We start from the raw sequence: 72089 nt of genomic DNA, 5'->3' as shown, positions 1-72089 counted from the left end.
TTCCTCTGATAGGTTATCAAGTCAGGAGGAGACACAGATAACAACTGGTATTTACTAAAAACCTTTTATTAGTCAAGCTATTACTAATAGCAACTACCTGTTAATTCAGTACATTCTCTTATTTCTTCACACAGTTCATTCGTTCATAAATGCGCACACAATCACTCATAGTATCTTATTTGGAGCATCATTTGAGAGGCTGACTCAAGCAGTTCACTCAGAAGCTGATGGCCATATTGGTATGCCAGTGACTTCCAGGCAGGTGTTCAGAAATCCCCATGGGGTCCTTTCCTTCCTCAGTACATGTATACGTATATGTAGTCCTGTATTCTGCATATAGCAGCCACTGCCTTCCTGGATGTGGTCCAAGCTACCAACTGAAATTGGACTGGTGGCCTTGTACAGATTTGGCCAACTCTTGCTGTCCTGATTTTGTCAGTTCTTGCAGATCCCACAGGACCACAAGTCTCCAGAGCTTATTGGTACCTGGGAGACTTTCATGTGCTGCCTCTCTCCACATGCACTGTTTCTCTCTGGTCTGCTGTTTTCTGCCCACTCTTTCTCCATCCACACGCATAGGGAACCCTGAGATGTCCCACAATTCGTGCAGAAAAATGCTTGATGACATCTTAACTCCTTAAAGGAGTAAAATTCAGTCAAAACCAGCTTTTCTTGGTTCATCCCAGCATAGGCCTTGACAATGTCAGCCTGCTTGTATATTATGCACACTTCCTAGGTTTTGTCTGACAGGCAGGATGTTGTGATACTTCAGGTTTTTCTGTCTTTAGAGGCTGTTCCTTCTCCTCCCCAAAACCCTAAGTAAGGGGCACTCCTAAATGCTTTCTATAAGGTTTCAATATAAGAGAAAGCAAATTGGAACAGGATAATAGATGAAGGTTAATTTCTGTTTTGATCATTATAGTCAAGGCATGTATTCTGGAGTGCAAGAAAACAGTTCAACAGCACTGCTGAAAGCCAAACCAGAACAAGTACTTGCTCAGTAATGAAATAAGGATGGATGAGTGATGGGACATTGTACAGAGCTGGGGGGCAAACATCTGTTCAGCCTGTGGACTGGCCATGTCAGAGCTTTGGGTTCATGTTGGTCTTGCTGAAGCCACTGACCTGATTGCACCTGCATTTCAAGTATGACTTTTTGGTGGATGAAAAGAGGTGCTTATTCTAAGCAGGTCTGCACTACAAAGAGCTGGGACAAAGACAATGTTGAACAACTGCAGCAACTTGCAAGTATTTGTGCTAGACCAATCTCAATAAGAATAACATGCAACGTTCCAAGTGAGACTGTTATTAAATCTTTTCCAATCCATTTAGCCTCTGGTTTAAATTCTTTTTATTATGACATAGTTACATTTCATCCATGGTGCTTTCCTGCTGTGTTCTTTTGTCTTCAGGAAAAATTAGTGACCAAGCTCAGACACAAACTTTCTGAAGAAGCAAAGTACTTTCCACTCAAATTTTTCACAATAATATAACAATACAGGTGCTTCAGCATTTAATGAGATGGGAAACAACACGATATGTGTCCCCACTATCCGGTCTCAGTCACTTTTAATAACTCTTTGCTGGGATGCAGGGGTTATGGTAGAAAGCACCATCCTGCCAGCTGGTGATTTGCACTCCGTTCCCAGGCCTAGGCTTTCCTGTTGAACTAACACTATTCCCTCATCTTCTTCATCTTCTCTGTCTCTCTACTTTTATCCCTGCTCTACATCTTCAGACAGTGCAACGCCCAGCATGCTTTGGCACAACTGTCATATGGCAAAGAGAGAGGCGTTTAGTTATGTGTGCAAGCAGCACTGTGAGAAATGTGACACAGCTCATCCCTCTCCTTTCAGCCATCATCTGTCATTCAGCTAAAAAAAGCACCAGCAGTAGCTGGGAGGGAGAGAGAGGAGCTGACAGGCTGCACGTGTTAGCAAAAGCATGCACCTGATGGCTCCTGCATTGAGCTCTTCCTTGGCCTGGGAAGTTTCCCACTTCGTGGACCCTTAAAATAGTGGACTGGCAGCTTTTGAAGTCTTTTGTGCACGCTGTTTCTTTTCTAATGTGCCTGAGTTCTAACCTCTCACTCAAAACCTTAAACTAAAAATGCCGTGGTATGGGAAAACCCAGGTATGACACTGAGAAAGGGAAAGTTCATTGGCCCCTCTCTCCTCCCTGCCTTCAGCTATGCCCTTGGCTGTAAATACTTGCAGAGGCACCCAGGATTTCAAAAGCAAAAAGTTCCAAATGCAATCCTGCTTCTTTTTTATTCAGCAGCTCTGTCAAAACATTGCATGGGAAGCAAGCCAGTAAATTGCTTTCCTGCTGAAGGTACAAGGAAGAAGGGAAAGTGGATTGACAGCAACCACTACCATTTGTGTCACAAAAAAAACTCTGCACAAGACGCAGCCTTCACGCCTGCTCCTAACCCTGATGGTTCAGAATTTCTTCTGATTAGGAGATTCACAATTATTTTGTGATGCAAAAGCAGTTCAGTGGATTGATACAGGCTGGTGGTAATTAGTGGTTCCAGGGTAACCAAAACCTTTCCTTCATTCTTCCAGGTATCATCTACAGCAGCACCAGTGCTAAGAGGCTGAGGTTGACCAAAGCCAGGCAGCTCTGGCTGTACCCCTGGAGGGGGCACAGGGCTGTGAGAGGTTTTAAAGCACCATGTATTTTATGTTCTGTTTTCTCAAATCTCACTTTTAAATGAAGATAGAAACAATAAGCCAAATTATCCTCTCCTAGAAGGATGCAGACGCTTGAAAAGACCTGAACTTTTGCAGTCCAAAAACTTTTCCCACACACTTATTTACATGCTCATAGACAAATATAACTGTTCACATCAAAAAAAAAATGATAAACTTAGGGTGAAATCATCCAATACTGGTATCCAGTGGTGTTAAAACATTTTCTTCACTCATAATCCTCCCTGAGAAAGCTTGTGGACTATTCTACGTGGTTTCAGTATGGCATACACCACATCATGGTGTTTCTGCTTTTCCCTTTCAAGTCCCCAAGGAATAACCTACAGTCTTAGTACACCTCAAAAGCTTTGGAGATGGCAAAAAAGATGGGATGAGATTAGGATAGCTTATGAAATTAAGTGCTCAAAGATGAACACAGTAGCTGTGCTGCCACACAGTGACAGCTGGACAGGCTGGAGGGCTGGGCAGAGAGGAACCTCATGGAGTTCAACAAAGGCAAGTGTAGGGTCCTGCACCTGGGGAGGGACAGCCCCACGCACCAGTACAGGCTGGGGCTGACCTGCTGGAAGGCAGCTTGTGGATAACTGGCTAGCTGAAAAGGGTCACATAGACATAGTCCAGCTGGCTGGACAAAAATGCACATCGCTCTCAGCTTATCTGAAGTAAAACAAAAATACACTGTCTTTGGCTGTCCTTGTTACACAATAACAGGAAGATTTTGGTGGGAAAAGAATGTTACAGCTGGGAACAGACAACTACAGAAGAGAAACTAGGGGCGGGCTTGGTATTTAGGCAACTAACCAATAATGAGCTTAACTTTTGTAATATGTATGAGCTAATTATAACAAGGCATAAAAGGTGACTGTAAGGTACAATAAACGAAGTCTGCTGATCACTCATATTGAGTGACTGTGTCTTCCCTCCGTCGCAACAGCAGCTCTGCAGAGAAGGACCTGGGAGTGCTGGTGGACAACAAGGTGCCCGTGAGCCAGCAGTGTGCCCTGGTGGCCAAGAAGGCCAGTGGGACCCTGGGGTGCATTAGGAGGAGTGTGGCCAGCAGGTCGAGGGAGGTTCTCCTGCCCCTCTGCTCTGCCCTGGTGAGGCCACATCTGGAGTGCTGTGTCCAGTGCTGGGCTCTCCAGTTCAAGAGAGACAGGGAGCTACTGGAGAGGGTCCAGCGGAGGGCTAGCAAGCGTATGAGGGGACTGGAGCACCTCTCTTATAAGGAAAGGCTGAGGGAGATGGGCCTGTGTACCCTGGAGAAGAGAAGACTGAGAGGGGATTTTACCAATATCTTAAGGGCGGGTGTCAGGAGGACGGGGCCAGGCTCTTCTCAGTGGTGCCCAGCAACAGGACAAGGGGCATTGGGCATAAAGTGAAACACGGGAAGTTCCATCTGAACATGAGGAGAAACTTCTTTACTTTGAGGGTGACAGAGCACTGGAAGAGGCTGCCCAGAGCGGTTGTGGGATATTCTCTGGAGACAATCAAAACTTGCCTGAATGCAACCAGCTCTAGGTGATCCTGCTTTAGCAGGGGGTTGGACTAGATGATCTCTAGAGGTCCCTTCCAACCCTGACCATTCTGTGACTCCCTGATTCTGTGAACCCTTGGCATGACAGAACAAATTACACTACTTATTGGATGAGTAAACTTGAAATAAATGGCCATTTACCCCCTGGTCCACAGAATGGTCTTTTACAGGAATGTCAGCAAATATTTTCATGCCAGGTTTTTAGCAATCACTTTGCACTACACCGTAGAGCACGGGACATTTTAACAGTTATTCTGAGTATAGTCATGCTTTGTATCTGCATGCTTTCGCTTAAGCCATTTTAACTTGTGAGGTTTTGACATAAGATAATGATGTGCATGGTGTGCACTTGATGTCCTCTGAATGTGGCTGCTACTGAGATTTGGAAAACAGACAACCTCTTTAAATAAAAGTGTGAAAGTCAGAAAAGGTCAGAGAAGCAGAGGAACGACTTCAGCTGCTAGCTGCTCCCTAATCCCTGAGATAGAAATTGCTAAAGTGGTGAAAATGCATTTTCAGTTACTGCTGAAAATTATACAGCAGAAGAAACAACCAGGAAGAGTATCAGTCTGTGCCAATAAAAAAGTGTTACCTCATGGTAGGCCGTATCCTTGTGCTATTTCCAACACGGTGTATCATTGGGTGATCTTCTTCACCATCCTGTCCTCCTCATTTGCCCTTTATGAGCTCCTAACTGCTTTGCAGAACCCATTTCTCTCATCCAGTCAGAGACTCTTCCGTGTCCACCTTGGCATGAGTATTTCTTTCTCACTTCTGGTGGTTTTAGCAATCCTGTCACCTGCATTTTCCTCCTGCTTTCAAATCACCTTGCTCCAGCCTATGGCGGCATGGGGCTAGGCTGAGCACAAGTCAGATGTGCTCTATCAGAGAGCCAGCTCTCCTTCTTTGCTCCGTGTCTGGCAGCTCTCTGTCTGTATTACTTTAGGGCTTACACTTTGGATTTTATTCCCTCCTGTGATGCCTAGATAACAACCCTTTAAATTTAATCGCAATGGCGTTTGAGTCAAAAACCCTTCATCTCAAGCACAGCTGACAGAGGTTGCCTATGCTATGCAACAGCCTCAAACTATTTTGGTGAACAGGGGGAAATAAATGGAGCTATCTAATCAATATAGCAGGCTGAGCTTGAAGTACCCATCCTTCATTTAAGCTTCTTTGCTGAGAGTCAGTGTTTTATTAATCTTAATCCTAAGAACTGTGCTAAACTGAAAAGAAAGTAATTACTTACATTTAGTACACTTAGCCAGGAAACTATTTCTCTATTAGGAGTTCTGCAGGAACACAGACACAGTTTCAAAAATGAGGGGTCAAAAGCAGAAGGTGTTTTTAATGGAAAAAGTAAACTCAGAGCAATGAAAGCCAGCACCTCTCTGCAAACAGCCATGGAGAGAGGCACATGGGCACGTACCCTGTGCTCGGTGGCTGTGTACAGCCATGTTGCTGCTTCCAGCTGTACGCAGCTCCGTGGCTGGGAAATGCAGCTATCAGGATCAGACCCTGCTTTGGGTCCAAATGAAAACAGAGACAAACGCCAGGTGCTCAGGTGTGTAACTTCCAGCCAGGTGTTATGTCAGCCACACTTCACCAGGGAGCAGGCTTCTCTGGAAAAGTATGAAACCAGCACCCCGGAGGTGAAATCATTCGGTGCTTTCCCTGAGCAAACCTGGGAGTAAGCATTTGTGCAGCATCAAGTACCAGGTCTGTGTCTGAAAGGAAGAAGGCTTTGTATCACTTTCCTCCTTCTTCTCAACAGTACAAAGCAGAATAAGAGCCTCTTCCAGACATTTCAGCCCGTGGAAACACAGCCCACTCTGTGTGGCTCAGCCTTGGACACGGTGTTTCTCATAACAGAAGTGGAGGGGTTGCTGTGCATTGGTACAGAACATAATAATTCTGCTAAATAGCAGTTTGCAGAGGATATGTTCCAGAATATTAATCTAGTATGGGGTAGCAGAGATGCTGCCAAAATATCCAGTTATCTACCATCCAGTAGCGATTTCTACAAGTAGCTGAGACCCAGGGTTAGGAAAAAGCTGAAGCCTGGCTGATGGGTGGTACCACTGCCATAAACAAATGAGATTAGGTTGTCTATGAAATAATACGGCATCGTAAACAGAATCCCTTCTCTGTTACAAACCTCTGCCTCTGGCACTGTCTGTTAGGGATAGTTAGATTTTTTTTCCTAGTGTTTCAGGGCATTGGTGCCAGAAATCTCTTTTCCCATCAGAGTGCTGGCTGAGCCAATACTCCAGCACTGGTTACTAACACACAGGGGTGGAATATAAAACAAATGCCTTAAAAAACACTCGGAGTGCCCTCAGTTGTGTTTGCCTCACGCCTTCATAATTGATCTTTTGTCCTCTCATATCACTGATTTTCCAGAGAAGCTGGAAGTCAGGGAGGGCGAGGAAGGGGACATCTTTGTACATCTGTAAGCACAAGGAAGCACTGGCGCCCATTCCTCCTCACAGCACAGCCTGTGGTACGCCTGCTAAACTGTGACTGGTGACAATCTGAGCAGAAAAGGCACTGGATGATTCATATGCCAAAAGGATCTTGAAGGCTTCCTTTTTGTGTGGATGTGTAGCAAACCCTCTGCTGTTATCCAAGTGCTCATTTCTCTGATAATACTGAAGGGCACAGCTTGATGATCAGAAAAATCCTGCAAGCACTGAGCAAACAGGGATAGAAAAGGTTCTCTCCTGTGTGAAGTCTGTCAGATGACTTCACCCTGTGCATGAATGTCAGACTCCTGAACTGCTGGTGCCTTCAGCCACGTAATGCTCAAAGCTGATACGGCTGAAGCCTGCTGCACTTTGCATTCATCCTATGCTGTGATCATGAAATACAAAGTTTTTTTATTGACTCAATATTAGAAATAAAGTCAAATCCCTCTGTTTATAAATCCAAATAGCTTGTTTCCTCCTACTGTATAGAGTAGCTAGGCAAAAAAGGAGTCCTTCCCTCTGCAATTGCCATGAAAAACTGAGAAATCCTTTCCTATTGGAAGTCCTGAGTAAGGATGTGTGCTGGAGTGTCAGAGCCCCACAGAGAGCCCCTTTTGGAAACTCTTTTTATTTTGATTGCTTGCGGAAATACATTCCCAGTGCCTGGGTATTGGGGACTGGAAACCAGCTGATCTCACAGAACTCAGTGCTAGCACCATGACTGTCTCTGCATCACAGACAAGGCTGGGAAGTGGGGAACAAGATCACCAAAATTCAGCCAAGCTCACCTTTATTTGTTTAATTTCACTGCAGAGTTCATGTTTATGCATTTGAATCTAAGAAATCACCTGCCACAGCCCCTTGGGATGAAGCAGCACTTTGAATGACTAAGACACTGGAAAGGTTTCCACCACGCTAACTGCAGCTAGCAGGATTCAGAGGAGAAAATGTGCCAGGGGCTCAGGTTTCCTCCTGCCTGTTAAGAAAGAGCCATTCGGATACAGCGATGACTGAATCCCCTAGAGACAGAGCCACAGCACCACAGCACCACAGCGTTGTTCCTTCTAGCTGCAGTTTCGGCTGCAGTCATTCGGTATTAACAGCCCTCACACCCAGGCCGAGTTGCCCTGAGGGATGCACTCATGTGTGGGACAGTCACAGGTCATAAAGCTGTGCAGAGTTGCATTTGTTTTGGATAAGAAAGTCACACTGACTGGCACAAATTTTCCAGTCATTAAACGGGGTTCATTTCAGCCAATGTATCTGAAGCAATGCTTGTTATTACATCTGCTCAATTTGTTTAGGTATTAATAACTGATACAGCAAGCCAAAACGTGTTATAAGTATAAAGCCTCAAAAGACTTCTCCAAAAAAAGAAAAATTTTGCTAATTTTTTTGCTAAAGATTCTACAGTTTAGAATCTTTACAGGGAAATTGGAAAAAAATCTGAACACCTAACAAGGCATTTATAAAGGTCAGTCCAGCTACAGAAAATCTGCAAACAAAAAAATAAAATCAGGTTGAGATCATTTCCCCATATCTTTCTCCATCTAGAAAGTAGGTGTTCAGTCTACACCAATCATCTACATCCACGTAGGGAGTACTCCTCATATCCCAAGGCAGGAGGGATGACTTCTCAACTGCTTACCTCTGCCACAGATTATGGAGGAAACAGAGAGAACTGGTGTAATGCAAATGCCTGATTCTTAGGTGAAGAGTTGGCTGGGCGAGACAGCCTCTGTCTTTATTGGTCATTAGCTCTTTCCTGCATGTCAGAAAACTCCAGAGCTTGCAGAAGTCATGGTACCTTAGTCTGACTATAGCCATGGTCATGACAATGCATGACTACACGAAGGTTTATCTGCAGCTGCAATGCTGGAGAGCACCTTGTACCCCATCCCCAGCAGACTGGAAAGCACACAGAGCTTTGGTAAAGTTAGCTTGTGCCTCTTGACTTGGGTGCGCTGGTCAGTAAGGGACTATGGAGCCGTGTGCCAGCCGTACGTGTATTTTCAGTACTACCTTTACCCATAAAAGCAGCACTGCTCCAGCAATAATATATGCTGCAACGCATAACACAGCATCCTGGCCAGAATCTGCTGTGAATGGTTGCATCTTGGTTTTAAAGTAGTTGCATATTTCCCTCTTCCTGGCATGCTATATGTTGTTAGCTGTATAGTGAGGGACACAGCTCGAACTACTGCGAACTGAGAAATACGTATTCATGCCATGTGGTGGGTCAGGGAGAGGGAAGGTTTGATGCTGTAGTGGAAATACAGTAATGAACATTGATAAATGCAACTTGAAAATTATCTTGGGGAAAAAGGTCTTTTTCAGTATCCTAACCCACGGCTCCTTCCAAATGCTGCTAAATAAACGCAAGGGCTGTGTTGAAGGCAGATCCACAAAGCCATACCCACAAGGTATGTGCAACACAGCTCTGTCTGTGGAATGCCAAATTCCCTCTTGCCTGTCTGCCTGCAGCTTGCGGGGCTAGGGCAATCCCTCCTCCCTGGGATGCTGAAGACACCATTTTTCTCCTCTCCCTTCTCTGGGTCTCCGCATGCTCCACTCAGATTTTTCACACTGTGCTCACCACCTCTTCTCTCTCTCACTGCTGCTGGCTTTTCTCAGGCCATTTCTAGTTTCCTGCCTGGTCACACCTGTAGGAAGAAATAGGCTTTTCATTAGCACTTTCTGAAGCTAGATCTATGTAGTACCATGGGTGTGAAGTACCTCACGCCACTCTGCGATGGGTTAGGATAGCACATCTATGATCCTGGAAGAAGGATGAGAGTGGCATCAGAGATGCCCATGACTCCATCCATATGTCTATAGCCTTCTGGACTGCAGAAACCCAGCCCTGGAGTTGATCAGTATTCACTTCACCCATTGCTTAATCCTGCAAGCTTTGACGAGTAACAATCCTTTCTCTCACTTTCGCTGTGCTAATAATTCTGCTTCTCCATATGCTGAATGTTTCACACCCATTCTGGGATCCAGGAACTGAGAAATGTTACACATATATAAAATTTTACCCAAAAAAAGTTGGTGTGCCACAGAAGTCGGAGCACAAGAGTGCCCTGCTTTGACTGCCATGGGAACCAGGAAGAAAATGTGAAACTAATACTAAACTTTCCAAAGTCCCACATTGCACAAGGTACCCCAATTCCCCTATGAGGCAGAAAAGCTAGATTTAGCTGCAAATTACATTGCTTCCAGGAGGAGAATGTAATGATGGTTTACAGCATCCAGTGGATAAAACTGTGTGAAACACCCAACCTGATGCTTGCAGAGCTACCCATCAGTGATGCTTTACTTCATTTTAAAAAATCCTAAATCACAGGATTTACTAACTTCAACCTTATTTTCCTTCTTCAATAAGAAGCATCACTCAGGTGCAAATTCATTCCAGCTAGCTTAAGTCTCCTTAATTAGGAAGCTAATGGAAAGGCATGAGGCTCTTTAGAGGACAATCCAGACCTTCACTGAAGAGAATTTCAGTCTCTAGAGGGGCAGAAATAGCACAAGCTTTCATAAAATCTCCGGTGGCAGATTAGAAGCTATTGTCTGGAAATGATCCAACAAATTCACTACAAAGTATTGCTGTCAGCATGAGATAGAAATGTGATAATAAGAAAAGCTACAATAGCCCTCAGCATATTTGTTTAGTATTTCTTACATCCCTATTTTCTGTTTCTGATTTTGTGTTTGATTGTGAGCCCTTGTCCCTTCTTTCTCTCCCCCTTTCCCTCCCTTCCTTTCTCACACCCATTTACTTCTCTTGCCAGATATCTCCAATTTCCTCTGTTCCCATACTTGCCTCTCTGCTCCCGTCCTCCTTCCTTTTGCTGTGAAAGCTGAGGTCTCTGACTGAATGTCCCTCTTCCTTGTGAACAAGGATCTTTGGAGCAATTTATGGGCGTGTGCACTAGGGAATACACTTCCTCCTTTCATGAAGCTCACATGGAGAAGAAACAGGAGTTACAGGCAGAGGTGCAGGATGCAATGCTGCAGAGAAGTAAGGAAAGTTTCTCCACAGCCATTGCCACTATATGCCCAGAAATCCCAGAACTGATCAATCCCAGAACAACAAGAATAAGGCGGCTCTCTGAGGAGAATAAGAAGTTTGAAGAAATTCAGCTTTTTCTGTCATCCCATGAGCTGCAAGGCAGGGGAAAAGACTCATGATTTCCCCCCACTTTCCTGCCACCCTGCTGAAATCAACAGCTCTCCTCAAGCACAGAAACAGGAGCCGGTGTCATCCCCACTCACTGTCATTCACCCTCAGACATGACCCCTTCATATTGCAACGCAAGTTAGCTTCTCCATTTTTCTTTCATTAATGTCCCACTTTTCCCATCTTCCTACCCAGTCCCTCTCACGCACAGGCTTCCTGCCGTGCCACTGTAGGCATGCCTCTATGCAGAATCCTTGCAGAGCACCAGCACACAATGAATCTAGCTCAACTGCCTACCATCGACACCTGGCCACTCTGTGGGGATAGTTTCATCCTGGCAGGTCTTGAACTTATGTCAATACCATCAGCTCCTGTTTCTCTATGCCCATGAACATTAAATCAGATGGAAAAAATCATCGGTCTGAGGAGTTTACAGACCACTTCAAGGAGCAGAAGGTGAAACAAAGCACCTGAGGGACAGAGCAGCAACGCTGCAGAAGACAACACATGTCACTTCAATAAATAAGTGGGGTTTGATACAGTCATCCTGACAGCAGTGTATCACACCAAAGAAGCTGAAACAAGAAAATGGTCTCACTGTTGTAAAGGAGATGAGCTCACTCCATGCAGAAACAAGGGAAGAATGGTGGAAAGGCTGGTCATAACAATGGTAACAGTGGACAAGAGTTAGGAAGAACAGGAAGAGGATGAAAAAAAGACAGGCAAGCATGTTGGTGGTGAAGCTTTCAAAACTGTTGCTTTCAAAAATGTCGTGCAAGGAAGGGAAAGTCTAGATGAGGTTTTTCCCACGAGGAAAGGATTTCATCCACAATCTCAATGTGTCCTGTGTGACTGTATTAATAGTTACTGCATTACCTCACACAAAGTGATGAGGGTGTGACACCTTCTGTCATCTTAATTACTAACCAGGTGCTACTGGTTCCAGTGCCCCAGCAGGAAGAGAAAACCCTTGTAATGGGAGGGGTAAAGATGCTCATGTTCATTTGCCTCATTATGAGATGGCCACTGTGTTTGCTAGAAGGACATACACTTCTCCCTGCTCTCAGCTTATTACAAGCCCATCCAAAGGAGAGGGCCTAACACCTCTCCCATCGATGCCCATGAACTCACCAAGAGATCCTGCAGTTCCCAGCAGCTTTATGCCCTGCACTCCTCAGGAAACTCAGGAACCCAAGGAGCCACACCAGCAGGTATCCTATCTTGGAAGAGGGCAGGAGGCAGCACGTCCCACACGCTGGTCAGCACACCCACAGGTGAACCGTCCACAATGAAAACTCTTTGTCTGAGGAAGCACTGGCTGAACTGGGCCTCTACTGCCTCCACTGCGAAGCCTTACCATACCATTTGCTCAGGCTACAAGTCATAATGGAAATTATCAGAATGGAAAAGTTGGTGGAGCGGTGGAGCTAGCAGGGAATTATCCATCAGTGCTCATTAAAATTGAATAACTGGAAAAAAAGCTGCCTTCTTCCAATGTGAAAATAATGAATGACGTGTGGTCAGATGAAAAATGAGTAAGAAGACAAGAAAGTAATTTTCAGTCCCTTCTGCAGCTCAGCAGTCATAAGCCTTCCATTAGTTCTTGTTATAAAGAGATGATGAATTAATTAGGTTTTGCCCAGGGCATGTCACTTTAATTAAATATCTATTCAAACTAGGAAAACAGGAAAATGGTTTATTTTCTTACCTAATTCCTCAGCAAGAGCTGAATATTTTCTTACATCATCTCAAAGAATAACAAACAGTTCTTATTAGGACTGAAGTCTGAAATCCTTAATGAGGCACAGAAATTAAATCAAAGCACAGACTTGTATAATACACAGTTTACAAAAATTAGTCACATGTTAGATTGACAAACTACCAGCTTGTTTAAATGCTCTGTATGTTATATTGGACATGAAATGAAATCCCCCACAGTACTTGAAATACCACAGTGCTTTCTGCGAGCCTTCACTTGCAGAATTGCGTAGTGATTGGTGCCGTAGAAATGCTTCCAGGAGGATCTGACCTGCTTCAAAATAGCAACAAGACAGACTGCCAGGTAGAAGCAGAGTTCATATTGCTGGGATATGACTCAGCTGGATTGTTCCTATTGACCTTGGCTATAAATACAGAAGCTGTGGAAGGATCCCTTTCACATCCAGATCATTAGGTGCTTGAACTAGCCCCCTAAAGTAAGTGCCAGAGCTCCCCACCTAGAGCACAGAGAATGAGGTAGGTGTCCTCAAAGGTCTTCAGAGGAAGAGGAGTCTGCCTGTCCACACCTGCCTTAATCGGCACTGACGGCAGGCAGAGGTAATATCCCTCTGGAGATCCTCAGATTAAAATATTACTTGACCTTTGGGGCTTTTTGAATCTCTTCGCAAGAGTACTTTGGTACAATCTCTGTTTGGCCTACAGAGAACAGTGTCTCTGCACAAGTGGCCTGCCTGAAAAGGCTGTTCCTGCCTCGGTTGCTCTACCTACCTTGAGATACTGCTAAACATCCAGAAGTTACCTGTGGGGAGCAGAGAGGAAGGTGTCTGTTCAGAGGAACATAATTACAACTAAGGCAATATGTGCACAAGGTACTCAAAAGCCAGACTGCTTCACGAGCTGATCATAGGTTTTTATTTTGTAAACTAGAAAGACTACTTTGTTCTTCTTCGGTTTCACATAGCACCTTGTGTAATGGAGCCAGGAATCCTACAGGGACATCCACATGAGGTAAGTGATGAAGTCCTAAACCTGAACTTGCACAACTCTTCACTTTTAACAGCTTCCCGCTGGCAGGAACATGCAAAAACTTTAAAGAGAAAATAAACGTGCTTTCTAGGTGTTCTGTTCTCGTGGCAGGGAGGGGGGAAAGAAAGAACAGGCATAAATATAAAAAATGACAGTCACTGGTTAGAATAAAGTTCTTCAATGAAAGCTGAAAAGGGCCTGTCCAAGGAGGCTGGTTACAATGTGTGATTAAATGCATCTTTTCATACTTTGCTTTTGTTCTTGTGTTCTGACATCACTCATTTGGCCCTAGCCATTCATGCCTTTCAAAAGGCAGTTTCATTATTTGTGTTTACTCGTGAGCAAGGGGACTTCAGTAAAGTCATGAGAAAAGAAACTAAGGTAGTAACTTGAACCTTTTGGATCACGTAATCAAATCTGTTCTTGCAAGCTGTGCGTGAAAAAGACTGGCAGCTCAAGGCTTATGACGAAGATTAATTCATTTCGCCACAACACATCAACCACTGACATTTTTCCCATGCATTTATCAGTAGGGAAGCTGCACAAAATCTTGTTTTTTGTCAGTCTTATTAAACTAGCTAACAAAGAAGGTCATTTGTTAGCAATGCAGATGAGCTCTGAAACACTCCATCTCTTTCTCCAGTCATTGCAATGTTGTGAATTTGTGCAGGAAGTTTCCTCCTGAGGAATTTCAGATATATAAGAACGTTTTCAACAGTGCTAACCATACGCTATTGTACAAAGAGAAAAGCTAGCAATGCCATTTCTCTCATGAATTTATTGTATAAAGACATTATAGGTGTGTTTGATGCATGTAATGGTACAAGGTCACACCTCTACTGTTAATTATGTCTGGCTCCGCTGGGATAGAGCATAGGAGCCCAGCCTGCACCTAGCTAGCAAGTAAATCAGGGCTAACCTATTTTTTTATCGCTTTCAGTTTCTCCGCTTTCTCTGACCCTCTGGCTTCCCAGGTCAGTAAGCAAGAAATCAGTCTCATTCCTCAGCACTGCTCTCATCTCTCTGACTCGACGACTAACTGGTCTTCCAGCAAGACCCTTCTGCTATTCTTCACCCTTATTCTCTCAACTACATACCACAAAGCTTCAGTAATCAAGAACAATTCAATGACACCTCAACAGCATTGCATATATCTTCAGTTAAATGAAGGAGAACAACTGAGAGTAATGCACGTGTAGGACATGTTTTTGAGCTCTGCCCAGGTAGGGACAAGGTGGAGTTTTCTCAGGAGAGGTTTGGATCCTGCTTAGAGGGTCCTTGAGAGGAGCATGGGGACTTTCTTGGGGGCACCTCGGAGAGGAGGGCTTGTGACCTGTCCTTCAGGCAGCAAACTAGGGAGGATGCACAGGTTGGCAGAGGCACCAGGGATATTCCAAAGCAGAAAAGGTTAGAAACTAATAAAAAAACCTACAGAGTTCCTGGGATCACAGTAGGAACTCAAACCTACATGGCTTTGTCCATAACACCTCGGCTGCCATTTCCAGTGTATGCCAGAGGACAAATAAAATGATTTTCTAAGTAGGTGGGTAACTCCTCTCTGAAGCTGATTGCAGTGTTTGGTGCTGAGTATCACCCTGTGAGTTCACCTTGCTGTGCAGAACAGCCTTTCTGGGTTTGCATTCAACTGATGTCCTGTCATGCTGGCCAGGTCCTTTCTGCTTCAGGAAAGAGAGGATTCGCCCACCTACTTACAAAATCATTGTATTTGTCCTCTGGTGTACACTGAAAATCACAGCCAAGGTGTTTTGGGCAAAGCCACGTAGGCATGAATTCCCACTGTCATCCCAGGTAGGCACATTATCTCTTGTAACTCTAGTGAAGTATTGCATCTGCATGCTTGTATGCTACCAAGAGATTTTGGAAAGCAACACTCCACAATGTATACATAAATGTTAATTAATCTTTTTCCACATCTGTACTTTGTTCCTGTTTTTATGCTAGTAGGTGATCAAGTCAGTGAAACCCCAACAAGGTACAGTAAAAAAGAGTATGTGGGCTCTTGAAATGGAGCTGGCTCTGAATCAAAAAAGAGAAAGCAACTTCATTTGAATCACTTTTATTATTGAACCTTGGCAGATGTGGTGAGAAAAGGGTGAATTGCATCTTGGAAGGTTTTGGGTTTCAAATCTGAGAGATAAAAAAAGTGCAGCATTGTCTTACGTGGAGTCTCTTGCATTCTTTTTTGTTCTAGAAGCAACATCCTTTGGAAACATGTGTCTTGGCCATGATTCAATGCAAGGAATTGTATAGTTAAGGATGTAATTGTGCCTTCTGAAAAAGTTACAGGGAAGAGGAAAGAATATTACTTTTCTCTTTTGATTAGAATGTCTGTCTTTAAAATTATCTACTACCTATAATGAAAAATTCCTCATACAGAATAGCACAATAGCCCCCGAGATAATAGTGCTCACCTCTTAGGTTAATCAAACCAGGAATGCCCCCCACTGAATGAGAGATGGCAGAAGCATGCGTAGGATTTTGTCAGTTATTTGCAGAAGTGACAGGGTCATATACTTGAACATGACCTCATTACGTAGATGTCTTAGGATTATGATAAGAGATAGATTGCCTGCTAGAAACAACATAATACATCAAAACTCCTTTTTCTACTGGGCACTGTTCGTGACTACATACAATCAAAGCTGCTTCTTCCCACCAGGTTTGTAAGAATCCTGCAGTTCAGATGTACAATTTGTAAAGTGTAAGGGATCCAGAATCAAATCAGCTACCTGTTTTCAACACAGTTACTATCTATACCTGTACTGGTAAGACACAGTTGAATCTCCATTTGCAATCCACCTCTGAACACTCTGTGTGGGAGTCAACCAAACAAAAGACCTGACATAACCTGCAGCATTTTATCTCTAGTAACTCGGAGGATAGGAGTTTTACGGTAGAGATGTGCAAAATTTTCAAAAGCAAGTAGTTATCACAGATGTCTCAATTCTTTGTGTCCAATTTGAGACATTTCTTACAGCTATGATGTGAACATTTTGCTTTAAAAGCAGGTCACAGGCAGGAAACCTAACCCGTGAAGTGGAAATAGCTGCTGAATGGCAGTTGTTAATTTTTGCTGTTGTGCATGCTTGACCACACATGCAGAGGAGATGACCAATCTCAACAGTAGCAAAGAATTGGTTTTGAAGAATGACCAGTGAAGGAAAAGATTAAGAATAAGCTAAACCATGTCTAATATGAAATCGATGTTGACCACGCATTGAAAAGGAGGCTGAACTAAAGACCTCCTGAAGTCTGTTCCAGCCTGCATCATCTATGATCCTGTGCACCATTCCTGGTGATACGTCTGCCCAGCTCACATGGCTACAAGGCACAGGATAAGGACATTCACCTCAAATCAGCTCAGAGCAGCAACTCTCGCTAGGCACAGGGCTTGCCAGTGCACTTCTGTGCAAATGGAGAACTGGAGGGGAAATGGATGAGGCCAATTAAGCCAGGCTCAGAAAGGATCTAGAGCTCTCGGCACACAGGACATATCTCCAAGGGTTGGGTCAACTTGCAGCATGAATGCCCTGACTGACAAAAGGGTCAAGGTAGATATGGGAGAGAAGAGAGGCATGGGAGGGAAGGAAGACTGCCCTAGACAGTGCTTCAAACTCTGACACTTTTAACCTTTAGGTTTCCTTGAGGAGCACAAGTGCTTTGTCTTAATACGGCACTGCTTAGTGACCTGCAGTACTGAGCTTCCTGAAGAGAAGAGTGAATTGCATTTTAGTAACAACCAGCTTTTAAAAGATAAAATAATAAAGCTACTTTTATTTGGACACAAGCCATCTCCCTGAACAAAAAAGATGATTCCACAGAATTGGTATGGCTTTACTATGAGCTTCATGCTGCTCTTCTACTTCAAACTCCATTATACTTGTTTAAGTTTGATCCACTGGAGAGTAAATATGTATTTTATGTGAGATGGAAATTAAAGTAATATTCTTAAACAACAAAGTAGCTTCTGATTTGGTTTCAGGCAATCTGAGAAGGATGAACCCTTCCGTGAATACTGCTGGTGAGAAACCTTTCAAAATTAAATAACGGAAAACAATCTATCTGGTCTGGCGCTCATACGCCATAGGTGGCCTGAGGAAAACTGTTGTAGTCTTCTCTTGGAAATACTTCTATAGAGATATTTTGGACCAGCCAGACTAGTTTTAAAAAATCAAACTTTGAATAATTTCTCTTATTTTAGTAAATCTGTCTTTGTGTCTGAGCTATAAAAGATGGATGCATCATGTCTCTGCTATGTCAGGGAATGCAGAAAGGACTGCCTGAAACCTGAATGAGCAGGTTTCAGGAAGGATGGAAACTGTCTGAGGCTGGGACCCACCAAGAAGTGCAGGTGCCCTGCACGTGCAAAGTGAAGCACTGATTTGCAATCCTGAGGGCCTCCACAAAAAAAATATGTTCAAAATGAATCACAGATTAGAAAAATCTTAAGAAAAACTTCTGAGATGTCATAAAATGTATGCATGCCAGTTACTAAAGTATTATTTTTCTTCATGTCATTAAAACATTGAGAAGAAAACCAAGGAAGCCAAACTGTGTTGAGTGGTTGCCAGTAGCAGCTGTATTGCTCCAGAGCAGGGAAACAAGTGTGCACCTCTGCAGTTGTCTCTCCTATCCCATCTTGAGGAATGGAGCTACTGCCAGCAACTAGAAATGTAGAGGGTGTTGCAGGGTCATCTCAAGAAGAAAGCTGTGGTGGAAAAGGTGTTAGACTTGCAAAAAGTTTGAGGAATAGTAGTTTAGACTATCAAACTCATTTGGATGCATACTTAGAAGTAGCAATTCATGCATCAACCAGTATGATTTGTCACCACAGGCAACAGACAAAGTTGAAAAAGGTCTTAGATCTTGCGTTTTCTTAGCTGCCTTGCTCACTGTTCTTCTGGATTATTATGTTAGGAAAGTCCCTTTTAAAGTGTGGGGTGCCTAGACAGTCCAATCTGCCCATGAACTGGTCTGAGAGCAATCAGAGGTCACTGGTTGCTAGTGAAGTGGACACCCAATGAGGAGACTCTTTTCTGATACCTTTTTCCAGCACCTTTTTAAAAAGATGTTGATTCCAGAATGGTACCTGACATCCCAGTGTAGGTCTGACTGGTCAGGCAGTGGTAGTGACATGTCCCAGTTTGCTGGTGACATCAAGGGGCAGGTCCGGTTCTCATCCCACCCTGTTACTCTTGTAACCTTAAAAAAAAAAAAGCATTAAAAATAGAAATAAAACTTGTAAGTTCTAAAGTAATTAGACTATCTTGGTGTGTACTGCAGAGCAACATTTCAAAATTACAGCAGTTTGTAAAGGCCGGGGCATAGGACCTTGTGGACTCTTCCACCCCACCCTTAATCAGGGTCAAACCTTTACACCTGGCTGCAATAATATCTGTCTTTTTTTTTTTTTTCTTTTCCTTAATGACAGGAAGCAGTCCGTTTCTTCCTCCCCTCTTAAGCAGTGTTTCAAAGCAAATTGTCACCTGGTGCAGCTTTATAGAGCAGCAATTTTAGTGAGGAGTTTTACAACAGATGGAAACCATGAGCTTTTTCCCCTTTTCATTTCCTTAGTTGGAGAGTCAAGACTTGCTGTAAAACACAAAGAAAACAGTAATTCAGTAGGATTTAGCCTTGTGCCATCATGGCGACTGAGAAAAGGAAAGAGCAACAAAAGTCACCAAGGTCAAGAAATACACAGTGTGTTCATAAAGGAAACTAAAACCTCTGAACAGTTCTAAGGGAAAAAATCTTACAGATGTGGGTGGGTCCAAAAAAACCAAAGACATATGGGGTAACTTGTCAGTCTGTTCGTGGCTGTAAGAACACAGACAAAGTCAACACGAAGTAAATAAACCCGGAAACTGGTTTCAGGATACACTTCATTTCCTCAAGCCTCATTGCTGCCCCAAGGGAGAACAGCCAGGGGACATACAGCAGTGTCCTGGGGAAGTTGTGACAAATGACACAGCAAAGGAAGCCCTGTGCAGGCTGCATTTTACCCATCCTGTTCACCTGCTAGTATTTAATCACAAAATTTTATCGTTGGGGTTTTTCTGCCTTAGGACACTCACCTCACTCACTGCATACATACCCTGGAAGGCATGCAGCCTATGAACAGCGAGTCAATGTATTGTTCTCTTCTTGTTGCTCAGAGCTCACCCCTTGACACACAGCGCAATATTTAAGCCCTGCTCTGACCACCAAGATGTTTGTATGGACCCATCATTGCCACGTTGATCTCTTTAAAGCCCCTTTGTGTCAAGAAAGCATTTTCCCATTTCACAGGTGGGAGGAGAAGCCACAAGACAAGACACTGGGGGACATCGCAAATTCCATGTCCTCAGGCTGGGAGACCCAGAGTTGGATCTTTGAGTGGCTGGCACTAAATAACACTTTACATGCACAGTCCAAAAAACCATCTCCCACTGACCAGTTTCAGCTCTTCGCATGCAGGCTCTGGGTCACAGTTCAGCTATCCAGAAAATAAGGAGCATGTGAGCAGGAAGATGCTCTTCTGAAAAACATTCACGTGTTGCATCTACGGCAGCAGCAGGGTCAGGAGGCAGCTCTCCAAGGAAGTACTGAGGTTGCTGCTGTGTGCTCCCTGCTTTGGCCATTGCACATCAGCCAACGTCTCCTGTAAAATGCAGTTTATAGATGTGTCTTTATGAGCTTTTCAGGAAGCATTGCAGAGATTTCGTCTTCAAGTTTTATATGTGAAATCCTGGAAAATACGTATAAACCATTCCCAGCTGACATTCAGTGAATGCGAATATAGAGTTCCCTGGTACGATAAACATTTATTGCACAGATGAAAATGGGGAAACACTTCTAATATTTGGAAAACATGGGAATAATTGGGAATAATTCTACCTGGGTTCCTCACATAGCATTAGCCTCAGCCACTGTTACACAAACAGGTAGTTTGAGCATAGCACCCGTATTTCTTTTCTTTGGCAGACAAATATAAGCATCCTCTGTTTTTCAGTGGTGACTGCTCAGTTCTTGCACTGAGACCATGTCCCCTGAACTGTTTAGAGATGGAAAGGATCTTAATGTCTATCCTGGAGACACTTCAAAGGCCTCTCAGCACACACACATTTGGCATCTCTGTGTCCAGTAGTTTCTCAGTGCTTTACTTACAAGGAACGTGGCAAGTGGTTACACTTCTACAGTAACCCAAAATTTTAGTCTTGCCTTGGCAACTGCAGGACAGTGGAGGCTTTGCCTGGACCTCAGTGTAGTTTTAAGCTGTGCAGATATCCTGGGATTTGCATGCTTTAGTAGATCACTTATTTCTTCATCCATTTGTGTGAATAATACATGAGTGAAAGACACTTGAGGTTCATTGTGCCATAATGAAAATACGTCCATTATAGCTTGCTGGTTGATTCTTGAATCTCAGCCTGGCAACCCAAACAAACAAGGTAAGCATTGGAAAAACAAAACCAGAGCTTATCAATTGGCATTCCTCCACTGCCTGCCTCCCCAGACCAGTACTGACATTTGTGATTATTGCTGCAAGTCTCTTTCAACACCCTCATCTCGAGTTACTATGTAGACTTTCGAATGCTTTCAGAGATGCCTTATTATTCACCGAATTAATTACTAAATAACATCCTCAAATGCCATTGTATGAACTTTGCATCTAAAAGCATCTATTTATTCAGTCCAACAGCCCACTTGAGTACATAACATTGCCTCTCTTCCCATGTTTGCAACAAAAGAGACACAGGAGAGTTACCTCGAACTGTCAGCCTTGGATTTCCATGGCTGCTGTAAAGTCCTAATGTGAAAACAGGGAGTTGTATAATTCATGACCATGAGCTGTCTCCATTTGGAATTTTCTCAGACAACAATGCAAAAGGCAAAGCTGTTGCTGTTGCAAAAGCCTCATCTCGGGCTGGATGCAGAAGGTGCAGATCTCCCTCAGCCCCCTAACAAAGCCGTGCTGAGGAATGAACTAACACACAGAAGCCAAGAGTACTCATGTCCTTCAATGAGGCACCTGCACCATGGGAATGAGAAGTATCACTCTGAGTTACAAGTCAGTGAGCCCGCACAGCACACTGGAAACTAAACATGGTTTTATAATCCTTTTGAGTTGTTGTTGCGTAATATGTCTCTGTTTTGAAGGCATGCTCATGCAAATGATTTCAAGCACAAGATGCTGAGAAGCCCTGGACACTACATCAGTGTTATTAGCTACATTCATCTTACCTTTCAATAGCAAATTTTCGGCCTGTGTAAGTGCTCAAAGCAAGCCAGCATATGGTGTATGCTGCACCACCACTTCCTTGTATTACCCACAGTCAGGTTGTTGCTTTTCAGGCAAATATTCTTGACAGGGGATGTGACTAGTGCTCTCTACTCAGAGGGAGCTCAGTACTTGGAGAAGACAAGAGCTGCCCTTTACATGGGAGCCTTGCAAGCCTGAACAACCAGCAAAGGGCACAGCAGCTGCAAATGCACGAGAACCTCCCAGCTCCTCCTCCTTCCTGACCCCAGCAGGTTCCTGCATCAGGGTCAGTGCCTCCAAGCAGCTGTCAGCAGTATCTTCCTTCTGTGCAAGCGTCCAGCTTGCAGTCATGCAAGGCAACAGCTCCTGCTCAGACCCATGGCAGCTCCTGAGCCAAACCCCCATTCCAGCATTGTACCCTGTACTATGTTCCATGGCTTAGTTATCCTGTCCTATTCCTTTGGACAGACAGCCCTGAGGTTTTAGGTTAAACATCCTGTTGGATGTACAGGTTGAGGAAGGTCTGTACTTGGCTGAGAACACAGGACAGAGGAGATTGCCTGAAGGCACCTTCTGTCTCCTGTTATCACAGGTCTCCATCTCCTGAAATATCCTTATATATCAGGATATTTCAGTTGCAACATCATCATAATGCAGCCTTCAGAGCCAGCCTTTTCCATGGGGTAAACGGCTAGCGTTGTGTGGATTTTTTTTTTTAGTTATTGTTGACTGCAAGTTTTTAGCGAAAATGAGAAAGGGGCAACATAGGTTCCAGCCTTTTCAGGTTAAAGAGGACTTAGAGGTTTTCAGGTTAAAGAGGTCTCTTATTTCCTGAGCAAGGACTCAAAAAAATTAATAAGAAGTATCCAATCTTTTCTTACACCCACTCTTCTAAAGAGAAGAGGAGAAGACCCCAACTTACGCATATCAAAGAGCAGGTAGACAGGAATACCTCCAGTTCTTTTTCATTTCCCCACTCAGACTGATGAAGGATGCTAATCCTGCTTTGAGGCACCCAGGTCTCCCTTCTTCACTAGTTATGTGTCACTCAGCCTTGTGAATTCCCCTCTTGGAGACAGCAGCTCTCTTCTGGGTACTGCAGCACTTTGATATCACACTGAGAGTCCGCTTTTCACACCTTTCTTCAAACAGCCATGGATTTTTATTTTTGATGCTAAAGATGCTTCTGACTTGAAGTATGCTGGCAAGGTCTACCAAATTTCATGCTACAGGGATGCCAGTACAGAAGATAAAAATTCATGAAGTGGCTGAGAACAAGACAAGACTCTGCTTTAAAAGGAAATAAAGAAGCTGATTTAGAAGAATACCCTTAGTTCTCCTGGGTGAGTGGGTTCTTGCTGCATTTTTTTTTAAATGCAGATTTAAAATGCAGATTAGACATTATTTCCAGCTGTCAGGAAAATAATATTGTAAATGCAAAGACTATTCTGGACATGAATGGGGCAGGTGGCAGAAGGAGATAGAGGAAGGAAGAAAGGGAGAAAAAGTTGAAAAGTAGAGGTGAACATGATGTCTTCTTGTCCATACGCAGAAGGCTCTGTGCGTAAGCACTCACGTGGACGTGTATTGCAGCAAATACAAAGAGCCTTTGTCCAGCTCTGGCAAATCCAGCATCTGATGCAGTCTCACCCCTAAAACCATCCAAACCTGCTGGAGTCTCCACAGCACCTTTGTACTTCTCCACAGACACAAATGGCCCATAATCTAGCCCCAGTGGAGAGAGCAGATTGAAAGCAGAACAGTATTGAAAAAGCCTCTCTTCACCTTGCAGCCTGGATAGGGTGTAGGGAAGGGTCTCCACTGTGCCCAGGGCTCTTTGGGTGCCATCATAGTTCCTTGGCTGCACTGATAAGAGCAGCAGCTTCCCAAATGCACAGGCAGCTGGGTGGGGGAAAGCCGATCCCAACAACAGTATTTCTCCTTTTCCAGTTTCACCCACCACAAGTGCCGGGGATCTTTCCCCCCAGCCATCTCTTCCCCAGCAGGTTCAGCACTGACCCAGAGACTCAGCATGCTTGTCTTTCAAAACACTTATATTTTAATAGTAAGGCATCAGATTATTTCATGCACTATTAAGGGAGTGATTTTCTTCTTCTCTCCTGCTGTCAAACCTAGATGGTATCTGGAAAAACTCAGAGGAATGAATGAAGGTTCACATACAAGAAAATATCAGGGTTCATAGGGAGATACAGCAATCTGAATGAGTTTGGGTGGTGCTTTTCTACAGAGACTGAGCTACCCGGTCCCTTCTTCCCCTAAGCAGAGGGATTTAGAAAGAAGGTGGCTTTGCTAGTTTGACTGCATCTCTGCACCTTGCACCAGGCAAGGCACTAAGTTTGAGCAACAAGGTAGAGTTAAACATTGTCAGCAGCAGCAGCTTTTCCTCAAGGTCTACCCATTCCTGTATCAACAATAATATTGTTTAATAAATGTAGCAATTAAGCAAGGAAGCACCTAATATGCTCATTTGATCTCCCTTTCTCCCTTGTGCTGTGTTGCAGCAATAGCTGGAAGTTTCCAAATAATTCCTTCCTTATGCCTTCCTTCTTAATAATGCTGTCTGTGGGCCAGTTTCAGTTTTCATTAATTTCCTTTCTTTCTCCACGGGAAGTTACCTTCTCACTGCCTCTTTCCAAAGCATGCTTTGGGTTATTGTGCCCATAATTTCATTCTGTGCTAGTTCTTTCGGACCATAATGCACGGTCCCCTTGGAATGGAAGAGCTGTAGCTCTTTGAACCATCTTATCTAGCTATTGCTTGGCTTGGCTGCACTTAAAGAAAAAACTAACCCGAGGGAGCACACAGACTTGGAGTCCTAACCTCATGCCATGTAGTGTTTCATTGCATTATTCATAAATAACGACCTCCTGCAGCGCGGTCAGGAGCAGAGCTGTACAGATAACCTGGGATGTGCCACAATGACGTAGCGAGGCTTCAGCACCAAGAACCTTAGAAAAACCTTTAAGAGGTGAATTGGCACTTTGCTGATGGACAAAACTGATGGTGGGGAGATAGTGGGAGTTCTAGGAAATCAGATTAACAGGAAAGCTGATGAACTAGAATTAATTAATTTAACTGTATAGGAATTTGATCTCCCATGTTTGACTACTTTTTTCTTTCCCAGAAAATAGGTATTTCTTATTTATTTTATGAATTGTGAATCTTTCACCACGTGAGTGAAAATTACATTGACTTTATATACAGGACCCCAGAAACCCAGTATGCCATGAAACTCTAGCAAAGTAGGGTAGAAATCCTCCAGTAACACTAAGCACATTAAAAATGTAGCTATTACTGAATAAAACATGAAAATGAATAATGTAGTCTGAACAGTATTCCTTGTGTTATTAACTTGATGGTAAGTTTAATTAACTTAATGCTGCCCTAAATTTTAATTTTCCTTCTGCTGCAGAATCTCGGGCTAGAAACACCAAAGAACTTTACAGAAGTTTTAGAGAAACCACTGGGTATTGGTGTGGGTGGTGAAGAGGGGACAGCTGGAGTTGCTGGGGATGCAAGGCACGGGCAACTGTGGGAGGGTGGAGTGAAAACTTTGGTACGTGGATCTTCCAAAATCACCAGTAATTAAACAACATGCAAGGCTAATGGTAGGGGGGCAAAAACCCACATCATTTCTTTCTTCCACCAGCTGGGGTAAGCTGAGGTATACTGGGAGGATATGGAGTGCCCCGTGAGCTGTGCTTAAGGAGGGTTGCCAGCTGACACGTCTGTCATTCGAGTCACATAATGATTACTGTTTCAATGAAAATTTACATTTCCGAGCCCAGTTCGGTGGCTGACCCATCTCAAAGTCCATGAAGCTGACAGGTGTCAGCAGGCAGCATGAAGGGCAATTTTTATGAGGAGAATCTCCAAAAGAAAGCATGCTCTAGCAGCAAGGATTATCATTAATAAAATGGTCCCTTCCCAGTTGCTTGGATATCAGTGCCCCGCTGACGTGGCCTCCAAGCTCTCCGCAATGTCATGATCTGACAGGTTTTATCTCCTAGACAATTTGCCCACAGGACTGCAATCATCATTCTGCAGCTGGCCCCGGTGTCTTTGTGTATTTACAGCCAGTCACTGAAGATCTGCTGCAGAGAAGCTTTTTCACTCACTCTCCAGGCAATGGGATGCATCCCAGCAGGAGACATTTAGGAAATTACCTTTTATGTATGTATTTATTTGGCAGTGCCCCGGGTATAGCAGGCTAGAACTAGTCGACTCTTACACAAAGGGCAAGAGCCCGACTGCCTTGAAGCCAGGGAGGTCCAAGGTGGCCCAAGGGCTGTCAGTCACAGACAAAAAGGCACCTCAGGAGAGGAGGGACCAAGGTAAATGCAGAGTTATTCTGCACACTAGTTATTCTAGCAGCTAGATCTTGTATGGTTCAGTAAATCTGGGTACACAAAATACATTTCTATGCATCTTCAAATTTTTCTTGGATTTTCTGTTGCATGAAGGAGAAACAGTTTGCTGTATCACAGACCTGCTTTCTAGCAAACTTTCTCCATTTCATCAAAGTTTTCATTGGTAAATTAAGTAGCTGTGCTGCTGGCCAGCTGCCAAGCAGCTCTTTTCATTTGCATCTACAAAACAGGATCCTCCTAAACAGGAGCTGTCACTGACAGCCGAGAAATTACTTTTGTCTAGAAAACAGTACATTTGGCTCTTTGACGAACTAACCTTTTGCCCCTGTTTTCCACGCCAGTGGAGCACAGTTCCAGCATCCTTACACACATCTGCCTCAGTGGGTTTTGATTCCCAGCCTTCATTCTTGCAGCATCACAGCACAGATCCTTGGTCCCCACCTGACAGATGGTGCACCACTGTCTCCCAGGCCCTCCCAAGACTGGGGCTGCACTGTGAAGGAGAAAAAGCCACCCCAATCCTCTCCCTGTTCCCCTCCATCATGGTATATACCTCTCTGAGACAGAGAAGGCCTGGCAAGAAGTCACTTAGCCCTAGATGGACGCTACTTCCATGAGGCTAGGCAGGGGTCCTCACACTTTTTAACCAGGGGGCCGGCGCGTGGATGCAGTGGCAGGCAGCCATCTGCGGCTGCTTGGTTTCCCCCCCAACCCCCGGCAGGGGGGTCTGTAAATACCGGGGGCCGGACTGAGGACCCTGGGGGGCTGTATCTGGCCCGCGGGCTGTAGTTTGAGGACCCCTGGGCTAGAGGGTACCATGATGCCTGGTCTGAGCCAGAAACTAGTAATAAACCAGTCACATTTCCTTCTATCAGGTATGCCTGACAGCTTGTGCAGTAATAGAAAACATAAGGTTGAGAGCTTAGAGAAGTTTCACTTTGCTATTTCCACCTTGCCTTCTCAGGGACAGAAGAACCTTTCAGCTCTTAGTGGATTAATGATTGTTCATAACCTTATTGAGAACCTAAGAGGACACCTGATCTGCCACAGGAACATAAGTGTTTCCCACATGGAGAAGGCATGACTTTTGCCATGGGTTAAAGATCCATCAGAAGCGGGGGTGAAAGGGGAACCTGGGAAAGATTTAAATCCAAAGGGGCTTCCATGAAGACCTTGAAGAAGGGTTTAAATATTAGCATATTTAATCAGTTTGAGAGTGAAGAGTGAACTGGGCAAGCAATCATGGCCAAGGAGACACAATCTTAGAATAGATCAGCAAAATGAAGTTTTCTTTTGTTTTCCTAACATATTGTTATAAACCTGTATGACAGACTTCCCTGGTTTAGGTCATTAACTAGCTCCTTTTATTTGCTTTAACTAAAACCTGGTTTGGCTTCTGGGGGATTTAATTCCATTTCCACCAGCAGAGAGAATGGCCTTTTGAGAGTGATCGTGTAAAGCCCCTGAGGTCTCTTCCAAGCATCCAAGGGCACCACATTATGTCTCCACCTAGGTGGATGATCCACAGGGATTACCTCTGCTTCTGGTATTTGGTGTTCCCTACGCCCAGTAAGGACCAGACATTTCTTCAGCAATTGCGTGTTGTTCACAGTGAAACCAAGAAGGCGCAAAGGGTCTACCTGTGAAAGGTAGTTGCCTACCCAAATATGCTGCCAGGCAGTAGTAGCTTCTGAAATCCAAGAGTCATTAAGCCTAATGCCGACAGTATCTCCTCTCATCAGTAGAGACAGGCGCCTCCTAAGCGCAAACTTAGGACAGGGGCCTGACCTGGGAAATCTCGGGCCCCTTTAGAAAACATGGAGGGAGGCTGCTGCTCCCCTTGATCAAGCCCAGCTTTCCCCTCTGATTATCAAGAGAACCAGAAACTGGCCTACTGCCACTGAAATTAGCTTTTCATCCATTCCTTCTCTCAGTATGACGTCTACCTGCAGGTATAGACAGCTGTACAAACTACAGTTCTGTGCAAAAAGCCATAACATCTTGAAAGCAGATTTGAAAAACCTGTAACGAATATATTCTAACTCATTAACATTTAGGCTTACTACAGTATTAACTCCAGCATAAGCAAGAGAACATTGAGGCACATCTTTGCTTTATGTATTTCACAGAATCATAGAATGGTTTGGGTTAGAAGGGACCTGAAAAATCATCTAGTTCCAACCACCTTCCACCACACCAGGTTGTTCAAAGCCCCATCCAGCCTGGCCTAGAACACGGTCAGGGATGGGGCATCCACAGCTTCTCTGGGCAACCTGTGCCAGTGTCTCACCACCCTCACAGGAAAGAATTTCTTCCTAATGCTTAATCTAATCTAAACTACCCTCTCCTGGTTTAAAACCATTCCCCCTTGTCCTATCACTAGATGGCAAGGTGCCATTGTAAAAAGTCCCTCTCCAGCTTCCTTGTAGTCCCCCTTCAGGCACTGGCAGGCTGATATAAGGTCTCCCCGGAGCCTTCTCCAGCCTGAACAACCCCAACCCTCTCCACCTGTCTTCACCGGAGAGGTGCTCCAACCCTCTGATCATCTTTATGGCCCTCCTCTGGGCTCGCTCCAACAGGTCCATGTTCTTCTTATGTTGAGGACCCCAGAGCTGGACACAGTTCTCCAGGTGGGGTCTCACCAGAGTGGAGCAGAGGGGGAGAATCACCTCCCTCGGCCCGCTGGCCACGCTTCTTTTGACGCAGCCCAGGGTTCGGTTGGCTTTCTGGGCTGCAAGGGCACATGGCCGGGTCATGTTGAGCTTTTCAAATGCTTCTATTTGCAGAGTCATAATAGCATTGGTCTTCCTTAAAACAAATGACTGTCACTTCTGCCCAAGTTTATTCTTTTCGTTCAGTTCCTTTTCCTAGAGGCTGGTGGAGATTTTTTTCTCCTCACTGCTTTTACAGGAAGGTGAATAGCTCCCTCAAGTGCCCCGTTCAGTCCCTCATCTGATGGAAAGGTAGAGCTGACATCTCCCTTGGGAATCCCTCGATCTATTCTGCAATTCCAACCGCTTCTTATGACCCAGCAGCTGGAGTATGAATCAAAAACATAGCCCAGGAGAGCAATTACTGTCCAAGCTGCACCCTCTCCCTCCCTCCTGTTTAAGTGCAATAAAAATGAGGAAAATATTCATCCAAAAATCTGGAAGTTTAAAGAAGAAGAGTAGGTCTCTAAATAGGCAAAAATCCCCAAAGAATATGCTTTAAATTATTATTTAATTTCAATTACTTTTTCTATGCCTCATTTTGGAAGTTTTTATTCTGTGAAAAGTGACATTACAGACATCAGTGGTGTGAGAATCCCGTACTTCATACTAACCTTTTTTGGTCCAGTAGGAAACTGGCAAAATAGATATGGCAAATAAATACTGCTAAAAAAAGCAAGCCATTTTCTCATTGGAAAAGTATTCTTCATTTCAAGCTGAATTTACCAGCATGTCAATAACTCTTTTTCACAGACACCCCTTTCACCAAACAACCCTAGAGGTTGCTCAGGGCTATGACCTGGCAAGTTTTGAATACCTCCAAGGCTGGAGATTCTACAGCCTCTCTGGGCAACCTGTGCCAGAGTTTGACTACCCTCCTTTGTAAAGAAAAGTCTTATGCTTGAAGAGAATTTGCTGTGTTTCAGTTTGTGCCCATTGCCTCTTGTCCTGTCCTGCCTAGGCACCATGAGATGAGCCTGGCTCCTTCTTCTTCACTCTTCCTATCAGGCATTCATCCACACGGATTAGACCCTTGAGTCTTCTCTTCTCCAGGATGAAGAGTCCCAGCTATCTGTCTCTTTCAATGACAGATACTCCGGTCCGTCGTTTTCATGGCCTTGCACTGGACTCACTACAGTAAGCCTACATCTGCCTTGTACCGAGGAGAGTCCAGCACTGGATGTGGCACTCCAGATCTGCCTCACCAGTGCTGAACAGAGGGGAAAGGTCCCTCGACCTGCTGTTGATCCTCTGCCTAATGCAGCTCAAACACCAGGAAGACGCTGGTCTTTGCTGCAAGGGCACATTGCTAGCTCATGGCCAGGTTTGCTGTCCAACAGAAGCCCCAGAGCCTTTTCTGCAGAGCTGCTTTCCAGTCAGTCTTCCTCCCAGTGTGTACTGGAGAACGGGGCTGTTCCTCCCCAGGTGCAGGACTTCACATTTCACATCGCTGAACTTCATGAGGTTCCTGTCAGCCCCTTTCTCCAGCCTGTAGAGACCCCTCTGGATGGTACCACAACCACCTCATGTATCAATTGCTCCTCTCAGCTTTTGGACTGTTAGCTGATAGAAAATAATGTCATGTTCTCCCTGCTCTTTTGCCTGCATGCAACAAGCCCACGCTCTGCTGCCAGGCACGCTGCTTGAACACGGGAAAACTGAGCCCAGCAGCCATGCTGTCCGGAGGGGTATGTGGCCAGGGAGAGGTGGCAGCGGAGGCAGAGTGCCAGGGCAGAGCCAGAAGCCCTCAGACAAGGTCACAGCTTCCCACAGTGAAGGACAGCAGAGCAACACGAGCCGGGAAAGTGGGAAAGACTTCCATAAAACTTTTGATAATGCAACTCAAATATGATGCAGCTAAGCCCAAGGGTCATCCAGCTGCAGCTGCAGTCCCCTCTCTCCATTTTTTCAGTATTATTCTGTTTTTACATCACAATGGTTCTCTCTCCTGTTAAATCCTCTTTAATTAGGGAGTGCAGACTGGGGTTTTGAGAGCAGCAGTCTCAGGGGACTTGAAGAAATTTGATTTCTGCTGTCAAAGAGACTAAAAATTTGAGGGAGGCAATGGGCTTCCCTGCCAGGTAGGAACCAAGGAAGCGTTTTTGAACAAGGAGGGATGTGTTTCAGGGAAGAAGTGAGATCTAATGTACGTCTGTTCTAGCAAACCAGATCAAGCTGAGGACCCCTGACTGCCCACCCTGATTACTTTTTAGATCACTGCCTTTCTGTTTTGGACTGCTCTAACCAGCTTTCCCCATGACATATCTGCCCTGGAGAAAAACAGCCCAAAGAAGGGTTAATGTGACCATATCCCTGACTTTTAATTATGAGCACAGACATAACCATGGAGGCCAAGCTGTCTTCAGTGATGCCAGTTCTTGGAAAACAAAGCTAGTCCAGAAAACACTAAACACAGCTTCATCAGGAGGCTTTTCAGGAGCTTCTCAACCCCAGACCATGAAGACCCACCTGTGCTACAGGCTTCGTCTGGAGGATAGACACACATCCACCCCCACAGCTAAGAACATTCCCCACATCCCATAAAGAAGGGAGCTAAGGAACAGTGGGGGATTGCATCACCACCAGCAGCAAGAAAATGGTTTCTCACTGCAATTAAACACGGAAAAACAGGGCTGAAGGGAATCTGGTGAGGTCTAACCTGCCTCCCCCTCTACCCTGTTCCTACAGGCCTCTACAGGGAAGACTCAGCAGTGCCTCAGGGCAAGGACTGCAAAGCACTGGAAGGACACTCTCCCTAGTGTCTAACCACAACCAGAGAGGTTACTGTTCAAGCCTGGAGTTCCTCATCCTATTTGCCTCAAACACGGAGAACAGGTTATTCCTTAAACCTTTTCCTTTTGTAACCTTTTGTAACGTTTGTCAGCCCTCAGCCACCTCTTCTCTAACACGGCTTCAGTGTTTCTCTCTCTCCTCCAAGGTCAGGCCTTCCAGACCTCAGATCACTCACGGTGGCCTCCTCCTTACTCTCTTCAACCAAACTACATGTTTCCATGTATGCTGAAAACTGCCTGTCTTACTCCATTAAAGATACCAAGTTGAGCAATTTTCCTCTTTATTCACCCCTTTAAAATGTATTACTTTTTCACAATAGTCACAGAATCACAGAATGGTTCCGGTTGGAAGGGACCTTAAAGACCATCTAGTTCCAACCACCCCGCCATGGGCAGGGACACCTTAGCTATCTTCCTTTTCATCTTTTCGGCAACTGCTGTCTGGCCACTGGTTCCCTGATGTTTGTTACCACAGTTCAGACTCACATTTTGTCTCTCACATTTCATCCTGTAAATTAATTTTGTTCTTGTCTTCCAGTGCACACATTGCCTCTCCTAGCTTTATGCCATCCACACATTTAAGGAGCACATTCTCCCATCACAAATGCCATTAAGGAAAACACCAGCTAAGAGTCAGATCCAGGACAGACCACAGCATGACCTCACACCCAGGGTCCTCCCACACTGCAGCAAACCGCTGTTCCCTGACTGTGGGCCTGCCTGGCTGCTAATGGTTTCAGCAAACCAAGCTCTCTGCCTTGCACAGTAAAACATTGCGTTGGACAGTGCCAGAGCCCTCGCAAGCAGACCAATGCCCAGTCTTGGAGCAACAGTCAGCTTGGAAGACAAAATCTTCAGTGTTATGGCCAAGCATGATATCATAAGGCATGGGATATCCTTTTGGTCAGTTGGGGTCAGCTGTCCCAGCTGTGTCCCCTCCCAACCTCTTGCTTATCCCCAGCTGCTCACTGGGGGATGCTGAGTGGGAAACAGAGAGCCTTGACACTGTGCAAGCACTGCCCAGCAACTGTCAGAACATTGATGTGTTATCAACGCTCTTCTAATCACAAATCCAAAGCACAGCACTATATGGACAGCTCTGAAGAAAGTTAACTCCAGCCCAGCCCGCTATGTGTTAATAACAGGAACATTAGATTAAAAACTCCTTTGCAGAAAACAATAAATTAGGTACTACCTAAGGACATATATACAAGGATTCCTTAACCAGCAAATGATGCTATGGTTCAGAAAGTGGGATTATGTCATTACTTGTACTAGACTTCATGTATGAAAGCACTGCTTGACAGACAGCTGGGGGGGGAAACAATCAATTAGCAAAGCAACACGGTAGATGTGTATAGGCAAGCTGCCAAGAAGCGGTGGAGAAGTCAAAGGAAAAGGAGTAAAGGAGAGCAGTCAGCTTTAAACACAGAAAATGCAGCTAAGCTGCTCCAGATGCAAGGAACTAATGCCAGAAAATCATAATACATGGTTAAAAAGTCAGGGGACAGAAAGGTTTTTCTTGTTTTCCTTTTTTAAAGAAGGGTAATATCAAGCTGTCAGGAAGTCTCTGACAGACAGCTGCGCTGTACTGGCATTAGTTTCCTTCCAAGAACACCAAGGACAGGAGCTGCTTTCAATCCATTTTCTTTGAAATGCGTTTGCTCCAAGTGATTTGGTGTTTCAAGGACCCCGTCTGATAACAAGTCATGGCCACAATTGCTCTTGAAGGAAAGGAAATGGCAGGTATCAGAGGTAATCATGTCTGATCACTGCAGACACTGGTCATGGCGCTGCTCTGAACTGCGACAGATGTGCCATGGCAATGACAGGTCAAGGACATGCCTGGAAGGTAAAGGGTACATTAGCCTCGTTACAGCAATGAGGGCGCCATCCAGTATCCCACAGCTGCAGGTTTTACCTGATGTATGTTCTTTTCTTCTTTTTTTTGTCCCTTCTAATGTGAGGACAGCACCACAAGCTTTTTAGGATCGTAAACAGGAATGCTGCATCTTGCTTACCTTTGGGAACATGGTAAATTAAAAGAGAATATAAGGAAAACACAGGAAGCATACTTGCTATTCCCCTGAAAAAGTTAGATGGTTAGCTCAGAGAAAACAGGAAAGCAGCTAGCGAAGTCTGAAATTTGCTGCTGAAGACTGCCAGCTAGGAAGCAGCTTTGGTCCCTCCATCATCAGCCAGCTTTGCAAGGACCATGAATGTTGTCTACCTGCTCTGCCACAGCGAGCCACAACATCAGCTCACATTCCACACCTGGTGTGGCTCCTTTAGGTGAAAGGACTTGGCATTGCCTAGCATAGGAAAGGTCAGAAGGGTGGAAAAAGAAGAGGAAAGAGCCTTCTTACTGCTAGGCTCATAGCACTGAGGACCCCCAGGTTCTGGTTCTGTCCCTCAGGTTATGGTATTATTTTTCAATGAACACAACTCCATTCTCTCTACAGCCTGAACTTAAGCGCCGAGTGCATGGCTTGCTCCCAAAGCTACCAACAGCGCTGCTGACCCAGACCTTCTGCGAGCAGCACTTAAAACAGGAAATAAAAGTTAGCAGTAGCAGAGAGATGCACAGCACAGCCACAGTACATCACCTCTTCCTCTTAGGTGGTGCTCAAAACGGTGCTCAAAACAAGAGGCAATACTGGTTCTTTCCCCCAACCAATACACCTTTTCTGTTTAAATGGGCCATGAATAATGAGAACACTTACCATTTATACCATATACACACACATATAAAACTACTGGCATGCTCTCTCAGCATCTGGATGAATTACAAAAAGAATACAAATGGTAGTATCATGGTATATACAGTCAAGTCTTTTATTCAGGTTGTGCCCACTCAGATCTTTCTCATTTCCCTCCACGTTGCCCCTCACCATCTGCAGAAATCAGCCACCATTATGAAGGACAGGACAGGGGAAGATTTGAAGCAGCAGCAGAAGCTACAGCAGGAGACAGAAACTGTGGGAAACAGGGACACAGACAAGGCTGCTCACAGTGGGTTTGAACTTCAATGCACATGGAGACAAAACAAGATCATTTTAGTCTGGAGCATGACACAAGCTCAGAAGAAAGTGAGAGGGGACAGGGGAATCAAAACCAAACCAAATTTACTTAATTCCCCTTAAGGAAACTGAATTACTAGAAAAGGTGGAGAGTCTAATACACAGCACCTCAGGCTCTCTTCCTGCACTTTGACTTTCTGCTTTCCTACAGCCAAGGAGCTAATTACAGCCTGTGAAACCAAAGAGCATTCCAGAAACTGTATGCCCTGCAGACACAGAAAGACCACAGCTCTGTATTAGGAATAAACTATCCCCGTCATTGTGTATCTACTGCTCACACACCATTCCCTCTGTCACTATAGACATCTGTAGAGTTTCTGGTATTTTAACACATGAAATTTGGAATCAGGAAAAAAACCACACAAACACTTGTCAAGAAGTCCATTCTCAGTAAGGTCTGTCTTTTAGATTTTATTTTTGTGAGCAAAAAATGTTTACTGGCCTCCTATCGCTCACCACACCCCAGTGACTTTACTCCTCTGTTCTTCATGGGAAAACACACCTGACTGCCTCATCGTTCCCTGCTTACAGGAGCATGTTGCCCATAGTTGTAAACGGGAGAGGAAGAAAGCTACAAACCAAGCAGTTGAACACCTGTGTGTATAAGCCCTTCATTAGGTTCCTTACACTTTAATACACACTTGAAGAAAACCTTTCATTACATTTTAAGGACTGCTTAATTATGACATACCATCTTACAAAACTATTTCAATTAACTAAAAAAAAAAAAAGTAGTTTAGTTTGCAGGGTATTTCAGCTATTCACCTCCAATATAAATAAATGCACCTGAGATGTGCTAAAGCTCACCTGCAGAACAGGAACTCCAGGGCACCGCCACCGCCAGCTCTGAGTGGTTCTGCCTCAGTTGTGTCTACCTCTGACTAACAATACTCCAAACCCCAAATCGCTGCTGACTGGGAGAATATATTTGTGAGATGTCATTATTACATATCCAGATCTAATGCCTTTCCCAGGCATGCCCTACAAGGTGAACATTTTACCTGACCCATGCAGTTGGTCCACATCATGCAGAACAGCAGTAACTGAGTATCAGTGGTATTTACAGTTCATACTAAAAAGTTGTGCCAGCAAGTACACGCCAAGGCTGCCGATGTCTATCCAGGCTGGCTGGAACAGCAATGCTTCAAACTGTAATAGTATCAAAACCTTCTCTTTCTTTCTCAGGTGCTTGGTACTTCAGCTGACTGCCACGTAACTTGCTGGCAAGAACAGGTAGCTGGTGTCTCCTCCCTTCCCTTGGGTCCAGTCTCTGTTCCCAGGGGGGTCGAGCTGGGCTTTCTCTCTTCCCTACCTCCCCTCAAAAGATGAAAACCTTATGGCACATTCTTCATGGAACACTGGCAGTACAGAAGTTTTCTTACATTGCAGCTTCCCATGATTGGGATACAGCAGTTATTAAAGATACCATCTGCTGCGACAGTCTGTCAGGCAAAGAGGTCAATCGGGCAGACTGACATCACGACTTAGAAGCAAACCTTGGTACACCAAGACACAGGTTCCCCACCTCAGAGTAGCAGCAATTCACTACCCTCTGCCTACAGTCCCTACACAGCTCAAAGGTGAGCTGTTGCTTCATGCACATCCTACATCGACCTTCTCATTTGTTCGTATCAGCTTGACATTTGAGCTCAAATATTTGTTTTAAAATAGTACTATTAGATTGCAACTAAGCCTCCATTAAATCCAGGGTTACTCTTTCACCTGCACAAGGTAAGAAGCTAGCTAGCTACTTGAAGATTAGCAGTTTCATGAAACTGGAGTTTCTCTCCTTGCTGCAGGGTGTTCTTCAGTGGGTCATTCTAAAGGCCTTCCCTACACTTAACGCATTAGACCTATTAATAATCTGAAATACAGCTTTTTTCCCAGCTCTTTGAGAGCTTCCTTTTTTACTTTTCTTTCAAACTGTTCAACATTACAATTCTAGCATAAGAACTGTTTTAACCATATCTGAGTATGTCCACCAATAGTACCTATACTAATACTGTTTAGAATCTTGTAGGTCAATTATTTCACTGAAGTATCACAGTAGAAAGTGGTTTGATACATTGAATAGAAACTGGTTCAGTAGATAACCTTAAGAAAAATAAAATAAGACTTAACCTTTTTCTAATACTTACGGAATAAGATTCACCCTTCACGTCCAGAGCTGTCTTCAAGCACGCTGGCTGCAACGCGTCACAAGCCTAACACTTGAGGTAGCTGTGGAACTTGGGAACAACTGATTTCTGAATGTCAAGGTTTCCAGTGGTTACGCTCTTCTTACACAGAGGCATTTGCTTTTAAGGCATCTCGAAACAGTTACAGTAGTCTGCATTGGTAACTTGTTGCCTTTTATGCAGTTGTTATCTAATACAAGCTCCTTTTACTGACATTAAAATTCCTGCTCCTTTGAAGCTCTTCTTCGTAAGGAGTTGTTTATACATTTTTTCATGTTCTGTTTACTTTGTTTACCTTTGGCTGTATAGACTAATTTTCTTAAGTTTCCATTCTTACACATCTTTGACTATTAATATTGCAATACAGTATCGATAATGAGATTGTTTGTAAGGCTTTAAGTAGATTCAGATAGTTCCTGTATCAGCTTTGGGCCTTTAAATTATGAACTACACATACAATGAATTAACGTGTTTTGGTGGCAACATACTTTGATTTAGGTGAAACAGTCTGCAGAACAATTAAAAGATACACATAATTAAAAGGTCCCTAGTAACAGGGACTAGGTAATAGCACTCCGGTACCTTGATAATTAAAGCAATCTCCACATGCCTACTTAGTTCCAAGATCCTTAACACAAATCAGTCAATCACTAATTCTGTTTCTTCATCAAGTGAAATAAAAAGAAATAATGTTTCCAGACCCCTAGTCTTTGGAAAGGGGGATGTCTGCCACCTTTATATGCCATCCTGGTCACAGTCCTTCATATTACTGTTCACACTCCTCCCAGGCCTCCCACCCTATCTGCGACACCATATTCAGTCCCTTACACACTGCTGTTTCCAAAAGGAAATTCAAGTTTTTCTAATAAGGAAGTATTTGGATTACAAAATGGTAAGCTTTGTTGAAGTAACTTAAAGCAACTATCTTCCACTCTACAGACTGTTATTTTAGCATTGAGTGATTTCGTACATTCTGAACACTCTGGTCAGGAAATTGTACACAGCCACCTTCCTATCCCACGCCTATTCTCCATCCTTTGTTAAAGGAATACTAAAGGCTTTAGGATTACCCTAACGGCAAAACACTGCTTTCTGTCAAGTCTTATTACTTGTGAATATGTTGCTGAGAATGTTCATATTTTCCATTCCTCTCAAAGACAGAAATGACGTTGCCTTGGCTCCCTCTCCCCTACTCAACTACATTTAACAGTTCAAGGCAGGGGATAAGGAAATTCTGAACTAGCACCAGGATCTAGCTTTGTCTCAACTCTAGTCCAATATTTGTACTAAAAAAAAAAAAAAATAAAAATCTACATTTGTCATTTTTAAGTCACTTTAGACTTACTGTTTCTCCCTCTGATTTAGAAAGTATTAGGTCAGTACATTTAGGCACGTTTAAAAAAATTACCTCCTTATGAACCTGGAACATTAGCATTCCACACAGCTTTTAAAAACAAAAAAAATAAGGCTAGAAGCAAACCCACATACTAGAAATTAATTACATTCTCTAAATTATTCAATGCTTAACAGATATATTCAAACTAGTTATCTCTGCAAATCCATTCAAGGTCGTTGAATAAAAGCAATTCCAAGCATACCCACAAGCCCAATTTAGCATGCTGGATCAACAGCATGCAGTAGTCAGCTGTGAGAGACCAACCAGGATCGAAAACAATCCCGTTCAAATTGAGTGAGTTTAATATATGCTGATTTTCTTTAGTAACACCAAAAAACTATTTAACAACATGATTAATTTAAACTTTCCTCATTTATCACTAACTACCTCAAAACTGCACATGATTAACTAAGTTTCCCCACACTTCTACATAATCCTTTTAAGTCCTTAGTTCATTATTTCCCATTTTGAAATTCCACTGTAGAAAAGTCTTCATCACTTCCTGATAAAACTATGCTATCATTAGCCAAGAAAACAGCATTTTAAACAAAAAAAACACACCCTACAAAACACAATCAAAAAAAGAGTAGCAGCAACATTGTTTAGAAACTAAGTGGTAAATGGATCATAATCCAAGTTCTATGTAATGCCAAAATCAATGGCATTGTAAGGTGACAAAAATTAATGGTTGATACTAGGTTTGTAAAGAGAAGCAGCATTTCCTCAAAAAGCAACATTTTCCTGTGTATTTGTTTGTGCAGAGATCAGTTCTGGCCACTTTAGTAGTATGCCATATGCATGCTATCTGCCCAAGCTTTTCTATGCAGAGTGAGCTCACAAGATTTTAATCATGCAATGCAACTCAAAGAGGAAAAAATTAATATATGTGCTATTGTAAATTTACTCCTAAAAAGCTTTTAGCTTGCTATCTCAAATCATGGTTTAATCCACGAGTATATGCAATTTATCAAAATGGTGACATATAAAGAAAAAGACAGTAGAAGCTTTGGGAGACATTTTATTAATGTATTCTTTTATTAGCAATGTACAATAGACATTTTAATTCTCTATGTATTCTGTCTCCTTGAAGTTTGGTAAATGCTTGTTCATATATAAAACTACACAATGCCTTTTTTGTAAGGACCAGAAATTGTGAAAATCTAAGTGCTACAGTATATTTTGTAGTGATTAAACATGTTGTCCAGAAGAGTTACCAGCCACTTCAGTGAGGAACTTCTAAAAATGTTTCTGATCAAGTTCAAATGCACCTGTTCATAAATAACGATTGGTTTGCTCATGTCCATTACACTGCTAAGTACAACTGTCTCCAATATAAAATACCGTTTCAATACATTTCTCCATATGGACAACTAGATAATCTAGTCATATTTACTTTTAACCAAGGCTAATACAAATTTACAATAAAGTAACTTCAGAACTTATTCAGAAAAATTATTTTTCAACCAGAAGCTTTACTTTGGACAAGGCAGAAGTATATTGCAAGTGACATTCTGCAGCAGAAGCTGGAGGCTTGAGAACAACTAAGGACTAAATATCAGCAATACAGACTTTTACAAGAACTCTGACCATTCTGAATGTTAACATTAAAGACCAGGTATTTCAGTTTGTGCGCCTGTCAAACAATCATAACCTCTGCACATAAAAAGATGAAAAATATCCCACAGAACACAGTATTTCAGAGAACATGTTATACATTGGCATGACACTTCTCAGATCAAATGGGCAACTGAAATTTAACATCCACCTGTGCTTGTTTTGCTAAGGTTACTATTTCAGAGAGTTTCACCACCTGAAAAAAAAAAAAAACCAAAAAATAAAAACTTAATTTCAAAACAATCCTAACCTGAGTGAGCTGGACCAATCTTTTTAAACAAAGTAGAATCAGAAAATCATTAGCAAGATCTTAAAAGGGCAAGGGGTGGGGGGGAATTGTTACTTAGTCCAAGTGCATCTTAATTGTTTTTAAATGAAAGATCAGTCAAGTCTTTTAGAAAACTTCTCACACAGTTACACAATGTCTGGTTCTCATTTACAACTAAATATCTTGATAAAATGTTAGTAGTTTTAAACTTCATGACACTTTTTTTCTTGGGAGGTGCTGGGGTACCCACTCACAAGAGGTTCTATATCTCCAGAAGCTATTTCTCCTCTGAATTTTTGTTGCAAGCACCTCTGGATCTTATTTTGATACCTTATGGAGCCTCAGCTTCTCTTGCATAACAACTCAGAACTGCTACGAATTATTTCCTGCTTTGAATCAAATGTTGTAACTGACTTTCGGAAAAAAAGATTCAGAACCGTAACTTCCCCTATGACACAAAATCCACCAGATGCCCTCTAATTTTTTGCAGATGAAAGTTTTTCATCTTCACTGTTATCTACACTAAATTTTCATCTTCAGTAAAATACTAGTTATCTAGAACTATTTACAGACATCTCTTGAATATTTAGGTAGAAAAAAATACTTTAACATAACAAGTTTATAAATGCTCAGTTCATTACTCTGATCTATCCTCATCCATTTGTTTATCTCATTCATAGTATCATCTTACATAAATCTGTTCAAGGACAACCTAATCTACCTAAGGACAACATACAAAAACAACTATAACCCATTCAAAGAGTGCTTCTACAGATACAGACAATTTAAGATTATAAAACTAATTTTAACTCCATTCGCATGGCTCCATGATTCAGCTGAGAACTTCAGATTCAGCAGCAGCTTTAAAAGATGCGTTACGTAGATGCAAGACAGCTTAAAGACCCACACATACTGCTAGGGAAGATTTCCATTGACCTAACCAATGCTTGATCAGCCTAGCAGGAGTTAATACTATTCCTGAGAACAGAGGGCCATAAAGTCAAGCTAAGCAAGTTCCTCCTCTAGGCAAGCCACAGCTGCTTCTACAGCTTCAACCCCAGGAAACAAAGCAAAAGAAAAAAACACCACCCAAACACAAACCACCTGTCTGAACATCTAATTACTTCATGAGGCAACAGGATAATCAACTATGCTTGGTTTTAATCATGCACACTGAAATACAGTGGTCTATCAAAGGAAGTGTTAAATTGAGGTAGTTCAAAAATGCAGTGTATTTTCTTCCAGTTAATAAAGCTAAGCTCTTAGTCATGCCCCTACCAAGCAGAGTGACTGATTCTGTCCTTTGCCTGGATTTTTTGGTGTTTTTTAACCTGCCTTTTGGTGGGGCATGGGGGTAGACAAACAAAAAAAGAAGTCCCAAACACAGAAATTTCTGGAGTATAATAGCTTCTGACTACATAGTTCTCCTTATAAAATATGCACTTACTCATTTATAAAACATTTGCTTCAGGCCCTGATAGTAACTGGCACTGTGATTTATCCTAAGCTACCTTTAGTTGAATGAACAGAGTTTCAACTCTTCAATATTCTGCAACAGATGCTATGTTCTGAAAAGAATATTCAGAGCCAGCTATCTTACCATTTTTGCAGCTTCATCCAAGTCATCACACGCAAGGATTTTGAGGCCACTAGCTGTTATTAAAGCCTTGGCATCATCAACTCGTGTACCTTAAGAAACAGAGAAAATGCCGCTCTTATTGACCTACTACCAGAGTAATTCTCATATTTTCTAGGAAGCCTGTTCCAAAAGTAAATTAGCAAATAAATTTAAAGACAACAACTTTAGTAGTTATAAAAGCAAGAGATCTCTTTTTATTAACTTGCCAATCCTCACCAACTAAATTCAAGGTTTGCCTTACTTTTCCCCACGGCCTTCATCCTACAGGCAACTTGCTATGCAACACAAGCTCAAGAACATTTGTCAGTATGGACAGAAATATATTTAACATGTACTGAAGCACACTCACCTTGCAACCGAACCACAATTGGTATTTTTAGGTCCAAATCCTTTACTGCCATAACGATACCTTGTGCTATCACATCACATCGCATAATGCCACCAAATATATTTACCAGAATAGCCAGTACCTACAGAATCAACAATATTCTTGTTAAAAACAGCCAGAAGCACATCAAACAAAAGCACCACTCAGCCTTTCAGCGTAAGAAAAAAATCAAGCTCCATAAATGTAATAAGGGACTCTGTGAAATACAGTTCTAGAGAACACCAGTCACAGAAGTACAGTTCTATAAAGTCACATACAACAAAACAGTTACTTCAGGAAAACAGTACTGCAAAAATGCCTGTCCCAGGAAACTTGCACACTGTCCTTCAATTCAGCACAAGTTGCAGACAATTGCCATTTCTCCTACTCAGTGTGTATTCTGTGTAGCTACTTGGAAAGACACACACCCATCTTCTGTACAAAGCCAACAATGTATCTTATTTCAGAATATTCTGAACACGATGAATAGAGAGCTGTTTGAGTTTCTTCAAGCAAATCAAACAGACGAAACTTCAGTAATTTAATCACTTAATTTGTCAACTGTTTATCTTTCCTTTTACAACATTGCTCCGGCAAAGGTACCTCCCACACTAGTACGTCCACATACTGAAGAAGTCATGCTAAAGAACACAAAATTTTACAAAACTCATACACAAGACACTGTTTATACAGTTTACTTAAAAGCTAGCATGCTTAGAGGTAAGCTATCTGAAATATATTTTAATCAGGAGCACTACGCCTGAGGTTAAGGGGAAGTCTTTTCCTACTCAAGTGGTGGCAGGAGGGGTAAAAAGATCACAGTCAATAGTGAAACATGAAATAAAGTAGGAGCAAAAATAGGTAGACAGCCTTGGAGGGCAGAATAAACTTAAAAAGACAAAACATTAATGTGCAACTGGTTAATTAACAGTAGCTCGGTTTTCATTATCTTGCAATTAGACTAGCTCATCTGTGTGGCATCGTTCTTGCTCCTGCTACTAATGGGTAGCAGCAACTTAGGCTGGCACCCCAGCAGGCTGTTCCAAACAACCCCCAAACTGAGCCCATCATGCCAGTCAGAGTGCAGTCCATGACACCAGTGAGCTGTACCACTGTTTGAATTTCAGCACCAGGAATCCCAGCTACAGTCACTGTTTTTTGATAAAAGCATGTGCAGCTGAAGGAAGGCAAAAAAGGAAAGAATATATTAATAAGTCTGTTTGACACCTACCATCAGCAGAAAATTGGCATTGGAAAAGCCTGTCCCAGATCAACAGCCCCTAGATTCTTCCTTGATTCGTCTTCTCTTCTCTCTGTAATTCAGGCGCTCTGTGCCTGTGTCCCTCACTTTTCACATTCTTTCGGCAAAGCGAGGGAAGACAGAAAGTCTTATGAGGAGCAGCTGAGGGAACTGGGGCTGTTTAGTCTGGAGAAAAGGAGGCTCAGGGAGACCTTATCCCTCTCTACAGCTGCCTGACAGGAGGGTGTAGGCAGGTGGGGGTCGGTCTTTTCCCAAGTAACAAGTGACAGGACAACAAGAAATGGTCTCAAGGTGTGCCAGGGGAGGTATAGACTGGAGATTAGGAAAAATATCTTTACTGAAAGAATCGTCAAGCATTGGAACAGGTGGTCCAGGGAAGTGGTGGAATCTTCATCCCTGGAAATTTTTTAAAAGACATGTAGATGTGGTCCTTACGGACAAGTGGTGGACTTGGCAGTCTTAGGTTAACAGTTGGACTTGATCTTAAAGGTCTTTTCCAACCTATATGATTCTATGATTATAACACATTCTTGGACTGTGGTAGACTCTGCATTTGTTAACAAAAATGTCTCCAAGATTTTTCTGAACTCCTCTGTAACATCACTCATCATTTGTTTCTGGCCCTCTCCAAAGATGAGCAAGTGGTGCATGAAATTCTGGTGCAAAAGCGGCATACCATTACCAGATCCTGCAAGTCACTCCCACCTTTTGCAGTTACATCTTCTTCATATTTTTTGTTCTTTAAAAAGTCCAAAACTCCCCATCAAGCTCCCACTAGGGTAAACAAACACCTCTACATAGACCATCAATCCGGTCCTTACATTGTCATTCTAGCATGGTAAAGCTCCTCCTCTAGTTTCAACCAATTTGTTATTTTAATAATATTCAAACACTTCTGATAAACTTTGGCTAGCATGAAACATAAACCCTTTCCAAGCCCAAGGTTCTTTTACCTTACATTACATATAATGAGTACCTTAGAAACTTGGTTGTGCACAGCACAGTGAATATTCATTTCTACAACTCTATGCACAAAACACCCAGTCAAAAAAAAAACCAAAAAAAACCACCAAACACAAAACCCATCTGAACAGTGATTTCTGACTCAAAGATTTCTGGAAAGATGAAAACAAACAAATTCAAAGCTGTAACTAACTGGAGGATGCAAAACTGCCTACTCAGTACACAGCCAAAGAACCTATTTTTACATAAGGAGGGAAAAAAATGAAACAGGTTTTCAGGCTACCTTCATTTGCACCAGGATTAAGCTAATATCTCCATTTTCTTCTCTTTTTAATTCTATGCTCATAAAAACACATTTTCTGAAGAACATGCACGAAGCACTGTCTTTCAAATCGCAGCACATTTTACCACTGTGTAGGACCTTGGTATGCCAACTCTTCCCTCACCTTTTTATCAGAGGTAATAAGCTTAAAGGCTTCTGTCACTTGCTGCACTGTAGCACCACCACCAACATCAAGGAAGTTTGCTGGAGTTCCGCCGTGAAGTTTAATTATATCCATTGTGGCCATAGCTAAGCCAGCACCATTGACTATGTAAGAATAAAGATAACATTTAGGAATTCAGTTTATAAATCCACTAGGCCATTTAAAATTCATTAAATTAAACATACCTAAGCAGCCTATGTTTCCATCCAATCCTATATAGTTGAGATCTGCTTTTGCAGCATCCCTGTCTCTTTGATCTTCTTGTGTCCAATCCTGCATATCAAAGATCTTCTTCTGACGATAGGCTGAATTACTGTCAAAGTTTATTTTAGCATCCATACACATCACTGGAAGAAAAAAAAAATCATTTCGTATTAGAATAATAGCTCAACTGCTACATGAATATGTGAGAAGTACGTTAAGTCAAACTTGGCAGCTATCTCAGGCAGTCCAAAGTTTTGCTGAAAAGACACACCTAGCACTGCATGTAAATACAAGATTCTCTCCAGTTTACCCACACAATGTTAAGTCCCTTTAACTGCACTAAAAGGGAAGATAATTGTATTTCTTGAGACACTCTAAGAACAAAGCAGCTTACAACGAGCTGTTTGATAAATCTGGGCAAATTTTGCTTCAGTAATTAGCATAAAATTAATCTCTACAGAAGGGCTCTGGTTTGGGTTTTTTTAATCCCTCTTAGTTTTCTGCTTTTAGATTATATATATATAGTGTGTGCGTGCATGCATTTAAGCACAGAAACACACTGAAAAAATGTTCGAGTTGGAAGAAAAGGTGTCAGAAGAATACACACAAAAGTTTCACTTAGATATCACTGCTGACATCCAAACCCTAGAGTATTCTTTACCTCAGAACTAAGTTGCTGTCTGTACAAAGGTAAGGCTTCATTTCTACCCCTCGCTACAGATGATATAAAAATGACAAGGTACGGGAAACAGATGTGAGAGATTGCTCCATACTGTTCATTTAAGCAGTATCATTCAAAAATAATATTAATAAAAGAACAGTAACAGTAGACTAACGGTAAGCTTTGACAAAGGAGCTACATTCACGCTTAAATTTAACACTGTTGTACTTGAAATCAAGTACAAATATTCTCCACAGATGTATTCTTTGGTGAGAGGGCAACTGGCTGTGATTGAATATTAACTCACTATTCTGCAACTGGATATGCTAAAAACCTGATAACCATCAAGATATTACTTAAAGCACCTATAGTCTTTCAATACATCAAACATCAAACTCAAGCAGTCATTCTGATGCCTGAGTAGCAAAGGCAGAATTCTAGAAGATGCTGCTCCTCTGGTTATCTTTTCAGTACCAACTCTGAATACACAAGATGGGTCAAGTTTCAACTCATGGATTCTGCAAAGACCCAGTTTCCAGAAATACCTTATCCTGGGTAGCCAAACACTCAAGAGTAGAAGATGTGTTCTTACTAAATAAATCGAAAAGTTTAAAAAGGAAGCTATTTAAAGTTAAGATCCTACTTAGCAATTAAGAGCAGGTATCTACTATGCCTAGATTCTCAAATTTATATGCTTTATTAAACTCTGTTTTCAACATACCACATTAACGCTAAGAATTCTTACTGTATACAGCTGAAGTTTTAGCAGTGTGAAGCAACTAAGATTTACAAAAAAATCAGGTTGTTACATGAAGAATATGAAGAAGAAACATTACCAACTCCTGATGCATCTTCAACCATAGGATTTATTTCTATCATAGTAGCATCATATTTCAGGAAGAGATTATATAATTTGACCATATTTTCAGCTGCTTCATCCACCAAATTAGGAGGAAATCCCATTTTTTGGGCAAGCTGAAAGTAAAAAATTGTTTATCTGTTAACTGATGTTCAGGGTTTGATTTATTTACAAATTAGGAATTTCACAGCTTAGCAATTATTTCAGCATCAACTGAATTTATAAACGCAGCACCTCCCCTGCCCTCCTAGGAAAAATGTAACTCTTCCATTTCAAACGATTGTTTTCAATATAAAACACCACATTTATCCTAAAAATGAGCTAGTAAAAAGTCATTACCCCATGCCTTCACAAAGCTGTATAAAAGCTAGATAAAGCACTGCCATGCACAGTTGGAATTACATTGACTATCACCTGCAAATACTTAAATATCTAGTTCAAAACTATTTCAAAATGTCAAAAGGGTTTAAGACAACTCAGCGGGTTGAATACATGCACACTTAACAAAATTTAGAAACAACCCTCCCATCCTCAGTAATGTGTACTTTTCCACATTAACAATTACCCTAACAGCTTGCTCCTTTTTTATGCCTTCTACTATATCAATGGGTTCCTTAATTATCGCATCAGGATTCTCTGCAGCAACATCTTCAATATTAACACCACCCTGAGAACTGCCTATCAGCACAGGACCCTAGAACAAAAAGAAAAAAAAAAGCATAAGTAATTTTAATACCCCACAATTGAAACTTAGTTTTTCCCATAATATACCTCACAGAAGTAAAATCTTATTGTTAGTTGGAATTTTTTTTATTTGGCATTTTACTTGTATGCTCCGAGGAGAACGTTACTATTTATTCAATAAATCTATATAAAACCTTATAGTAATACTTTCCAAATTTTAAGGTGTACCTTAGGTCCAATTTCTTTTAACAAGTAAAATTTTCCTTTGAATACACTGTAGCAACAGATCAATTAACACAGACATATTATTAAAATTTGATAGAAAGATTCAACTTAGCAGCCACATGCATTTTATTTTCTAGGTTGTCACCAGAAAAAGAACAGCCTTATCTCCCTTTCTTCTCCACTCACCCTTACACAAACACACATCGAATGCCAAACACTCGTTTATTCATTCTGCCATGCTTCAGCTCCAAGGACAAACCTAGATCTGCGGAACCTAGTGACAAATTACTGCATACTCCTGTTCAGTAGAATCACAACAACTACAGCCATCAGGGAAAGCAAGTCACAGAGTCCTGACAAAACATCACCCATTTATTCAATAAAAGAAATTAAGAAACCGGAATTGGTAACATTTGCTGCAGAGATTAAAAAAAAAAAAAAAAAAAGCAGCTATCTCAACAAAAGCACCAGGGACTCACTACCATGGAACCTACAAATCTGTCTCCAAGGACTCGCTACCACGGAACCTAAAAATCTCTCTCCATAGGAACAGTCTTCCAGTTTACAGTAAAGACATACTCACTTGTATCGTCTCAACCTACCTTCCCTTATCACCACCTGGTGCATGGATTATGATAGCTGGTGTACTAAGGTAGCCTTTCATATCAACACAGGTCTTAAACATTAAACAGCCTTATAACTGTTGACGACTAATTACAGAAAGCATGACACCGGTTCAAAGAACACGCTTAACCACAGCACTTCCTTCCCACCACCATCCTTCCAAATGGAAACATAGATGGCAAATTATCCTATATCTAATAGCAAGGTTCAACACAATGAACGTTTCTGGATATTCATATCCTGAACAGTCAGAAAGCTAAAAACACATTAGAAAAATAAGTGAACCATTTTGCTTAAAATTTAAGTGGTCTTGCCCCCATTGGTGAGTAACATCCAAGACAGCAAGTTCCACTTTCAATTATTTTGCATACTTCCCCCCCTTAAAGGAAGAGGTTTGCAACAACATCAGAAACGCACACTGTATGCTGTTCAGCCTTCACACCGATGCGGCATTTCCTCACCATAAGCATCCTAGACAAGTTAAAGCAATTACAAGCACATCTAAAAACATGACTTAAAGTCAGCAGTAAAAGCAAAGCACATCCCTATCAAAAGACAATAATCCACACAGTTATGCTCCATATACACTAATAAGATTTATTTTATTTTTATTTTTTTACACAAGAGCAAGAGCAAGTCAGGAAAATATGTTTCCCTTCTTTATCTAATTTGCTTAAAGCAGCTACAGTAAATTCCATAAGGATGCTTTCTTATTGATACCACAATTTTAAGAATATAAAATCTAGCCATTTACAGTATTTTAATGCCACCTTGTGGTAAACCTGGGGTGCATACTGTAACACTTGGATCTTCCCTGCTCTATAATACAGTACAACAGAATGTAGATGCCCCAGTCACATAATTGTACTAAAACCCAAAACAACTGATACCTTCACATCAAAAAGAATGCTACAGAGGGAAGAGTAAGGAAAAAATACAGTATTTCACTCCTAATTTTGCAAGGGAAAAATAGAAGTGTAAGACTAGCTTACTCATTCCTCCACATAAAATTATTTCATACTCATGCCAGAGATACTCCTCTAATTACCAAGAACAGTGCCTCTGCAAACTCTTAAGCATCTGGACAGACCAAACTCAGGTTTTGTTGAGCTTCAGGAAAAAAGTTCCAAGATCTGCTTTACTCTGTTTCTGTTGAAATTATTTAGCAATTCACAGTCTGTGCTCCATAATAGAATACTACTCTGTCAGAAAACACACTGACACATTTAAGTAACTGGGTTTGAAACGTAGCCTAAAATCTATATATCCACACATACAGAATGTACAAACTGGAGACACTTTGGCTTTCAGCCTCCCAAAAGCTCTCAAGACAGATCTCTAGGCCTAAACTTTCTTACCAGTTCCTGCAGAGTATTGGCATAAGAAAGCTACCAGCACTCTCAAAACTAAGGGACACACCTGTGCACCTCTAGGAACTGTCACACATTGGAGAAAAGGAATGTTTTATTTATCCAAGACCACTGGCTCTTCCAAAAGACTTTCACTTATCTTGTTCCTGACACTCTTAAATGGTGTGTACATGTACATGCACACACATAGCTGTATTTTTAAACTAAATTCTAGTATGAGCATCTGGTAGATAAGTGCAAACTAAAACCAAAATGAAAACAACTCCCTCATTCCACCCATCTCCCCTTCCGCCATATGACCCTGAACTTCAGTTGGGGCTATCAATACTCATTTGTTATTCCTTAAGCTGTAGCACTACATCTTTAAAGCATTTAAACACTAAGGCACTCATAGTCAGAGATACTAGGAAACAAAATTTAGCTCATGCATGTTTCTGATTTTCAAAGTTACCAGTACAGTAAACAGTTCTGTTGTTTTGGTTGGTTTTTTTTTTTTTTTTAATTCAGCTATAACAAGTTAATTAGTTTACTTCTATTTCTGATATTACTCACTTGAAAAGACCTTTCCATTGTTATTGCAAAATAGTATTCTCTCCTGGGATATCTGCGCTCACAGATAAATACTTGATTGCATATCCTGCCCTTTTCTCCTGTCTGCTTGGTAAACAACTTCTTTCCAATCATTTTGGAGGAGATATCTTTTGCTTCTTCTGGACTAGAATAAAAGAAGCTCAGAATGTAACAAAGAAACTGCTGGAAAAACAGAAGTAGCATAAAATAAAATCTTATCTCATTTTTGTTATTTTAAGGTTAATAATTAAAACACTGATTTTAAACTAAGCAATAAGTTAAAATCAGAATGTTTTTCCACTCAGATACTTAGAAACAACTTACGAAAAAACTATTTTCACTCCTCCTTTGAGGCCACCTTCAAATGTTCCTTTTCCTCTACCACCAGCTAAAACCTGTGCTTTAACCACAAGATCCTTTGAACCTAGAATGAAAGAAAACCCAAAATTTGTCATCTGCGACTACTAAAATGAATTGCTCCAGGCAGAATAATAAAGGCTGGTTTCATTTTATCCCTCCTCCTCTGCCCCCACCCACCCAACACCCACCCCCCAATTCAAAACACAAATATGTGAATACAAAACTGTAATGTAACTCACAGAGCTTATTCCAAGAGTCACAAACCATCCACAAAGCACAGCTTAGGCTGTTCTGTGAACAAACCTTGGTGAGTTAGCATCCGAAAGTGTTGACACTTTGAGTGTTTTGATTTTTAGCATGTGTTTGAATCACAAATGATTAAGCACCCAGTAAGAAATGGTATCTCAAAGACTATTAACAAGATGAAACTGAATATGTGACATACTATAATTAAATATTTTCCTCAATCAAGTACAAATACCCCATATGTGTAACCACTATCTTCTCAGCAATGATATGTAACTAAGGCACTTACCCAAGCCAACTTGCAGGTCCGCTACAGTTTCCATTCAACAGAGCACTGAGCATATGCTTGAGTGCTTTGCAGAAGTCAGAGACCTAAGCAAATCCACTATTTTTCCCACAGTACGCAGAGTAAGCCCTTTAGTTGGCTTTAACTGTTTAAAAATCTTTTACAAAATATTCTTCCAGGTAGGGGAGAATGTGCATTTGGGTTTAAAAAGTAAAGTACGAAAATATAATCAAAATCAACTGCAATATTCTGAAGTGTCATTAAAAGAGAAAAAGCAAAGAGAAAAGTTAAAGTCATTTAAGGTGATAAAGGAAGAAAAACAAAGCCCTGAGTTGTTATTCAAGTTCAATTACACTGAACACACTGCAGAGAACAAATGGACTGCAAGATGTTAAGAGCTGCCCCATTCACATTTGTGTGGCACATCCCATCTTTTCTCATGCTACCATTAGCTGAGCTACTCTGGTCTTTCTGAGCAAAGAAAGAAGTTGCTGTTCTCTTAGATGTGAAAAGGCAACCATGGAAAAGCCTAAGAAAAATTACAGTACTCAAGAAAAACTAGCTGCTATGCATACTGAAAAAGATTATGGAAGAAACAAAAAAGTTGTGTTGATTCCTTTTTTGACCTGTATCCTGCCTGGTCAGATAAAATTAACTTGCATAACATCACAAGCTAGGGTGGCTATAAGCAAAGGGAATGCTCAAGTTACTATTCCCAACTAGCTGCTTGTAGATTTTACTTCTTGACTGTCTACTAACAACAGATCTCTGAAATCACAACTGATATGAAATTCTTTGGCACAAGAAGCATGAAGGTTATAAAATTCAATATATTTTGATTTACTATAGTCTATTATCTAATTCAGTTCCTGAAGATAACTTTTTTATAGCTATTAAGTGCTAGCGAACAAGTAAGTTAACATGCTTTATAGAAGCCACACAAAACAAGACTTAAGTTTTATGCAATTACTTTAAGTACAAAGCTTGCTTTAGATAACACTAAGCCTCAGGTATGATTAAGATTATAAATAGTAGCTTCATGGAGAAATGAAGCCACATACTCAAACATGCAAGCTTAAAAATAAAATTCCATCAATTTGAATACAATTTACTTTGTACATACATACAACCACAAAATTTGGAGGAGCGTGACTTCTTGGTATTAGCATAAAAGATAGGAAAATACTTTCTTTTCTGTGAAGAGATTAAAAAAAAACCAAACAACCAAACCAAAAAAGAAACCCACGTAAACAAAACACCACACACACTCCCTTGCTCACAGAGGATCCCACCCGGGCTCCTTTACAAGGATCTGGACTCAAATATTTAAGATTTAAAATACAACAGCATTATTTTACTATTTTGAGCTTTCCACATAAGTTTTATATTTGACAGATTCAGAACTGATATACTTAGTAATAAAGACTAAAAGATTTAACTTGCAGTCCACTAGGAAGTTCAGAAAAGAGGGTCCTATTTCTTTCCTACACTAAGTCCAGAAGGCAAAAGCTGCTTCTGTAGAGAAGCTTTCAGGAAAGCCATAAAGTTCACCCACTGGCACCTTCTTTGTAGTGCTCCTCCTAGCACTAAAGACCAGAATCTGAACAAGTCAGAATCTGATGCCGACTAAAGCTCTAGTACAATCTCAGCTGGAACATTACATTTAGCTTTGGACGTGATGATAAATGTAATTTTCAATGGGAAAGACTGGTTACTTATGATGATCACTGAAATGAAGAGCTTCTCTTACAAGAGCTTGGTACTACTTTAAATCTATCAAAGGAGAATGATGCAAGAACATGATTATGGTCTTTAGCCACCATACCTGGTGAGGGACATAGCAAGAACACACAACTACACATGCATCGTATATTCAGTTTCCTGCTCTACACCAGCCAAAACCAAAAGCCACCTATCAAGGGAAGTCAATTTTAGAAAGGATGCTGGGGAGAAATGAGGGATATGAACTGCAGAAAACAGCCAAGCTAACAATCTCCCTGAATAGCATGCTATTTTGTGATGACCATGAGAGACAGAATATTGGGCTAGATGAAACACTGCCCTGATCACATAGGATATTTCTCAAGAATGTAATTGCATGATCACACTTTGGCAACATATAAAAACACCCGGAAAAAAAGTGTGTGAGAAACAACTTTAAACTTCCTGCAGTCAGTTTTGGCTATAACAAAGTTGTCATTGGACTATCCCTTATGCAACAGAGTGCAACAATCATGGCATTAAATGAGCAGGACAAACGATTTGCAATTTATTTTCCTACAGCACTGCAAGCTAACTAGCTGCTTGACTGCATAAACACAAAACACTTCAAGGGTTATTTGACCAGCTATGTTTACAAGCAATTAAGCTGCACAGATGTACCTGAAACAAACATGTCCTGAGAAAACCTTAACTCATGCAGAAAATTTATTGTTCGATAAACCCTTTTTCCTACAGCTCTTATTTAAAGTGACCCTAAAATCAGAGGATAGAAATGTTTGGTCACACACCTCACCTGCAGTGTTACAGCTGCAGCACTATCACACAACCTGACACAGCAGAGACAGTAACCCAAGAAAAAATTTGGAAACCAGCAGATAACATAGTTTTCTACTGGGTGTCAACAGTTGTGCCCTTCTGGTGTACTCACACTGCTTTGAAATACTGCTAGGTTTTTGTTTCAATGAGCAGGTATCCACGTACAAAGTTAGACAGCTTATACCAGTCAACACTACACCACAGCAACAGTCCTGTCCTGCCTCCTGTTCCCTGTTTTTCACTCCAGTCTTCTTTCTTGTGCCAGCATAAACATTTGTACAATCATGCCTTGAAGCGTATCAGAAAAGTGACTCCACTGAAGGCAAAAACCTTTTGCAAGCCCGTGCACCGTGTGACAAGCACACACACAGGGATACTGAAGTGAGCAGGACAGAAAGCAGGAAATCTTTCAGCAGCCATAAAGCCCTAACAGGGCACTGGAACAAAATAACAAACATTTAGGACAGCTCTCATGTCTCAGGCAAGCAAGCCACAGACCAATGCACAAAACTCAGAACAAGTATTCGTTAAGGCCTGCACTTCCATATTAATGGCAGTTAGCACTAAAAGCAAAACAGCCTGAAAACAATCAGAACACATGTAGAAAATTAAGAGCAGATACCAATGAAAACAGGTGCCTGAAATCAGCAGAACACTGAGTTAGTATCTATCTGTTCAGGACAAGAAAAATTATACAATACTAACACCTTCAACAATGGTTTATTAACTAGACAGCAGAAGAGTCATTCAGTCAGGAAACAGCCCAATCTTTATTTCTAGAAAAACTGATACTTATTCATTGGAACAAACAATTTTTGATTCCATAACTTAAGCTTTCAAACTGGGAGAAAGGTCTCTTTCTGCTTGCATGCACGCATTGGTCTACATCAAATACAACCTTATAATAAGCTTATTAAAAGGCAAGAAGGCTTTTTGTTCTGTTCTATCTTGGAAGTTTTCTGTACAAGTAGGTAGTCTGATGACTAGGGGCAGACAAACTTTATTAAAATGTTCTGTTTTACAAGTTTCCATTCCAACTTTTGTCAAATCATTTCAATTGCCAATTCTCTACTCAGTATTGACTGTAGTAGCACTACTGCTTTCCACATACTAAAAACACCTTCTCGGTAACTATGCAAGCCTAATGTGTTCTGACAAAACAGACAACAATAAAAAGCAGTGATAGGTTAGTTACACAAGTGCCAATCAAGTTCTTAACTACCTTAACTACAAACTTACCCTGGGAGAGAGACAGAGACGCATAACTTTTGCCTCAGTTACTCTGTATTTACAAGATTTTAATACCAGGAAGAACATCTCACCATTTATAAGGGAAACCATTTTTTTTTCTTGTTGCACAGATATAATAAAAACTCTTAAGTTTAAACAAAATAGTTGTCTTTACTGGAATTAGGGAGGGAAAAGATGGGCTTGTAACTAACAGCATATTATCAACAGAAGTCTCAACATAAAGAGTATGCCGACTCTGCCAATACTTGAGAGTATACCATCTGCTTTTTGTTAATAAGTATAGTTATTTAGAATTTAACTTCAAAATTACATTTTTTTCGGCATTTGAAACTGTTAGAAGAATCACTGCGTGCAAATCAGAAGTATGACTACTGAAATAATCACGTGCCAGGAATCTGCATACTTTCACTGAAAAGACCATGACAGTCAGGATGCTGATAAGAAAATAGCAAACAAGATGTTTCACTACTACAAATACTTCCTGACATTGATCAGCTGCATCAAGTTTTTCATCAACTCACAACAGAGATTTCGTTTTGGCAATAGCTTAAGTTAAGCGATTAAAATACAGTGGTCAGAATGTGAATGTGCTGGTTAGACGAATTATTTAATTAGTGAATTATTATCAACAGTATGCTTTGATATTAGAACTTCAGAGGAGTGAAGTCCTAGAGAAGAAAGCAAAGGTTGAAGAAAAATGTAAGCTTCAGATGCCAAAAAAGAAGCGTTCACCAGAATTCAAGTCAGCATTTGGTTTCTAGACTACTACTGCTGGTTATCTAGAGATTTTGACCAGGGAAGCAGGAACATAATCAGAAAAAGAACTACTTAACACTGACCACTACAGCAGTTGTGTTTGTTTTTTTTAAACACCTGGGAGATTTCTGCACAAGGTTGCCACCTTAGATCATCATCCATGTCCTACCTACAGCATCTGAGCAAACACTGGAGCTTCAGACTCTACAGATAACCTAAAAGACATCACTCAACATAGTCAAGCAGGTAATTTACAGAGAAAACTGATAATGGCAAAACAGCCACAAAGTATTAGGAACAAAAAAGCTAGATGGGAGCTTTCAGTGTGACACAGAACAAAGGAAAAAAAGACTTAATCAGACTACCGAGGAAGGCGTGGCATACACTAAGGAGAAAACCACCCCAAACTTTTCTGCCTGAAACACCTATTCTTTTGAAGAGCTACTGAAGAAAAAGCTAGTACTTTACCTAAGAAAATCACTGCACACATTGTACTAAACTTTGGTTTCTGACTAAATCAAGCATAAGATCAATCAATCTATTTATAAATCTATCCAGGTTTATATATTTTACTTTTCTTAACAGATACAGGTTGTATGTTTGAGCAGTAGGCAGAAAAATGAAACAGTAACATTGAAAAGAACTTGAAAGGTCTGAAGAGATACATCTATTAATCACGAAACTGTCTGCAGGAATACAGCCAATCCAATTACTTGAGTCATACCATAGAAAGCATATCAAAAAAGATCATTCCTTATAAACCACAATGATAAGGAAATAGACTAAATCTTTTAAACTTCTTAAACCACAGACTCCATTGCTTTCAGTCTTCTTGCAAGAACTCTGGTGTAAAAAGGTAAAATGTTACACACTCAGATTCTCAATAGTTCCTATTCCGAACAGCTTTTTATTTTACCAAAATTTGACTGTCTGCCACGAGCGTAAAGCTGTGGGATGCACTGTATTAAAATCCTACAGAACTACGGGAGCAGAAGAGCTGCTTCAAGATATTAAACATTTCAGAAGTCTTACCTCTCAAATAATCATGAATGGAAATATATGCTATGAAAGAAAAGCAGACTTTTCTACAGACACACAGTATGTCACTCCCTTCCACACAACTAACAGAAGGAAGTGTCAGGAAGCTTCGAAACTGCAGTTACAGCAATACATACACTTTCATAGGTGCTGTCTCAACAAACAGCAATACTATACATTTCAAAGAGTGTATTCTGCTAAGCTATCTGCTATCATATTGATGAAGCATCTGTTCTTCAAGAAACAGTCTTTAGGTTCATTAGTCATGTTCTTGATAACAAGTATCAACCTCTCAATCAGCACCAGTCACAGTGCTAACTGGAATGTACACATAGGCTAAGAGTAAACCATAAACTTAGAGGCAACCAAGAGATCCTGCTGCCTCTTACCAATGCTGTGAAACAGAATTACTCAGCTCACTTGTTCAAAGTTTAAGTGAAATGCTCACGTAAAATATGAAAAGCCACAGATTGCAAAGCCCACAAATATCTGAAAAGACTTTTTTTTTTTTTTAAATCAGTGAAGTCTTTAAAGACTTCATCAGATGCAAGTCTTCTCAGCTCCGAGTAGCAAAAGTGAGAACTAGAGGTCTTGAATGGAGGCAGTGAACTACTGGAGGAAAAGCAAGCAAGCAGTGACACTTACATGAGGTCTAAACATACTCCCAGGGACTAAATCACTGTAGGAGTTATGTTAAAAGCATAATAGTTTCATGAACCAGTATGTAGTAACAATTTACTTGAAATGAGATGGAGGGTTCTTTATAGGGAAAAGTTGCTTGTGATGAGAATAGTCATGGGGATTTATTACTTAACAGGCAGACAAACATGAAAAGAAAAAGCTATAGGCAAACCGATGTTGTAATAATTACAACAGCCAACTTCCCATGGCACAACAGAAGAGACTTTAAAAAGCAGAAGCAAAACAATAATCACTTGCAGAATCCAGCCTGAACAGAAATCTGAGTTGAAAACAGCACTTTAAGAAATCTGATAGCTGCAGCAGAAATCACATTTAAAAAAAAAAAATTCAGTTTTTTTTTTCCTTAAGAGTCCAGATAAATGTAATAGGGAAGAAAACAATGCAAGCTCAAATACTGTACTTCACATGGGGTAAACAATATGCGCTTTTTGTAACACTTCAGCCTTTAAAAGAAAAAGTACTTAGTACAAGAAAGACTGGGGGAAGGGGAAGCAACCTTTCTAGCTTCCAGACCTCATCTAACTTTAGACCTCAAGATAAGCATAACTACAAACGAAATTCTAACAAATTTCATTATTTTGTTATTTAAAGAATATTTAGTGCACTGTTCTAAACAGGCTCCATGACAAACTGCAACATTCATATGCCTCACCTTGATTTTACCACACACTAGTTACCTAGCAGTGATAACAATCCTCAGTATGGTTAAGCTTTGGCTTTGTTCATATAACAGGGTTACACTGATTTAGCTACAGCCACAGCTAAATTATGATAATCTCTGTTAATGAGAAGGTTGTATTTGTTATACATTGAGATAAAAAGTTACCCATTCCTAAATGAAATTAGGTATTTGCAAAAGGAAAGAATTCCAATGCCAAACTCAAGTTTACAGAGAGCAGGTTTCTGACTAAAGGTTATCAGGAGTATGTGAATCAGCACTAGGGAGACAGAGCAAGCAGTATTTCCAACTATCTCTGTAGCGGTTTAGACAAACATTTGAAAAACCAGTTTAACACATAAAAGGAAGCAAAGGATAAACTGGTATCTACTGGCAGCAGCTCTTACACAACAAAAATAAACAATGAACAGGTGGACAAAAAAAGTGAGACCTTTTTCATTCTGCTAGAGATTTGGCTTGTTTGGTTTGGATTGAAGTACATACTAAATGAAAACTATAGAGAAACTGCTACAATAACAAAAAAATCCAAAACACTGGAGCAAAGGATAATATGCCACCATTCAGAATGAGTTCTGAACAACGTTCGAGCAATGTCTCAAGAACTCAAGCTCCTTTAGTGCATTCTCCTTTTCAGAAGTCTTCCCTTTCTCATCTCAAGTACCAAAGAAAGCCACAGCATCAGATGCACACCAGCTTCAACAGAGTACATGTCTGACAGCCAGAAGCCCCAAATTCTTTTATTCTAGCTTACTAAAGGTTGCTGACTCACACATTTCACAACTTCATTTTTCTGACCCCCGAGAAATTGCACAGGGTTACATGGTCCAAATAAAAGGCATACGTATGACAGCTATATAAACTGCTATAAACCAGCAGACATACCTACTTTGCTATAGGACTCCCCTCTGAGCAAAGTGTTTAAGCACCAGGCAAAGGAGATTGGTTGCTTTTTCATCAACAAGCCAGGAATTTAGCATATAACTACAAGGCAAAGTTCCCCCCTCCTGCATTTGTATCTTCTGTTCTATATGAAATCTTTGACTACAGAAGCTTTACCTGCCACCAACACTGAAGCTGTTCATACAAGATTTCCTCTAACCTTGCTTTCGAGCAAAAAGAAATCCAGAATATGCGCAGAGTAGAGTCTATTACTCATCTCAAAGAAGTTTAGGTAGTTGTATTAGTCTGGGCTAATACAATTTATACCTGTCCCTCTCCTTCTAACCCAGACTCACAAGTTACAGGAAAAGTATCTGCAATATCTGGGATACAGGGATGACGATGCTTGAAATATACCTTCACATCCAGTGGGGAAGGGCTTGATCCTATGTTAAAGGAATTTCAAGGACACAGTTTAGTTTCACAAACAAGTCTCAACACACAACCAAGAGTGTCTTTAAAATTAGGTCACTTCACTGATTTCACCGCGTGCTTGTGCACTGGGTAACCTTAAGCATTAGAAAACTTCACATTGAGAAAAAGTAAACACTCAAATCTGCAAGAAAGTTGCATCACAGGAAAGGCTCTCTTAAAGAGCAGGTATGTTCAGAACACCAATAAATGTCTTACCAGGAAAGACAGAACAAGTAGTTACACCTTGTATCAATCCCATGCTTATATTGTATATGTTCTCTTTAATATTATACCTATTTCTTTTGCTATTTTGTAAGCTTCGTCTGGTGTCCTGGCAACCAGTCCGTGTGGAACAGAAATGCCAGCCTCCTGCAACAGTCCCATACTCATGTATTCATGTAGTGACAGCCTCCTCTGCTGCTGTTTTTGCACCTGGAATCCATGATTATTGAGTATTCCTGGACTTCCACCAAGTACCTGAAGGAAAAGAACAGAAAATAAAAAGAACAAAGAACGTGACTGTGATGTGAAAAAATACCTTCTCTGTTTAGGTTAAAAAAAAAAAAGCCTACCTATTAAACAAATACAGTTTAGTGTACCAATCCAAACACCTGAACACATAATCCTACACTTGTGCATTACCTTTCCACATTAGTTACTCGTGTCAGGTCTAGAATGGGGTTTTGTGAGGTTTTATTGGGGCAGCAGGAAATTGCTGGTGAAGCTGCTAGCACTGACAAGGGCTGGCAGGGTTAAAACACCCTTAAGTATTTGGTTAGCATTTAAGTACTTTAAGGAATGTATCTGTAGGGAAAAGAACCTTGAGGACATTTGGAAGCACAAGAGACAAAGAAAAGCTCACAGAATAGGTTTCTTCAAAAGTTTTGGTAGATTGCCTCTGTCTATCAAACTAAAAAACTAAGACCTGGGGAGGAGGGGTAGCAGAGTTAGACCACCTTCACTGGCTGTACCTGGCGAATTTAATTTGCTACAGAACAGACTACTTAGTCTTCATATGACTATCATGAAACAGAAGAAAACTAGCTATGACTTGTTTCAAACATCTACACTGAATCAGAGGGTTGCCAAATGTGCAAAATAACATTTCAAATGCCAAGTAAAATATAACATGCCTAATATCCGATACAAGAAGTTCCAGTGTGGAATGAGTCTTTATTTCACCTGCCGAACTGACATACAGAACTCCACAAATTTCTGATATATATTTTGTATAAAGAGAAAAACTGATTTTGATTATAAAACACCAGTAGTACTACTACAGGAGTAATGACTTTTTAAAAAGAACATATACTCATGGACTTTAAGACAAGACAGACTTCCAAAGGGTACCTTGTAAAGTAACTGTATTTCATAACAAGAAAACTATTAACATACGTAAAAAATATTTGCTGCAGTTTTCACATTTCATGATATAGGAACAAGACCTTAATTTTATACACATACGGAACAGCAAACCTACTGAATTCAGCCAATCCATGAACATAAACTAGCACTGAGAGATTCAAAGCAAAAAGACTACAAACCAAACTTAGATACAGGCAAAACTCTGCATTTATTTTTACTTTTTCAGCATGTACCATGGGCACAAGTACCACAAAAATCAGTCTGCATCTGGAAGTTTCACACAGACAGGATTTTTAAGGTTTTGTTTCATTTAAAATCAAGTCAGAACGCAGATGACACAAGAGCTTTACCAGGGCACTTCAAGCTAACTGAGAGAACCTATTTAACCTCCAAGGGATTCCTTCTGCAAGCAGGAGGCCCCCCTCCTTGGCATGAAACCCCAGCGAGCCGCGCTGACGGCTGCGGCTCCTGGCACCGTGACGGCCGGGCCCGGCAGGGTAACACGAGAGGGGGACGGCGGCGACCGCGACCTTCCCCCGGGCGTGGAAGGAGAGGCAAGGCGCACGGAGGGCCTGCACCTCCAGGCTCCCCGGCTCTGCTGCCTGTACCGCTTTCCGGGGGGTCTGCAACCGAAAACAAGCCCGCACGCCGAAAAGGCGTTCAGGGAAAACAGGAGCGGAGGCTGGGAGATGAGCTGACCGGCACGGCCCGACCCCCCGTACGAGTGAGGTGACGGCGGAGATGGGAGCGCTGGGATTTCCAAGCAAGTCAGGGGAGGGGGGTGTGAAAAGGAAGGAAAAGAGGACCACGCCGGGAAGACAAGCAAGAGCAGCAGCGGGGCGGGGGGGGGGGCGGGGGGCGGAAACTGTACACCACAGGCGAGCACCCGGCTGCCCGCCCCGCCGCCGCGACAGGGCAGGGCAGGACGGCGGCGGGCCGGCAGGGGACAGCCGCTCCTCCGTCGCCGCTTCGCAAGGAGCGACCCCGACGCCAGCCGGCACGGCACGGCCCTGCCCGCTCCGGCCCGCCCCGCTCCGCTCCCGAGCTGCCGCTACCTTCGCCGTGGCGGTGCCCAGCGCGGCGCGGATGCCGTTGCCCCTCAGCCCGGCCGACGCTCGGCTGCAGATCATGGAGGCCGCCATGGCTGAGCCCCTTCGCCCTCCGCCGCCCCTCCCAGCGCGCAGGCGCCGCCACCGAGCCGGGGCGGGCGGGGCAGAGGGGACGGGGCGGGGCAGGAAGCGCTCGCGCGACTCCTCTCCCTCAGCGACTGGCGCCCGCGGGACGGGGGGAGGGGCGGCTCTATGGTCTCCCAGGGCCCCGCCCAACGCGCCCATCGGCCGCGCTGGAGCTGACCGCCTTCCCAGCCTCTCGGTTTTCAACTATTTTGTTCTAAATAAAACAACGTTTGTTTTCTGCAGGGACCCTAAAAATGGCCGTAACCCACTCGCTGCCGTCCCACACAGGCCGGCCTCGGCTGGCGCCGTGTGCGTCAGGCACGAGGAGCAGGCCCCAGCTCCCTCCCGCCGCCCCCCTCAGCCCAGTGCTGCTTCAAAATGGAAAAATTGCGAATATCTTTACTGTGAGGAATTATTTTTTTTTTTTCGTATTTCGGGGTGTCTCCGTGCAACAACTCAAACATGTCCGTTATCAAACTGAAGACCCTGTATTTCTAGGCACCCGTTTTGCAGACCCCCTTCACCGCCCCCCAAGCAGGCTCCCCCCGCCATGACAGGAGAGCCCTTGGGCCTCACAGCCCAGAACTGCGCCTCCGCCTTTGTGCTTTAGTACCTGTGCATTTACCGTGGTGGCCTTGCATCACGTCACTAACGAACCAGGGGACAGACATCTCTGCAGAAACCAGTGAACGGGCCTTGTGACTCACAAGCAGGTGAAGCTTTTTCCTTTCAAAGGAGACAGTAATTAGGAAAAGATTAGTGGCCTGGGAAAACAGAACGGGAAATGTCCTCTACCCATAATGAGGAAAAATGCAGTTATTTCCACATACCATGAACATCACAGCTAGATCTGATTTGAAGGAAAGCCATGCTAGAGCTGTTACCCTCCTGAGTTTTGTAACAAATTACTGCATAATTAATAACCAGATAAGCTGCATTTTTTGTGTTCTGAAACGGAAAGTGCACTTACAGCTATGATACTGCATAGCTTCTCCTTGGGTGAATATTGCAAAAGAGAGAGTAACTAGCCATGGTTCAGTTATTTTGCTTCTGGTCCTCTGCTGTCCTAGTGTTATTGTCACCTGTGAGCACTGCAGCGAGCTCAGCAGTGCACTTCCCTCTGCACCTCTTACATCCAGACATGCAATGCAGGAGTACATGTCACCGAACCTGTAAGCAGCTGCAAAATTTTGATAGTCCATCCAAATTTTTCCACCACAGGTGACAGAAAGGCTTCCTTCTGCCAATGGGAAAGAAAACAAAAAAAGGCACTTACACTTTGTGCTCTTCCTCTCCTATGCATGCACACTGGCTCTGCGCTACTCACCCTGCCTGCAGCTCTGTCCCAGGACAGTACTTGTACACACTTACACAAACTTCAGGAAATGTTACTGTAACTCTTGAGAGACTCTCCAAAATGACCTCCCCCCTGGAAAGGGGCAAAAAAGGGCATGCAACAAAGTTTACAAAGACGATGTAAGGAAGCTTGGCAGAACTTAGAACCTTAAGCTTAAAAGCCCTAAGCTACTATTCAGAAACAAGTACTGGCTGCGAGTCAGGAAGGAACTTACATCCTGACTCAGTTGCTCACTACTGCAAGAAAGATGGACAAATCTCTGAGCTTATAATTCATCCTTGCCGTAGCAAAGAGCTGTAAGACATTCAGAGTACAACTACTATTGTATTTTCTTCTCACTACACATGACTTCTCCTTCCCGTTTGAAGATGCAGGTTTTTACCTTATACATCAAAAGAAGAAATGTTACATATACAAGACATATTACAAATGGTCTTGCAATATTGGCAGCTGCTGCCATTGTCTCTAGTCTGATACACAGCTATACGGAGAGCTTTAATTGTTTGGATGTTGCGTTGTCCCATTTCCTTCTCGGCTGTGAGAATTCATCCAGCTGTGATGCGCTGTAAAAACGCACGGATTTCTGTCTGTCTGATCACCAGTGCCACCATCTGGCTCAGACTGTCAGTACAGTCGGCAGTTAATGCAACACAAACCTGAAAAAACATCAGTTCTTGGAAATGACACATTCACCTGTTTTTGCTTTCTTAGAGAAAAAGGAAAAGACAACAATCTCAGCTAAACCCAGGCAAATTCCTAGTGGGCCCGGTTAAACTAACTCAGGTTTGCATACTCTCAGCCTAGCTCAATCCCTGACCTACACTAGGGGAGACTGCAAGGAAAGGGGAATGCGCCGTAGCATTCTGATAGATATCCAGATATTTTGCTTAATCTCCAGAAAATTCTAGATACAGGTTCCTTCCTATTCGAAGTTTAAAACAGTGAGATTTCTTGCTGAAGTCAGAGTAAGCTTTTTAACAAGGATCAAGGCCCTCTCTGAAGCTGTACTTAAAGCTATAAAGAAGGAGGAAAAAGGTACATTGCAAATGAGGTAGAAGGAGCAAAGATGTTTTAACAGACAGATAGCTGTTTGAGGCCAAATAAAGCATCCCAGAAGGCTCAAGCATTGTAAAATAGATATGAATTTGCTTTATTACATAGTTACCACATCTACCTAGTGACAATGGTACAACCCAATTTGTTTCCCAGCCCTTGTAAGCTCCACTGGTTGCTGTTTAAGTCGAAAAACATTAGGACAGAGAGTCTTGCCAAGAAGGACATCTGAGCAGAGAAAGCCAAAGCCTCTGCCAAGGTCATGAGTTTAGAGGGCAGAAAAAATTCAAGAAAAAAAGAAGAGATTTAGCAGGTGCTTAAAAAGCATCCCAGTACCTGTGAGGAAAACTTCACTGAGCTTTCTAGAACACTTTTAGTTGAAGACAGGAGGGAGGAGCTCACTGTTTCAGTATGGTAGGTGAGTAAACCGGTTCAACTGCTGGACCAGCCAAGGTCAGAGCAAAGAATCTGACTTGAAGCAAAGTAAGAATAATCCTTCAGTGGTGTCTACATTGCTTTACATAGCATGTCTTGCAGCCAGTGAATTCTCTCTGCATTGCTTGTCTGCAGAAGTACCATTGTGATTAACTCTGGACAAACTGCAGGCTGCTAAGCAAACACTCCGGAGCACCTAATAACATGAAACTATTCACTGCACCCATTTTCAATATGAGCAGGTTATTCCATCTGTCCTGATGACTGTCATACAGAAAAGGCAATCCAGGGTCCTTGCCTGAAGGTGCTCCAGTGTCCCTCCTTCAAGGACTCTGACATCTTCACCTGTCCTTGCAACAGGCATTTAATGTACACGCTGCCAGGTCTGGATGGCTGCAGTTTTCTGCAGGGGACAGTACGAACATTAAGCACCAGCTCACCATCTCTCTTAATACAAGAAGTGGGAAACACGAGGGAAGGCTGGCAGGTGAAAGGTCCAACGTACACAAAAGGATTTTGTTTGCAAAAGTCATTTTTCACATAGCTAAGCTGTGGAGCACCTTGCCATAGATGCTGCAAATGGTGGAAGTTTACATGGGCTCAAGAGGAGTCTTGGTAGGTTTAAAAAAGAAGAGAAATGAGAAGAGGGTTAGTAAATACACAGAAGCCACCTCTGCCTTGAGAAGTCACTGAGCCACAGATGGCTGTAGAAGAGTAGTTGAAAGCCCTGCCATGATTTCTTGCTGATTGTATTCCAGACATCCACTCTGGATCACCAAGTACTGATTTTTGTCCTGAGCTAATGGATACTTTTATATTCTTCTGTCTCGGTCTGTGCTGGGATTGAACACACCCAGAAGTTTCATAGAAGCTGGAGCATAATACATCTTTGGCAGCCTATGAATTGCCCAAGGTCACATAAAATATTAATGGCAGAGCTACAAATAAAACAGAAATGTCTCACCACCTACACTCATTCTGATGACTCAGTCTTGTCTGTACACAGCAGAGCAAAGAAATAATTAACAAGCAATGAAGACAGTAGAACTCTCAACACAGTACAGCTCAAATTTGTCCTACTGCTCTTGCATATGCTCACCATTATTCTCTATGAAGTGTTGTGAAGACAGTGACCACTTTTGGGCTGACAGCACATCCTGATGACAAACAGTACTCTTAATGGAACCAGATATGAATGATAATTCCATCACTGAAATACAAAAGAATATTCGGGTATTAAAAAACTACAGGAGTTTATGATAGTCAGTGAAAGTTACAGGAATCAACGTTTTGTTTTTTTTTCCTCAGCCAGGCCTTTTCTGAAGTATGATATTAAAAGCAAGGGTTTTCTGTTCTATGGTAAGAAACTACATAATGTAGAAAAACTCACAGGTCTCAAATTCTGATATGAAAAGGTAGTGAAAAAAAATTGTTTGGAGTTCAATGTGAAGCCAGGATGGTGGAGAATGATGCAGACCATAAATTTATAATCAAGGTAGGGTCAGGGCATATGCAAAGGTAAAGTAGGCTAACTTCTTCAAAATTTCCTTTCTGTTATTTGAAAACTCTTTTCTTAAGTAGAAGGATCATTTGTGGAAATTCCAGTATTTCAGCTGTGGGTGAGCAGTCTTTATTTCTTTTCCTTACTCATATTCTCCATATAAGTATTCTCCATAGCTTTGTTGTTGGTCACTCCATCAAACCACTAATTACCTTGACAGACAGGCCAGTGGCACACTGGGAGTAATGTGAACCCTTGCCTACATTTTATCCACAGATTTCCTAATGAAGATGCTTTCCAGCAGTATACTATTTGACAGCTGTGGGAAAAACAAGACCAAGTTTAGAGGCAAAGCCTGGAAAGGAAGTCAGGCCACATGGGACCTAACCAGTGACCTCACCACATCAACCCATCTTTCTTTTCCTCCACTTCCCAATAAGTTCAGGCAGGCAGATCAAATTAATTTCTCCTCCTGCAGTGAAACTTGGATAAGCATTGCAGCACTGAACCATGAAGCTGGTCTTTAGCATCATAATGCACTGACTACGTCTTTAGGTCTGAATCCCATCTAAGTTCTGAAAACTCAGATCTGAGGTACATAGCTCAGGGTCAACATTCAACAGCTCACTGTTCACGCTAAAGTAAACTGTCTATTTGTAGGTAAGAATCAGTGCAAGACATTACTACAGAAGACCTGCACAAGTTCTAAAACCAAAAGGTATTACTTCTTATGGTTTCGGGGTCTTTTTTGAAAAGAGTTGAGCAAAACCTGTTTTCTCCCCCATCTTCTTTCATTTTTCTTTATTACTATTAAAATGAATTTTGTGGATTTCAGGAAATTCCAGATGGAGACTTACAAGATTTCAAATCTTTTATAAACTGAAGGGAAAACAAAAATTATTTGACAAGCAATTAATCTAAATTATGAGTATGAAAGCATATTTGCAATTGCAAAAAACTAATATCAAGGAAATTAAGTGAAAAGATCTCAAATATAAGAAGGCAAACTAAAGCAGAATAGATGTATTGTCAAAAATCTAGAGATCACAAGAGTTGTTTGCCACATATAGAAGAGGGCAAAAAAGCATGGATTTAGGGATCAAAAGACAACACATTTTTACATGGGGTAGTGTATCTTGGCTTAAGAAATTGCATGACAAGCTACTGAATAGAAAATAACTCCTGTCGGCTACTCTGTGATGTTTTACACAAGGAATATATAAAATATTCAGACATATCTTGCAAAAATCTGAGTTATCTTAAGTTATGTGAGAGCAAAGAGCAAAGTCCATTTTACTGTTGTAGAACCAGACTCTACTGGAGAATCCTGTTTTATCTAAAATCTCGAAAGCACTTATTGCACAATACCCTAGTAGAAGATAGATCTACCAACTTCATGCAAGACTCCGCTTATAAATGTGGCAGCATTTATTCCTGCTGAATCAGGACAATTTAGTGATGGAATCTAAATGGAAAAGACAGCCCCAAAAAATTGCATTTGGTTTCTCTCCTGTTTTGTCTAAAGCAGCTACTCTATACATTCAGACACCATATAGAAAAAAACCAACAAATTAAATGTGTAGGTAAGATTTGCATTAGCACTTTCAAGTGTAAAGCTTTATATCCTTATTATTATGTGTCTCTCTAGTGCCACTTCATATGTTTCTAAGATAGCAAGCCTGAAGAGAAAAAAAGGAAAAATATCAATCATACTGTCCCATAGGAGGAAGCAGTAGATTACCAGCCTCTCCTAATTACCACCTTTCCTAATGTTAGAAGTGGCATAGCTAGCTGGAGTGGTGCTTCGCTATATTTACCTAGTCAGTGCAGAACCACAGCTGCATAAAGCAGGGTGGCCATCCTCATGCAAAAGGCTCTGAGACATGACTAAACTAAAGCCGAGTATCATTAAAACAGCCCAGCAGAGAAAGGGGACAAGAGCTCCTGCCATACAGCATCCTACTGTAGTAAAAAGGCAGGATTTTCACCCTGCCTCTGTCTTCACCGGAGAGGTGCTCCAACCCTCTGATCATCTTTATGGCCCTCCTCTGGGCTCGCTCCAACAGGTCCATGTTCTTCTTATGTTGAGGACCCCAGAGCTGGACACAGTTCTCCAGGTGGGGTCTCACCAGAGTGGAGCAGAGGGGGAGAATCACCTCCCTCGACCCGCTGGCCACGCTTCTTTTGACGCAGCCCAGGGTTCGGTTGGCTTTCTGGGCTGCAAGGGCACATGGCCGGGTCATGTTGAGCTTTTCAAATGCTTCTATTTGCAGAGTCATAATAGCATTGGTCTTCCTTAAAACAAATGACTGTCACTTCTGCCCAAGTTTATTCTTTTCGTTCAGTTCCTTTTCCTAGAGGCTGGTGGAGATTTTTTTCTCCTCACTGCTTTTACAGGAAGGTGAATAGCTCCCTCAAGTGCCCCGTTCAGTCCCTCATCTGATGGAAAGGTAGAGCTGACATCTCCCTTGGGAATCCCTCGATCTGTTCTGCAATTCCAACCGCTTCTTATGACCCAGCAGCTGGAGTATGAATCAAAAACATAGCCCAGGAGAGCAATTACCGTCCAAGTTGCATCCTCTCCCTCCCGTTTAAGTGCAATAAAAATTGATTTAATGGAAGCATGAGGTGTCACAGAAATATTTCTGCTAAAATTCATGTGAGGAAACAGTTAACAATGTTGAATTTTATTTTTTCAGTATTAGGGTTCAGGATAACTACCAGCTGCTTGAATGTAAGCAAGGGAAAAACCATGTATCTTCCAAGCTCACATTTCACTCAGCCTGCTGGCAGGACTTTGAAGCCATGCACTGCTGTCACATTCTACTCAGCTTCTGAATGCCAGCTTTGATATGTGAAAGATTTAACATAATCCTTACATCTTCCAGCTCATACTTCTGCTAAGCAAATGTGAATATGTAGTAAATTCCACAGCCAGGGAACTGCATGCATGAGATTCTCAGAAAGATGTTTTCTGGCTGTGTAGCTGCTTTTCAAGCAGCTTCTGTACACTGTGTGCTTTTCTGACCTGCTTTCTCTCTGTGTAGGCTGTGGAATGGCTGTGTAGTCATTTCAATCTGACATAAATCTGGCCTGTCACTAACATGGTTAGTCCCATCATTCTTGATCCCAGCTGCTCATACTTGCTGCCTCCCTTGTGCCAATTCAATAGTTGTGTACCTGAGCTGTAAATCGTAGCAGGGAAACCAATCCTGCTGAAAAAATCATCTTTCCTCCCAGTTTGCAGTTAGGTTTGGCTTCATGCTATGTCTAATCTGATCTAAATCTGTCCCATCCTCTCCCTGTGCTGCCCACAGCACACTAGGAAAAGATCTCATTAAAAATAATTTTTTTTGAGGCAGAGCCGTTTGCTCATCCAGTTCACTGCACAGCCACTTGAATAACAGTGCCAGCAAAATGAACAAGTGCTTGGGCCTGAAAAGTGCTTGCCTCTCTTTCAATAGCAGCCTGGATGCATGCTGGTTCAAACACACTGTTTTAGCCGCTTATTTCACAAAAATACTTTGTCAGATGAAGTATTAATAAACAAGTTTATAAGAGCACATAAAGCATAACCTTGCAAGCTTTTCAACATACTACCATAGTAGAAGATGCATTTTTACCTTCTCATTCTTGGCTTACTCTCATCTTCAGCGGATGTCTGTTCACTATCAAACTCAGAAATAGTGGCCTACATTTACTTCATAACCTGTGCAAAATCCAACTGCACACCCATGTCCTAAATAAATCCTAAAGCAAAACTGATGAGAACAGATTCAGCCAACAAAGTATGGTTTATTTTCACACAGTATTCTTTGTTAATGACTGCAAATGTAAGATGAAAAAATTGAACCAATACATCAGAATAAAAGCAGATTTCAAAACAAGCAGATATCAAAAGATACAACAAAAATTATTTTAAATTCCTGAAAAGGAATAATACTTTGCATCCTTGTATGAAATAGGATGGTAGCGAAAAAGGGTAAATCTTAGCCTACTGACAAGTATTACAGATGATTATGAAAAATACGAGAAAAAATTATATGCTACGTAATTAACTTCATATAATGTAAGAAATTGTATCCTGCTACCATTCTAACAACATAACAACTGTATAAATATTAAAATAAAGTGGGCCACCCTCACCCTCAGACTTGTTTGTAAATGCTGTTTGGTATAAGGTACAGGAAAATGGTGTACACAGAAAGCAGAATTTTTCATTGTTCAGATAAACAGCCTTGTGGTGTTTTAATATATTGTACCAGAATGAGCTTAGTGGGTGAGGACGAGTCTTTGATAAGACTTCTGTAAGATCACTGTCATATTAAATTGTAAATACAGAAGTGACATAACTGACTGCTGTTTAATGTGGAGATTAGGTTACTCCAGCTGTACTGGAGGGCAGATACACATGAATAAGCTTGGTTTACAGGAAGTCAGGTAGCTGGGCAGTATGTCCAAGACTCTATTTTTTTGTTTACTAATGTCAGTAATTCAGGGTGTGGGCTGACATTACAGCTACACAGCACAGCCAACTACCAGCAAAGGGCAGCATTGCTTCCAGCACGCCCAGCCACACACTCCTGATGTTGCCTTCATGCCACTGGGACTCATCTGACACTGCACAAGTTCAGGCAATTAAACCTCAGAAAACTATCACATAAAAAGCAGTGATTAATCTTCACACAATTTGGCCCTATGACCTTCACAAGTAAATAAAAACATCTGTAGCCAAATATTTTGTAAGGTTTCAAAATCTTGCAAAGGAATAATAGTTTGTATCTGTGTTGTGATTAATAGGCTAGAGAAGGGAAAAATCTAACAAACTTTACAGTTGTTTAAAAGGAACATGAATTTTTGTACCTTATGTTCTATATAATCGTATATCTGTAATTAAAAAAAGTGAAAATGAAAATGAATGTTTACTAGCAGGAATGTTGATGTGTTCCTTCATCAGTCAGGAGCTGCCATTCTGCTAGTGGGGCTCTGCTTCGCCAAGTTTGTAGTTTCTTTTTAATAATTCCCAAGTGCCTCTCCAGAGCCGGGCCGCCCCCGCTGGCACCGCGGGCTCACCTACGGGCCGCTCCTAAGTGCCAAACAAACCTGCAGGCAGAGACAGGCGGGCACCGCGGCCAAGGGACTGCGCCCCACCGGCTCCGCGTCAGGCCCGCCGCGCTCGCACAAACGCCTTTTCAGCGCCGAGTGCCCCGGCCAGGCCCGAACAGCGCCCGCGCCGCCGCCCGCCCCCGCGCCCCGCCCCACCCGCCGGCGGCGCGCGTGCGTACCTCGCGCGCCCTAGCACCCTCCCCGCCCCCCGGGCAGCGGCCTCCCGAACCCAGGCCGCGGCCCCGCTAGCCCAGCCGCCCCCGCCCGCTGCCGCCCTGCCGGGCCGGGCCGGGCCGGGCCGAGCCGAGCCGGGAGGAGCCTTCCGTAGCGCCCGCGGCTGTCATGGGTGAGACGGCGCAGCCCCCGCGGCCCGGGATCGGCGTAGGGGTCGTGGTCACCAGCCCCGCGCACCCCAACTGCGTCCTCCTGGGCAAGAGGAAGGGCGCGGTGGGGGCCGGCACCTACCAGCTCCCCGGAGGCCACCTGGAGTTCGGGTAGGACCCCCGACCCTCCCCCTGGCCGCGGGCCCCGGGGCCGCGCAGGCCGGCGCCGCGGAGAGCCGTCTGCCCGCCCCCTCCCCTGAGGCGGCCCCGCCTTGCCCCGCCCGCAGGGAGAGCCTGGCCGAGTGCGCCGCGCGGGAGAC

The 72089-nt window shown here is 42.3% G+C and overlaps 2 protein-coding genes across 3 annotated transcripts in view; one reads left to right on the top strand and one right to left on the bottom strand.

Moving 5' to 3' along the window:
- Positions 1 to 39456: 39456 nt before the first annotated feature.
- SUCLA2 (succinate-CoA ligase ADP-forming subunit beta) lies at positions 39457 to 66037 on the bottom strand. Of its 2 annotated transcripts, XM_056327285.1 has the most exons (12): positions 65939 to 66037; positions 62608 to 62720; positions 59748 to 59931; positions 50570 to 50669; positions 50228 to 50390; positions 47338 to 47466; positions 46750 to 46888; positions 45234 to 45395; positions 45010 to 45152; positions 42322 to 42442; positions 41934 to 42022; positions 39457 to 40261 (listed from the first exon to the last, which is right to left on the bottom strand). In XM_056327285.1, the coding sequence occupies exons 3-12, from the start codon at positions 59842 to 59844 to the stop codon at positions 40187 to 40189; spliced, it is 1218 nt and encodes a 405-aa protein (XP_056183260.1). In that variant the 5' UTR covers positions 59845 to 59931; positions 62608 to 62720; positions 65939 to 66037; the 3' UTR covers positions 39457 to 40186. The 2 variants fall into 2 exon arrangements, with proteins under 2 accessions (XP_056183260.1, XP_056183258.1); XM_056327283.1 differs by lacking the exons at positions 62608 to 62720; positions 65939 to 66037 and adding an exon at positions 61875 to 62030.
- Positions 66038 to 71630: 5593 nt separating this feature from the next.
- NUDT15 (nudix hydrolase 15) overlaps positions 71631 to 72089 on the top strand; it is a 3233-nt gene continuing 2774 nt past the window's right edge. The window contains exons 1-2 of the mRNA XM_056327287.1: positions 71631 to 71940; positions 72057 to 72089. The exon at positions 72057 to 72089 is cut by the window's right edge and continues 158 nt beyond it. Coding sequence (XP_056183262.1) covers positions 71789 to 71940; positions 72057 to 72089 — 185 coding nt within the window. The 5' untranslated portion in view covers positions 71631 to 71788. The remainder of the gene's footprint in view (positions 71941 to 72056) is intronic.

Source organism: Falco biarmicus, chromosome 2, assembly GCF_023638135.1.
Source record: "Falco biarmicus isolate bFalBia1 chromosome 2, bFalBia1.pri, whole genome shotgun sequence".
Lineage (NCBI taxonomy): Eukaryota > Metazoa > Chordata > Aves > Falconiformes > Falconidae > Falco > Falco biarmicus.
The sequence above is the reverse complement of the archived record's forward strand: the minus strand, read 5'-3'. Positions and strand labels throughout refer to the sequence as shown.

Coding starts and splice junctions, on each gene's coding strand:
- SUCLA2 (XM_056327283.1), bottom strand. CDS start 61,961: ATGGCGGCCTCCATGATCTGCAGCCGAGCGTCGGCCGGGCTGAGGGGC. Junction 47,467..50,227: donor CAATGGAAAGGTCTTTTCAA/GTGAGTAATATC, acceptor TTTTTGTTCTAG/GGTCCTGTGCTGATAGGCAG. Junction 42,023..42,321: donor AATTGTGGTTCGGTTGCAAG/GTGAGTGTGCTT, acceptor CTGTTTCTTAAG/GTACACGAGTTGATGATGCC.